Source organism: Rhinopithecus roxellana, chromosome 20 (assembly GCF_007565055.1).
Source record: "Rhinopithecus roxellana isolate Shanxi Qingling chromosome 20, ASM756505v1, whole genome shotgun sequence".
Classification (NCBI taxonomy): Eukaryota; Metazoa; Chordata; class Mammalia; order Primates; family Cercopithecidae; genus Rhinopithecus; species Rhinopithecus roxellana.
The window spans coordinates 9,771,690-9,832,637 of NC_044568.1; the positions used below are offsets into that span (position 1 = coordinate 9,771,690).

Below are 60,948 nucleotides of genomic sequence, written 5' to 3' on the forward strand. Positions count from 1 at the left end.
ACCCTAAGGCCTCCGCAAAGAAAAAGATGAAGTCCAAGAAGAAGGTAGAGAAGCCAGTCATCGAGGAGCCAGCACTCAAAAGGAAGAAGAAGAAGAGGAAAGAGAGTGGGGTAGCAGGAGAACCTTGGAAGGAGGAAACAGACACGGACTTAGAGGTGGTGTTGGAAAAGAAAGGCAACATGGCCGGGCACGGTGGCTCAAGCCTGTAATCCCAGCACTTTGGGAGGCCGAGACGGGTGGATCACGAGGTCAGGAGATCAAGACCATCCTGGCTAACATGGTGAAACCCCGTCTCTACTAAAAATACAAAAAACTAGCCGGGCGACCTGGCGGGCGCCTGTAGTCCCAGCTACTCGGGAGGCTGAGGCAGGAGAATGGCGTGAACCCGGGAGGCGGAGCTTGCAGTGAGCTGAGATCCGGCCACTGCACTCCAGCCCGGGCGACAGAGCAAGACTCCGTCTCAAAAAAAAAAAAAAAAAAAAAAAAAAAAAAAAAGAAAGGCAACATGGACGAGGCGCACATAGACCAGGTGAGGCGAAAGGCCTTGCAAGAAGAGATTGATCGTGAGTCAGGCAAAACGGAAGCTTCTGAAACCAGGAAGTGGACGGGAACCCAGTTTGGCCAGTGGGATACTGCTGGTTTTGAGAATGAAGACCAGAAACTGAAATTTCTCAGACTTATAGGTGGCTTCAAAAACCTGTCCCCTCCGTTCAACCGCGCCCCCAGCACAACTGCAAGGCCCAACATGGCCCTCAGCAAGAAGGCGGCTAACAGCCTGCAGCAGAATCTGCAGCGGGACTACGACTGGGCCATGAGCTGGAAGTACAGCCGCGGAGCCGGCCTTGGCTTCTCCACTGCCCCCAACAAGATCTTTTACATTGACAGGAACGCTTCCAAGTCAGTCAAGCTGGAAGATTAAACTCGAGAGTTTTGTTCCCTCAAAACTGCCACAATTACTTTATTACATTTATGCTGGAGATTATAAATTTCTTTTTGTGAAAAATCAGATCTTGGTGATGACCTCCAGCAGCAGGATATAAATAACTCCCATAAGCTTAGCGTTCCAGTAATGGAACACTAGGCATAAATGGTTTATTCAGTTGTGCAAATGAAAGCCATCTGACAGTTGGCTCACATTGAACACCTGTGGAGATTAAGGACAAGGACAACTATCTTGATGGGCTTGGATGAACTGGGGTGGGGCAGCTCATATTTCGGGAGCCAGGAGAATGAGTGAGTGGCTAAAACCTCCTGTTTTTCTGTGTTAAACATTCCGTCCCTGTTTGAGACATCGGTATGTGCAGTTAACCTTTGTTGAGTGTTTAGCAGGTGCTAGGCAAATACTAGTGTTTTCCATAATGTATTTAATCTTCATAATTATGAAATGGGTGCTATTATTAGCCCCATCTTATAGATGAGGCAAGTGAGGTTCAGGGATAAATTAATGAAATTGCCTGGGGTCACCCAGCCACTAAAAAAATAAAAAATAAAAAATAAATAAATACAACACAACCAATTACAGGATGATAGTGTGTGCAACAAACAGAGATATCATTTGTCAGATTGCTTATGCCTGTATAGAAGGGAATATGATAGGCCGGGCGTGGTGGCTCACGCCTGTAATCCCAACACTTTGGGAGGCCAAGGTGGGCGATCATGAGGTCAGGAGTTTGAGACCAGCCTGACCAACATGGTGAAACCCCCGTTTCTGCTAAAAATATAAAAATTAGCCAGGCATGGTGGCATGTGCCTGTAATCCCAGCTACTCAGGAGGCTGAGGCAGGAGAGAATCACTTGAACCCGGGAGGCAGATGTTGCAGTGAGCAGAGATTGCTGCACTGCACTCCAGCCTGGGTGACAGAGCAAGACTCCATCTCAAAAAAATAAAATAAAATAAAGCAGTAGAGCATGGTGGCGTGCGCCTGTATTCCCAGTTACTCAGGAGGCTGAGAGGGATCACTTGAGCCCAGAGGTTCAATGATACAATGGGCTATGATTGTGCCACTGCACTCCAGCCTGGGCAACTAAGGGAGACCCTGTCTCTCAAATAAAACAAGCAAACAAATAAATAAAGTGATTGTTTTCCGCAGGGATGATTAAGGTGAGGCTGTCATCAATATTCAAAAATATATACTTTCCTCATCCTCATTATAATGGCAACTATTAGAAACATCAGGCCAGGTGCCATGGCTCATGCCTGTAATCGCAACACTTTGGGAGGCCGAGGCAGGTGGATCACGAGGTCAGGAGTTCGACACTGGCCTGGCCAACATGGTAAAACCCTGTCTCTACTGAAAATACAAAAATTAGCCGGGCGTGGTGGCGGGCACCTGTAATCCCAGCTACTCAGGAGGCTGAGGCAGGAGAATTGCTTGAACCCAGGAAGCAGAAGTTGCAGTGAGTAGAGATCATGCCACTGCACTCCAGCCTGGGTGACAGAGCAAGACTCCGCCTTGAAATAAAAAAAAAAAGAAAAGAAACATTAACACTCAGAAAATAAGTGCTGATGATAATGTGGAGAAATTGAAACTCTTGTGCACTGTTGATGGCAATGCAAAAATGGTGCAGCTATTATGGAAAACAATATGGTAGTTTCTCAAAAAAGTAAAAGCAGAAACATAGAATTACGATATGATCTGGCAATTCCAGGTACTAGGCAAAAGAAAGTAGAGTCTCAGCCGGGCGCGGTGGCTCATGCCTGTAATCCCAACACTTTGGGAGGCTGAGGCAGGAGGATCGTGAGGTCACGAGTTCGAGACCAGCCTGACCAACATGGTGAAACCCCGTCTCTACTAAAAATACAAAAATTAGCCTGGCATGGTGGTGTGTGCCTGTAATCCCAGCTACTCAGGAGGCTGAGGCAGGAGAATCGCTTGAACCCAGGAGGCAGAGGTTGCAGTGAGCCGAGATCACCCCACTGCACTCCAGCCTGGGCCACAGAGTGAGACTCTGTCTCAAAACAACAACAACAACAACAACAAAGAAAGTAGAGTCTCAAAGAGATTTGTACACCCATGTTCATAGCAGCATTGTTTAAAAGAGCTAAAAGGTAGAAGGAACCCAAGGGTGCATCACCAGGTGTGGTGGCTCACGCCTGTAATCTGAGCACTTTGGGAGGCCGAGGCGGGTGGACCACTTGAGGTCAGCAGTTTGAGACCAGCCTGGCTGGTCTCATGGTGAAACCCCGTCTCTATTAAAAATACAAAAATTAGGCCGGGCGCCGTGGCTCACGCCTGTAATCCCAGCACTTTGGGAGGCCGAGAAGAGTGGATCACGAGGTCAGGAGATCGCGACCATCCTGGCTAACACGGTGAAACCCCGTCTCTATTAAAAATACAAAAAAAATTAGCCGGGTGTGGTGGCGGGCGCCTGTAGTCCCAGCTACTCGGAAGGCTGAGGCAGGAGAATGGCGTGAACCCAGGAGGCGGAGGTGGCAGTGAGCCGAGATGGCGCCACTGCACTCCAGCCTGGGAGACAGAGGGAGACTCCGTCTCAAAAACAAAACAAAACAAAACAAAACAAAAAATTAGCTGGGCGTGGTGGTGCGTACCTGTAGTCCCAGCCACTCGGGAGACTGAGGCAGGAGAATCGCTTGAACCTGAGTGGTGGAGGTTGCAGTGAGCTGAAATCGGGCCACTGCACTCCAACCTGGAGGACAGAGGGAAACTCCGTCTCAATAAAAAGAAAGAAAAAAGAAAACGATTGTCTTTGCTTTCCTCTTTCCCCTGTGCTTCTCCTCCACCCAAAGGAACAGATTGTCTCTTTACTCCTAAAGGCGTACAACGGACCCTCATTCCATAATTCACCCCCTTTACACGCTGAGTCACAGGAAATGCAATAAGTTCATTCACAGTTCAGAGGGACGACATCAGGCCTTGGAATCAGGGGACCCTCCTTTGAACCCTGGCTCCACCTGGCGGCAGTTGTTGGAAGTAAGCAAGTGGGGGGGGGGTTCTTCATCTGTGACGCTGGGCTCTTGCTACCTATTTCACAGAAATGTCATATGAGATTTAAATGCATTACCTGTGTAAAGTATAGGGTCTATGGTAGGCAGTTATTTCCAAAGGGTTATCTGAGGGAGATAGAGCTTGGCCAACAAGAAGGATGCTTCCTAGTATGTTCTGCTATCTCTAAGCAGTGAGACACACCACAGTATACATTCCTGGAGAAGCCCTGAAGGTTGATGACCATGTTCTCAGGATGCAGCGACTGTGGTGACCAGCACAATAAGCCTCAGCATTCACATTGTAATTGAGCTCATTCAAGCAAAGCTATTTTCAGTAGGGACTGTCCCTTCTAGAGAGCATGCACATTTTCATTTTACCAGTCCTCAAACTGATCCTTTCCTCATATTATAGTAGTAAAAACACACCCCTGGGTGGAGATTTAAGAGGCTGAATGAGGAGGTATGAACAAGCATATACAGCTACTGCGCATGTGCACCCAGAGGACCACCTAGAACAAGCTTACTAGTGACACTTCTTCCCATCCCCTTATGAATAATCATGTGAGACTCCCATGAAGGGACTCTCCCTAGTGTCAGTCTTTGCTGTCTAATCCTTACCGGCAGCCCTCCCTGAATCCTCACACTCTTAGGGTGTCCTGTCTATTCTACATCTAACTTTTTTTTCTTTAAGCAGAGTCTCACTCTGTCACCCAGGCTGGAGTGCAGAGATGCGATTTTGCCTCACTACAACCTCTGCATTCCGGGCTCAAGCAATCCTCCTACCTCAGCCTCCTGAATAGCTGGGACTACAGGTGTGCACCACCACACACAGCTAATTTTTCTATTCTTAGTAAAAACGGGTTGCCCAGGCTGTGGCATCTAATTTATGAAATATTTTTTCTTTTGCAATAAATTACTCTATGCTACACTTTTTTTGTTGTGTCTCTTGTTTAAATTCTTTTAAACCAAGAACCGAGATATCACAACAGCCGTCAACAGAAGTACAGTCGGCTTCAGTGTTCCATCCTTTGGCTACTAGGGTATCTCCCGTTTCCATCACTCTCTCAGGCTGATTCATTTAGACTTCTGGAAGATATCACCCTCAATCTGGATAAAAGAACTGAGATCCCAACTCTTGTGCTACTGTGTGTGTGTGTGTGTGTGTGTGTGTGTGTGCATGTGTGTGTGTGAGAGAGAGAGGCAGAGACAGACACAGGGTCTCACTCCATTGCCCAGGCTGCAGTGTAGTGGTACAATCACAGTTCACTGCAGCCTTGACTTCTTAGGCTCAAGTGATCCTCCCACCTCAGCCTACAAGAAGCTGGGACTATAGGCATGCACCACCACACCAAGCTAATTTTTGCATTTTTTGTAGGGACCTGGTTTCATCATGTTGTCCAGGCTGGTCTCGAACTTCGGAGCTCAAGTGATCCTCCTGCCTCAGCCTCCCAATCCCTGGGATTACAGGCATGAGCCACCATGCCTGGCCCATTCTAATCTTTTTTAATGACTGGCCCAGGAAACACTGATCTTCACCTTGGAGGGATTCCAGGCGTGGACTGACCTTCACAACTCTCCCACTCCAACCAAAAGCAATGTACCTAAAGCTTCACTTAAGTCATCTTTGGGCCCCTTTCCGAAGAGCTTATGTTTCCTTGAGAATTCCCATTTACAAAGCAAACTTAACCTCTGCTCCTCACTGGCAAGAGACTTAGCTTTTCTGCTTTAAGTTCCAAGGATAATAATTTCTCCCTCTAAGAGTTGTGACGAAGATTAAGTGTGATAATTAAAGGGACCATCTTTAAAAAGAATGTGGTACATGGCCGTGCACTGTGGCTCACGCCTGTAATCCCAGCACTTTGGGAGGCCGAGGTGGGCGGACCACGCGGTCAGAAATCGAGACCATCCTGGCTAACACGGTGAAACCCCGTCTCTACTAAAAATACAAAAAAATTAGCCGGGCATGGTGGCGGGCACCTGTAGTCCCAGCTGCTTGGGAGACTGAGGCAGAATGGCCTGAACCCGGGAGCCGGAGCTTGCAGTGAGCCGAGATCGCACCACTGCACTCCAGCCTGGGCGACAGAGCAAGACCCCGTCTCAAAAAAAAAAAAAAAAAAAAAAAAAAAAAGGAATGTGGTACAAGACCTGAGTTCAGTTATATGCTAAACAAAATGTAGCTGGCCTGGCACGGTGGCTCAAACCTGTAATCCCAGCACTTTGGGAGGCCGAGACAGGCGGATCACGAGGTCAGGAAATCGAGACCATCCTGGCTAACCCGGTGAAACCCCGTCTCTACTAAAAAATACAAAAAACTAGCTGGGCGAGGTGGCCGGCGCCTGTAGTCCCAGCTATTCAGGAGGCTGAGGCAGGAGAATGGCGTAAACTCGGGAGGCGGAGCTTGCAGTGAGCTGATATCCCTCCCGCCACTGCATTCCAGCCTGGGCGACAGAGCGAGACTCCGCCTCAAAAAAAAAAAAAAAAAAATGTAGCTTTCCTCCCTACCTGTACATTGCAGCCTTCTCTCTCTCTGTATCATTCACAGGGAAAGGGGTGAGTGGAGAAAATATTTAGTCGTGCTACATTTATTTATTTACTTATTTATTTAGAGACAGAATCTCACTCTGTCACCCAGGCTGGAGTGCAGTGGCAGGATCTTGGCCCACTGCAACCTCCGCCTCCCAGGTTCAAGCAATTCTCCTGTCTCAGCCTCCTGAGTAGCTGGGACTGCAGGTGCATGCCAACACGCCCAACTAATTTTTGTATTTTTAGTAGAGATGAGGTTTCACCATGTTGGTCAGGCTGGTCTCGAACTCCAAACCTCAGGTGATCTGCCCATCTCAGCCTCCCAAAGTGCTGAGATTACAGGCATGAGCCACCGTGCCTGGCCAGTTGTGTTACTTTTAGAAATCCATTGATATACAAATAAATAAGCCAAAAAAAGAAGAAGAAGAAGAAGAAGAAGAAGAAGAAGAAGAAGAAGAAGAAGAAGAAGAGGAGGAGGAGGAGGAGGAGGAGGAGGAGGAAGAAGAAGAAGAAGAAGAAGAAGAAGAAGAAGGAAATAGAAACCCATTGTTATATTCTTCAAGCCTGGAAGCATCCTGGTGCACCTGGAATCGAAGAGAAAGGAAATGCCTAGCAAAGGTACTGAAATTGCCCCAGTTTCTCTAGTGGGAGATCTTTGCAAGTGATGGGCCCTGAGAAGTCTGACCAAGGGTTCTCTTGTCTCAACAAGATCTTTTGGAACCTTCCTTCTCCTTGAGATCCCCAACTTCGGATACCACAGATCTCAGCTTTTTTTGTCCCACCTAAGAGACAAGGTGGTTGGCCAGGTGTGGTAGCTCACACCTGTAATCCCAGCACTTTGAGAAGCTGAGGCAGGCAGATACCAAGGTCAGTAATTCGAGACCAGCCTGGCCAATATGGTGAAACCCCGTCTCTGCTAAAAATACAAAAATTAGCCGGGTGTGGTGGAGGGAGCCTGTAGTCTCAGCTACTCAGGAGGCTGAGGCAGGAGAATCGCTTAAACCTGGGATGCAGAGGTTGCAGTGAGCCAAGATTGTCCCATTGCACTCCAGCCTGGGTGACTGAGCAAGACTCTGTCTCAAAAATTTTTTTTTTTTAATTTAAAAAGTGGTTTGGACTTCTTAGATCCTGAGGGAGAAGAAATTAGGCAGAGCAGGTGTAAGGAGACCCAGTGGAAGTCCCTGGTGGAGAAGGGGAACAACTCTGACAGGTGTTGTCAGAACTTTTTTTTTTTTCTTCCTTTTTTTTTTTTTTTTTTTTGAGACGGAGTCTTGCTCTGTCACCCAGGCTTGAGTGCAGTGGCCGGATCTCAGCTCACTGCAAGCTCCGCCTCCCGGGTTCACGCTATTCTCCTGCCTCAGGCTCCGGAGTAGCTGGGATTACAGGCGCCCGCCACCTCGCCTGGCTAGTTTTTTTGTATTTTTTAGTAGAGACGGGGTTTCACCATGTTAGCCAGGATGGTCTCGATCTCCAGACCTCGTGATCCGCCCGTCTCGGCCTCCCAAAGTGCTGGGATTACAGGCTTGAGCCACCGCGCCCGGCCTTTTTTTCCTTCTTAAGAGCCAGGGTTTCACTCTGTTGCCCAGGCTGAAGTGCAATGGCATGATCATAGCTCTCTGTAACCTCAAATTCCTGGGCTCCTGCCATTCTCCTATCTTGGCTTCCCAAAGGTGAAAGGATTACAAGCCCGAGTCAACACACCCAGCCAAAACTCTAAAATGTAAACCTTTATTTTAGCCTCAAGCAAGTATTCTGAACCCAGAGACACTGAATTGAAAGAAAACCTTCATTAGGAACTAGGCCTCATTACCTTGCCTTATGTGTTATTTTTCTCTTACATTGTGAGTAGAATAATTATATTGTATTACTGTGTTAAAAGCATCAGTTTCTTAAATACAAACACTAAAAATATATAACTATTTTTGTATTCCTCTTTTGCTTTTGTTTTGTGTGGAGATGGGGTCTCATTGTGTCACTCAGGCTGGGGTGCAGTGGTGCAATCACAGCTCACTACAGCCTCAAACTCCTGGGCTCAAGAGATCATCCCACTTCAGCCTCCTGGGGAGCTAAGACCACGGGCGCGCACCACCACGCCCAGCTAATTTTTTTTTTTTTTTTTCATTTTTGTTTTGTGTTTTGAGATGGAGTCTCGGCCGGGCGCGGTGGCTTAAGCCTGTAATCCCAGCACTTTGGGAGGCCGAGACGGGCGGATCACTAGGTCAGGAGATCGAGACCATCCTGGCTAACACGGTGAAACCCCGTCTCCACTAAAAAAGTACAAAAAACTAGCCAGGCGAGGTGGCCGGCGCCTGTAGTCCCAGCTACTCGGGAGGCTGAGGCAGGAGAATGGCGTAAACCCGGGAGGCGGAGCTTGCAGTGAGCTGAGATCTGGCCACTGCACTCCGGCCCGGGTGCCAGAGCGAGACTCCGTCTCAAAAAAAAAAAAGAAAAAAAGGCCGGGCGCGGTGGCTCAAGCCTGTAATCCCAGCACTTTGGGAGGCCGAGGCGGGCGGATCACGAGGTCAGGAGATCGAGACCATCCTGGCTAACACGGTGAAACCCCGTCTCTACTAAAAAAATACAAAAAACTAGCCGGGCGAGGTGGCGGGCGCCTGTAGTCCCAGCTACTCGGGAGGCTGAGGCAGGAGAATGGCGTAAACCCGGGAGGCGGAGTTTGCAGTGAGCTGAGATCTGGCCACTGCACTCCAGCCTGGGTGACAGAGTGAGACTCCTTCTCAAAAAAAAAAAAAAAAAAAAAGAAAAAGAAAAAAAGAGATGGAGTCTCGCTCTGTCGCCTAGGCTGGAGTGCAGTGGCGCGATCTCGGTTTAATGCAACTTCCACCTCCCAGGTTCAAGCAATTCTTCTGCCTCAGTCTTCCAAATAGCTGGGATTACAGGCTCCCACCATCACGCCTGGCTAATTTTTGTATTTTTAGTAGAAACAGGGTTTCACCATGTCGGCCAGGCTGGTCTCCAACTCCTGGTCTCAAGTGATCTGCCCGCCTGAGCCTCCCAAAGGGCTGGGATTACAGGTGTGAGCCACCATGCCCAGCCTTGTTTGGTTATTTATTTTTTAGATGTTTGGGTCTGTTTTTTTTTTTTTTTTTTTTTTTTTTTTTTTTTGAGACGGAGTCTTGCTCTGTCACCCAGGCTGGAGTGCAATGGCACGATCTCAGCTCACTGCAACCTCCACCTCCCAGGTTCGAGGGATTCTCCTGTCTCAGCCTCCAAAGTAGCTGGGATTACAGGCATCCACTGCCATGCTGGGCTAATTTTTTGTATTTTCAGTAGAAACAAGGTTTCTCCATGTTGGCCAGGCTGGTTTCAAACTCCTGACCTCAAGTGATCCACCCGCCTTTGCCTTCCAAAGTGCTGGGATTACAGGCATGAGCCACCGCGCCCGGCAATGTTTTTTTTTTTTTTTTTTCTTTGAGACGGAGTTTCACGCTTGTTGCTCCAGCTGTAGTGCAATGGTGCTATCTCCGCTCACTGCAACCTCTGCCTCCTGGGTTCAAGCGATTCTCCTGACTCAGCCTCCCAAATCGCTGGTATTACAGGAGCCCGCCACCACACCTAGCTAATTTTTGTTATTTTTAGTAGAGACGGGATTTCGCCATGTTGGCCAGGCTGGTCTCCAACTTCTGACTTCAGGTGATCCACCTGCCTCCGCCTCCCAAAGCGCTGGGATTACAGGCATGAGCTACTGCGCCGGCGTCTTTGGGTTTTTTTATTCTGGGCCAGAAGTCATGGTTCACGCTTGTAATCTCACACAGAGGCTGAGGTGGGAGGCTCCCTTGAGTCCCGGAGTTCGAAACCCCGTCGCTACAGAAAAAAAAAAAAAAAAAAATATATATATATATATATATATATATATATATAGAGAGAGAGAGAGAGAGAGAGAGAGAGAGAGAGAGAGAGAAATAAAATACATTATATATTATATATATAAATATATTATGTAAAGAAGAAGAAATTAGGCGGGCGCGGTGGCGCCTGTGGTCCCAGCAACTCAGGAGGCTGAAGTGGAAGGATCACCTGAGCCAGGGAAGTCGAGGCTGCAGTGAGACAAGATCACGCCGCTGCACTCTAGCCTGGGCGACAGCCTCAAAAAAAAAAAAAAAAAAAAAAAAAAGGAGTCAGCCTTAACAATAACAAAAAAGGCAATGGTTAGGGCCTCTCCCAACCTTTCATGCCCACTCGGAGCCCCTGAGCGGCCCTTACATTTAAAAGCCCCTTTGGGAGGCTGGGGCTGGCGGATCACTTGAAGTCAGGGTTCAATACCAGCCTGGCCAACATGGTGAAATCCCGTCTCTGCTAAAAATACAAAAATTAGCCTGGCATGGTGGACTCTGGAAGCTGAGGCAGGAGAATTGCTTGAACTCGGGAGGCGGAGGTTGCAGTGAGCCGAGATCTCGCCACTGTACTCCAGCCTGGGTGACAGAGCGAGACTCCGTCTCAAAAAAAAAAAAAAAGGCCCTAGAGGATCACTCATTTTTGGATCTGATCCTGAGAAAGTCCCTTAGAAAACATGGCGACGCCAGCCTCACCACTTGTTTCCAAAAGCAGTGTAACGTCCTTCGCTCCCTTACTCAAGCTAACCTTACTAAATAAGGCACAGGCTGCCCATGCGGCTAGCCCTTCTGCGTACTGGCACTGCCCACCTGAACAGGCGACGTGGGTCCTGGCCGGTCTCTAGGATCGCGCTCGCTGATAGGACGCTTCCGTTCGAACGTATAAACAAGGTGCGCGGTGATTGGACCGCTCAGGACGGGGACGTTTGAACCGCGGCTGCGTGGGAGTTCCCGAGGCCGGCGTCGTTAGGATCCTGGTGGGCGGTAGGACTTGGGTTCAAAGAAGAACAAGCAAGCAGACGGATTCAGGCTCCAGCGGATTCCGAGACTGGACCGTTGGCTGTACCCACGTGCATTGTAGTGGTCAACGGTGCGGTGGCAGAACCCTGGGGCTCTCCCTCGCGGAACTCGGCCCTGGCTTAGGTCCCAACCACGCTAGAGGGAGGAGGCCGAGCATCCCCCCTCGAAATCGCGAAATCCCAGCCCGACAATGTAGCCACGGAGTCAGAAAGCCGCGTGCGAGCTTGGCACTCACAAAGCCTCGATAACCGTCTATTTTCTCCTGTAAAATAGGATGGATCCCCACAGATAATTGTAAAGGATTCTTACAAAGAAAAATCCTCCTGGCCCAGGCGCAGTGGCTCACACCTGTAATCCCAGCACTTTGGGAGACCGAGGGAAGCGGATCACCTGATGTCGGGAGTTCGAGACCAACCCGACCAACATGGAGAAACCCGTCTCTACTAAAAACAAATACAAAATTAGCCGGGTGTAGTGGCGCATGCCTGTAATCCCAGCTACTCTGGAGGCTGAGGCAGGAGACTCGCTTGAACCCGGGAGGCAGAGGCTGCGGTGAGCGGAGATCGCGCCATTGCACTCCAGCCTGGGCAATAAGAGCGAAATTCCGTCTCAAAAAAAAAAAAAGGAGAGAGAGAAAAGAAAAATCCTCCTGGAAGTCAAGTAAAAATGTGTTAAGGTGTTTTTATAAAATATGAACTATCCAGAATACACAAATCTATAGAAGGACTCGGGAAGGGGAGTGAATACTAATAAATACGGAGTTTCTTTCTGGGGTGTTGAAAATGTACTAATACTGATTGTGGCCACACTAGCACAAAAATCAGTTTAATTGGGCAGACGCTGTGGCCCAGGGAAAAGAAGGACTAGGGGGAATGGGAAGTGAATGCTAATGAATATGCAGTTTCTTTTTGTGGTCATGAAAGTGCACTAAAATTTTGATGCTAGCACAAAAATTGAATTGTACACTTCAAATAGGTGTATTTGTGATATGTGCGTTCTAACTCTGTAAAACTTTCAAACTGTGTGAAAGTTCTTTGTAACTTTACCAAAAATTGGGGGCACTCTATAGTTTACAAAACTATCCCCATCCAAGCAGGGCACGGTGGCTCAGGCCTGTAATCCCAGCACTTTGGGAGGCCGAGGCAGGCAGATCACCTGAGGTCAGGAGTTCAAGACCAGCCCGACCAACATGGTGAAACTCCGTCTCTACTAAAAATACAAAATTAGCCGGGTGTGGTGGCGCATGCCTGTAATCCCACTTTACTCAGGAGGCTGAGGCAGGAGAGTGGCATGAACCCAGAAGGCAGAGGTTGCAGTGAGCCGAGATTACACCATTACACTCCAGCCTGGGCAACGAGCAAAACTGACTCAAAAAAAAAGCCCCATCCAGTCCTTTGAGGTGAGCAGCATTTTGTTTGTTTGTTTGTTTGTTTTGAGATGGAGTCTGGCTCTGTTGCCCAGGCTGGAGTGCAATGACTAATTTTTGACTTGACTAATTTTTGCTTTTTTTTTTTTTTTTTTTTTTTTGAGACGGAGTCGTGCTTTGTTGCCCAGGCTGGAGTGCAGTAGCGCGGTCTCAGCTCACTGCAAGCTCTGCCTCCTGGGTTCACACCATTCTCCTGCCTCAGAGTCCCGAGTAGCTGGGACTACAGGTGCTCACCACCACCCGTGGCTAATTTTTTGTATTTTTAGTAGAGACGGGGTTTCACCGTGTTAGCCAGGATGATCTCGATCTCCTGACCTCGTGATCCGCCCGCCTCAGCCTCCCAAAGTGCTGGGATTACAGGCGTGAGCCATTGCACCTGGCCAATTTTTGTATTTTTAGTAGAGACAGGGTTTCACCATGTTGGCCGGGCTAGTCTTGAACTCTTGACCTCAGCTGATCCACCCACCTCAGTCTCCCAAAGTGCTGGGAGTACAGGTATGAACCACTGCGCCCTGCTTATTTATTTATTTAGAGACAGAGTCTCTGTCATCCAAGCTAGAGTGCAGTGGCACGATTTAGGCTTACTACAGCCTCCGCTTCCCGGAGCTTAAGCAATTCTCCTGCCTCAGCCTTCTCAGTAGCTGGGATTACAGGTGTGTGCCTGTATTTGTATGTTTAGCAGAGATGGCATATCACCATGTTGGCCAGGCTGGAAGTGGCACAATTGGAGGGCAGAAGGGACAGTAAAAGATGCCCTAGAAGCTCAGAAGAAGGAAAGACCTCAGAAGGCTTCAACGCATGGGTGGGGCTGCTGTTGCTGCTGGACCTTCAAGGATGATAGAATCTAAACAAATGCAGTAGTAATGAAAGAGGTAAAAGATGGGAAACCATGGAAAATATACAGAGGTAATAAGTAGATGAAGGCCTTATGTGGTGACTCATGCCTGAAATCCCAGAAACCGGGCCTCACTGTGTTGCCCAGTCTGGTCTCGAACTCCTTGTTTCAAACAATCTTCACGCCTCAGCCTCCCAAAGTGCTGGGGTTACAGGCGTGAGCCACCACACCCGGCCACCCTTCATTTTCAAAGTACATTTCTGGCCAGGCGCGGTGGCTCACGCCTGTAATCCCAGCAGGTTGGGAGTCCGAGGTGGGCCTATCTCTTGAGGTCAGGACTTCAAGACCAGCCTGGCCAACATGATGAAACTCCATCTCTCCTAAAAATCAAAAATTAGGCCAGGCGCGGTGGTTCACGCCTGTAATCCCAGCACTTTGGGAGGCCGAGTCGGGCAGATCACGAGGTCAGGAGATCGAGACCATCCTGGCTAACATGGTGAAATCCCGTCTCTACTAAAATTACAAAAAATTAGCTGGGCGTGGTGGCAGGCGCCTGTAGTCCCAGTTACTAGGGAAGCTGAGGCAGGAGAATGGCATGAACCTGGGAGGCAGAGCTTGCAGTGAGCAGAGATCGTGCCACTGCACTCCAGCCTGGGTGACAGAGCGAGACTTCGTCTCAAAAAAAAAAAAAAAAGCTGGGTGTGGTGGTGTGCACCTGTAATCCCAGCTACTCAGGTGGCTGAGGCACAAGAATAGCTTAAACTCAGGAGGCAGAGGTTGCAGCAAGCTGAGATTGCACCACTGCACTCCAGCCTGGGCAATAGAGTGAGACTCAGTGTCAAAAAATAAAAATAAAAATAAAAGTATATTTCTGGCCAGGCGCCATGGCTCATGTCTGTAATTCAGCACTTTGGGAGGCTGAGGTGGGTGGATCACCTGAGGTCAGGAGTTGGAGACCAGCCTAGCCAAAATGGTGAAACCCCTTCTCTACTAAATACAAAAAAATTAGCTGGGTGTGGTGGCAGGTGCCTGTAATCCCAGCTACTCAGGAGGCTGAGGCAGGAGAATTGCTTAAACCTGGGAGGCGAAGGTTGTAGTGAGCTGAAATCGTGCCATTGCACTCCAGCCTGGGGAACAAGAGTGAAACTCTAAAAAAAAAAAAAAAAAAAAAAAAAAAAAAAAAAACTAGCTGGGCGTGGTGGCACCCGCCTGTAATCCCAGTTACTCAGGAGGCTGAGGCAGGAGAATCACTTGAACCCGGGAGGTGGAGGTTGCAGTGAGCCAAGATCGCGGCATTGCATTCCAGCCTGGGCAACAAGAGTGAAACTCCATCTCAAAAAAAAAAAATCAAAAGTATATTTCCCCAAGGTTTAAGCCTCCCTCTTTGCCTTGGTTTCAATATTGTGTAGGCCAGTGATTCCCAACTGGGGTGATTGCCCCTAGGGGACATTTGGCAATGTCTGGAGACATTTTTGGTTGTCACAAATGGTCAGAAAGACAGGGAGGGGACGTAGGTGCTACTGACATCTAGTGGGTAGAGGCTAGGGATGCTGCTATTAAATACTGCATCCTACTATAGAATGAGACCACCACTTCTCCTGCTGTCTTTCCCAGCTTTTCCCTGTCTCCCCTTTTCCCTAGTTTATAAGACAGAAGAAGGGGGAGAAAGCAAAAAGTTGGAAAGAAACAGAAGTAAGATAAATAGCTAGACGACCTTGGCACCACCACCTGGCCCTGGTGGTTAAAATAATAATGATAATATTAACCCCTGACCAAAACTACTAGTGTTATCTGTAAATTCCAGACATTGTATGAGAAAGCACTGTAAAACTTTTTGTTCTATTAGCTGATGCATGTAGCCCCTCGTCATGTTTTCCACGCATGCTTGATTTATCATGACCCTTTTACATGGATCCCTTAAAGTTGTAAGCCTTTAAAAAGGCCACACATTTCTTCTTCAGGGAGCTCGGTTCTTAAGACGCAAGTCTGCCTACGCTCCTGGCCGAATAAAAAACCTCTTCCTTCTTTAATCTGGTGTCTGAGGAGTTTTGTCTGCAGCTCGTCCTGCTACACTACAATGCACAGGACAGCTTTTCACTAGAATTATCTGGTCCAAAATATTAATCACTCTGAGGTTGAGTAACCTCCTTCTAGGCCGACACATCTAAATGGCTGCTAAATATTTTCACATGATTGTCAAGTCATGAATTTATTTTTCCTAGAAACTTTAATTGACTATTCAATTAGACTTCCCTCCTGTTACTAGCAATATTAGACCTAATGTCCCAAAACATGGGCGTTATCTGGGTCCTTCCTTTTCATGGCTTTTCCCTTCCAGTCCTGATAGTCCATTATGTACTAGTAGATTAGGATAATCAGTTATTTTATTTAAAAATGTTCATTCTGAGGCCAGGAAAGGTGGCCCACACCTGTAATCCAACACTCTGGGAGGCTTAGGAAAGCAGATCACCTGAGGGCAGGAGTTCCAGACCAGCCTGGACAACATGGTGAAACCCCATCTCTACTAAAAATACAAAAATTAGCCAGGCATGGTGGTGGGCAGCTGTAATCCCAGCTACTGGGGAGGCTGAGGCAGGAGAATCACTTGAACCTGGGAGGCGGAGGTTGCAGTGAGTTGAGATGGCACTACTGCACTCCAGCCTGGGTGACAAGAGCAAAACTGTCTCAACAACAACAAAATAAATTAAATAAAATAGCCCAGCGCGGTGGCTCACGCCAGTAATCCCAGCACTTTGGGAGGCTGAGGCAGGAGAATCACGAGGTCAGGAGTTCAAGACCAGCCTGACCAATATGGTGAAACCCCCGTCTCTACTAAAAATACAAAAATTGGCCAGGCACGGTGGCTCAAGCCTGTAATCCCAGCACTTTGGGAGGCCGAGATGGGCAGATCACGAGGTCAGCAGATTGAGACCATCCTGGCTAACATGGTGAAACCCCGTCTCTACTAAAAAATACAAAAAACTAGCCGGGGGAGGTGGCGGGCACCTGTAGTCCCAGCTACTCGGGAGGCTGAGGCAGGAGAATGGCGTAAACCCGGGAGGTGGAGCTTGCAGTGAGCTGAGATCCGGCCACTGCACGCCAGCCTGGGCGACAGAGCGAGACTCCGTCTCAAAAATAATAATAATAATAATAATAATAATAATAATAATTAGGGCTGGACGCGGTGGTCATGCCTATAATCCCAACACTTTGGGAGGTGAGGCGGGTGGATCACTTGAGGTCAGGAGTTCGAGACCAGCCTGGCCAACATGATGAAACCTATCTCTACTAAAAATACAAAAATTAGCTGGGCATGGTGGTGTGCGCCTGTAATCCTGGCTACTTGGGAGGCTGAGGCAGGAGAATCACTTGAACCCAGGAGGTAGAGGTTGCAGTGAGCCAAGATCATGACATTACATTCCAGCCTGGGCGACAGAATGAGACTCTGTCTAAAAAAAAATTAATTTAATTTAAAAGGTGAATAGTTTCTTATTTCCTGCAGCACTCATTCGCTTACTTGTTGATTTATCAAATCTTTATGGAGTCAAGCACTGCAAAGCTAGGCAGTCCCCATTTTTTCCCCACTACCTTTTGTTTCCAGTTAAGCGGAGCTTCCCTGAGCCCTGAATAATCCTTTCGTCTCCCAATCCATGCAGATACCTCCTCAGATGCTGAACCCTGTACTCTAATTCCGTGGCCTGACAGCAGTGGCTCTCCTCAGGGGCAGTGCCACCCCTTAGGGGTTGTTTTGTGAATTTTTAGGAGGGGGTGTTTTGGTCACAGTGAGTGATGGTGGACCTCTGGCATTAATGGGTTAACCCATGGGAATCAGTTGTGTCCTACACAGTGCCAGACAGTCTCACTCAGTGAAAAACTGTCCCTCGTCCTCCATCATTTTAAGAATGCCCCATGGCCATCCATGTACATTAGAACAGGTTGATAACTAAGAATCAAAATTCATTTTTTATATAAACATGAACATATAAGCATGGTTTTAATCCTGACTTTTCTGGGAAGGCAGACACATGTATAAATTGAGCAAAGATTGTATTTTGCTTTGTCTGGAATATTACCAAGAATAATTGTCATTTTGCAAAATCATGACACAGATGGCCACACTTTTGGAATTTGAATCACCAACACCACTCACCTGTGACTAATATATATATATATATACACACATATACACACATATATATACACACACACATATATATATACACACACATATATATATACACACACATATATATATATACACACACACACACATATATATATATATACACACACATATGTATATATATATATACACACACACACATATATATATATTATTATTTTTTTTTTTTGAGACAGGTTCTGGCTCTTGCCCAGGCTGGAGTGCAGTCATGGTATCTCAGCTCACTGCAACCTCTGCCTCCTGGGCTTAAGCCATCTTCCCACCTCAGCCTCCGGAGTAGCTGGGACTACAGGCTCACACCACCATTCCTGGCTAATTTATTTTGTTTTATTTTTTTTTAGAGACGGGGTTATGCCCCATTGCCCAGGCTGGTCTCAAACTCCTGAACTCAAGCAGTCTGCCTGCCTCAGCCTCCCAAAGTGCTGGGATTATAGGTGTGAGCCACTGCTCTCAGCTGTATTTAAAAATTTTTTTGAAGAATAATGTAATACAGAAAAGTGCACAAATCCTAAGTGTAGGCTCAATGCATGGTCACAAAGTAAATACACCCACATAACCAGTACCCATATCAATAAACCAAAACATTGGCTGGGCATGGTGGCTCATGACTATAATCCCAGCACTTTGGGAGCTGAGGCTGGGGAGGATTGGGTGAGGCCAGGAATTTGAGAGGAGCCTGGACAACATAGTGAGATCCCCTCTCTAAAAATATATATATAATATATATTTATATATATAAATATTCATATGCAATATATATATATTATTTTTAATATATTATATATATTTATATATAGCCGAGCATGGGGGTTCACCTGTAGTCCCAGCTACTTAGGAGGCTGAGGTGGGAGGATTGCTTGAGCTCAGGAGTTCAAGGTTGCAGTGAGCCACGATCACAACACTGCACTCCATCCTGGGCAACTAAGCAAGACCCTGCCTCCTTTTTTTTTTTTTAAACTCTACTTCTCTCCAGCAGAGACCCTGTCTCTATAAAGCAAAACCTAACATTTGTAGCATCCTAAAGGCTCCTCATGTCCCTCCAAGTTACTACCCTACCACAAGAGTAACCACTAGTTCAATTTATTTTTCTTCCTTTATTTTCTGGTAGAGATGGGAGTCTTGAACTCCTAGCCTCAAACAATCCTCCCACCACAGCCTCCCAAGTAGCTGGGACTACAGTTGTGAGCCACCATGCCCACCATGTAGTTGTAACATTTATTTATTTTATTTTATTTTATTTTTATTTATTTATTTATTGAGATGGAGTTCTGGTCTTATTGCTCAGGCTGGAGTGCAATGGCGTGATCTCGGCTCACTGCAACCTCCACCTCCCGGGTTCAAGTGATTCTCCTGCCTCAGCCTCCCGAGTAGCTGGGATTACAGGCATGTGCTACACCCGGCTAATTTTGTATTTTCATTAGAGACAGGGCTTCTCCATGTTGGTCAGGCTGGTCTCGAACTCCCGACCTCAGGTGATCCACCCATCTCAGCTTCCCAAAGTGCTGGGATTACAGGCATGAGCCACCGCACCCAGCCTGTAATATGTATTTATTTATTTATTTTTGAGACAGAGTCTAGGCTGGAGTACAGCAGCATAATCTTGGCTCACTGCAACCTCTGCCTCCCCGGTTCAAGGGATTCTCACACCTTAGCCTCCTGAGTAGCTGGGATTACGGGTGCACGCCACCATGCCCAGCTAATTTTTGTATTTTTAGTAGAAACGCAGTTTTGCCATGTTGGCCAGGCTGGCCTGGGCAACATAGCGAGACCATCACCATCTCTACAAAAATTTTTCTTTTTTTTTTTTAAGACACAGTCTTGCTTTTTCGGGCAGACTGGAGTGCAGTCGCATGATCTTAGCTCACTGCAACCTCCGCCTCCCAGGTTCAAGCATTCTCCTGCCTCAGCCTCCCAAGTAGCTAGGATTACAGGCTCGAGCCACCACACCGGGCTGATTTTTTGTATTTTTGTTAGAGATGGGATTTTGCCATGTTGGCCAGGCTGGTCTCAAACTCCTGACCTCAAGTGATCTGCCCACCTCGGCCTCCCAAAGTGTTGGCATTACAGGCATGAGCCACTGCACCCAGCCCAAAAGTTGTTTCTTAATTACCTGGGTGTGGTGGCATGTGCCTGTGGTGTTAGCTAGTTGGGAGGCTGAGGTGGCAGGATCGCTTGAGCCTGGGAGGTCAAGGCTGCAGTGAGCCATAATCACGCCAATGCACCCAGCCTGGGTGACCGAGCCAGACTCTGTCTCAAGAGAGAAAAAAAAAAAGGCATGTGTTAGCTCTGATGGACTGACAACCGAATTATCTACATTCTCCTCAATTTCTGCCCCTGGGTCTCTGTATGTGCAGTGATGACCGACGCACAGTCTTCCTTCCCGACTCCCTTTCCTTAAAGTCACATTGTTCATCATCTTCTCTGGGAAGCATTCTCCTGTAGCTCTGCAATGTGCCCTTTTGGGAACCTGTACGTAAGTTGAATTGAGCATTTATCTCATTGTGTTCGTGTATTTCATTGTCTCTGAAGACAAGGACTCTCACTGTCTTGTCCACCACAGTGTTTTTGTGTCTGGCTCATGGCTGGAGTTCAACAAATGTACTGAACAAAAAAAATAGACACCTCAGCCCATATTTAGAGCCCTCCTGCTTCCCCCACAAAAAAATACCCTCAATGTCCCATGTTTAGGCCTTGCTCTTTCTCTAAAGGAAAGGTCACAGTGGTGTGAATCTGTTTTTTGTCTCTTAGACCTCCCTGCCCCAACATTGCCACCCTAGCCGTATTGATTTCCAGACATCTCTATCTGGAAATTTTTTATTTTTATTTTTTAGAGACAGGGTCTTTTTCTGTTGCCCAGGCTGGAGTGCAGTGGCTCCATAAACAGCTCATTGCAGCCTTGACCTACTGGGCTCAAGCGATCCTCCTGCCTCAGCCTCTGGAGTAGCTGGGACTCCAGGTGCAGGCCACCATCCCCAGCTGGACTCGCTTTCTGAATGTTGCCTAGATCTGTCCTCCACATGAAAGTATAGGATGCCAGGAATCACCTTTAGACAAGCTGGCAGCTGCCCAGCCCAACTTCCTCTTCATCTGAGCCATCTGTTCTCACAGACACCATCATTTTCTATTTTTTTTCAGCTGTGACAGCAGCATTCAAAACGACTTTAAGGATTATGTCTGCAAAGCAGACTTTGCACCTCTCCTGCAAATGGCCCATCCTCTAAAATATCTGTACTGTAATTGCAAGTGGGTACTTTCAAAATTCAGATATTCCATTTTATTTAATGCTGAAACACTAGTACCTACATTTGTTGGTGATGATTAAGTCTGGGTCAAATCAAGACAAAGAAAACATATGGTAATTTGAACAAGGAAAGGTTTAATATTTTTAAAAAATCAACAATAGCCAGGCACAGTGGCTCATGCCTGCATTCCCAGCGCTTTGGGAGACGCAGGTGGGCGAATCATGAGGTCAGGAGATTGAGACCATCCTGGCTAACATGGTGAAAAACCCATCTCTACTAAAAATACAAAAAATTAGCCGGGCGTGGCGGCAGGCACCTGTAGTCCCAGCTACTCAGGAGGCTGAGGCAGGAGAATCTGTTGAACCTGTGAGGCAGAGGTTGCAGTGAGCTGAGATCGCGCCACTGCACTCCAGCCTGGGTGACAGAGTGAGACTCCATCTCAATAAAAATAAAAAATAAAAAATAAAAAAATCACAATAACAGAGGATTAGGGAAATGAAGGTTTAGATTGTGTATTATTTTTCTAGAACTGACATAACAAATTACCACAGATTCATTCAAGAGGGCTCAGTCTCACCCCATCTCCCAGACTGGAATGCAATGGTAAAGTCATAGCTCACTGCAGCCTCAAACTCCTGAGCTCAAGCGATTCTCCCACCACCACCATGCCCAGCTATTTGATTTTATTTTTTTGTAAAGATGGGGTCTTGCTTTGTTGCCCAGGCTGGTCTCAAACTCTTTGCTTCAGGTGATCCTCCTGCCTCAGCCTCCCAAAGTGCTGGGATGACAGATGTGAGCCACCCTGCCTGGCAAGAATCCTTCCTTGCCTCTTCCTAGCTTTTGGTGGCTGCCGGCAATCTTTGGCATTCCTTGGCTTGCAGACGCCACACTCCAATCCCCGCCTCTGTTGCTACACGGCACTCTCCCCATGTGCGTCTGTGCCTGTCTTCACATAACATTCTCCTTTCTATGTGTCTGTGTCCAAATTTCCCTCTTCTTGCAAGGACACCAGTCATTATATTACAGCCCATCCTAATCCAGTATGATCTTGATTACATCTGCAGACTCTATTTCCTAATAAGGTCATGGCTGGGTGTGGTGGATCATGCCTGTAATCCCAGCACTTTAGGAGGCCAAGGCAGGAGCATTGCTTGAGCTCAGGAGTTCAAGACCAGCCTGGGCTTTAGTGAGACCTCATCTATACTAAAAAAAAAGAAATTAAAAATTACTTTGGGAGGCCAAGGCAGGTGGATCACGAGGTCAAGAGATTGAGACCATCCTGGTCAACATGGTGAAACCCAAACCCCGTCTCTACTAAAAATACAAAAATTAGCTGGGCATGGTGGTATGTGCCTATAGTCCCAGCTACTTGGGAGGCTGAGGCAGGAGAATCACTTGAACCCGGGAGGTGGAGGTTGCAGTGAGGCAAGGTCATGCTATTGCACTCCAGCCTGGCGACAGAGTGAGATTCCATCTCAAAATAAATAAATAAATAAAAATAAAAATTAGCAGAGTGTGGAGGTATGTGACTGTAGGTCCCAGCTACTCAGGAGGCTGAGGCAGGAGGACTGCTTGAACCCAGGGGGCCAGGGCTGCAGTGAGCCAAGATCCAGCCACTGCACTGCAGCCTGCATAACAGAGCAAGATCCTGTGTCAAACAACAACAGCAACAACAACAACAACAACAAAATAAGGTCACATTCAGAGGAAGTGAAAGGTTCAAGATTTGAAAATATCTTTGGTGGGGTCGGGGAAGGTGGGGAGACAAAATTCTGCCCACTACAGATAATAAGAAATAAACAGAATTCTAAGGAAAAAAAAATGCAAGAAGAGCAGATATTAGGTTGGCACAAAAGTAATCGCGGTTTTGCCATTACTTTTAATGGCAAAAATCACAATTATTTTTGCACCAACCTAATACAAGGAGCAGCCATGACTCCTCTCAGGCTGAGACAGGGCATACAAGAAAAAGCCTCCTGGCTCATGCTTGTAATCCCAGCACTTTGGGAGGCCATAGTGGGTGGATCATTTGAGGTCAGGACTTCGAGACCAGCCTGGTCAAAATGGTGAAACCCCATCTCTACTAAAAATACAAAAATTAGCCGGGTGTGGCGGCACGCGCCCATAATCCCAGCTACTTGGGAGACTGAGGCAGAATTGCTTGAGCCTGGGAGACAGAGGATGTGGTGAGCCGATATCGGGCCACTGCACTCCAGTCTGGATGACAGAATGAGACCCTGTCTCACCAAAAAATAAAAGAAAAAGAAAAAGCCTCCTTCCTTCCTGAGATCCAGAAGTTTTTGGGGAGGGCACAGAAGTACAGAAGCCGCTGGAGTGCCAGTCTGGTGGAAATTGCTGGAAATCCACCCTCTTGGGTGCCAGGGAAAGCTGTTCATGGGCAGGTGTCTCTGCAGAGGGACTCCACTGCAAAACCGTCCAGAGGGCACCTGGGAGAGCTGCTGACCCTGGGGTTCTGCTGGCCACCCTGCCCTGCAGAAGCAGGAAGCTGGGAACCCACTTGTGCTGCAGGAGCCTCCCAGGAGGGTCTGCCGAACCCGGAAGCAAAACCCTTTCTTCCTACAATGTCTCTCCAGCCATCTATTGACAAAACTTAGCATGATGCTGGCTGGCTTAAAAAATATATATTTAAAGGGTCCAGACCCATTTTCACAGAGCAGGAAAAAATGAATTTGGAGCTGAAGATAATAAATTGATAAGTGGTACAGTGACACACTGTTTCAGATTTTAATAGGCCGCTCACCTCATCTTTGCCCTCCAATCCTCCCTTCTCCCTTCTGGAACTTCTCACCTCAGCCCTATCATTTTACCACTCAGCTCTTCCAAACCTGACCCCTGCCTACCACTGCTCCACCAAATAAAGGGGGCAATGACAGAATCGGTGACAGGTGGCTCTTGACACTAGGAAAGAGGAGGTAGACCATGGACAAGATCAGTTTTCTCAGATCAAAAAACCAAAACAAAACAAAATTTAAAAACTGGCCGGGCACTGTGGTTCATGCCTGTAATTCCAGCACTTTGGGAGGCTGAGGTGGAAGGATGGCTTGAGGCCAGGAGTTTGAGGATGCAGTGAGCTATGATCACACCACAGCACTCCAGCCTGGGTAACAAAGCAAAACCCCATCTCTAAAAATAAACACTTACAAAAAAAACTTAGGTGGGAGCAGTGGCTCACACATGTAATCCTAGCACTTTGGGAGGCTGAGGCCGGCAGATCAGTTGAGGCCAGGAGTTTGAGACTAGCCTAACCAACATGGTAAAACCCTGTCTCTACTAAAAATACAAAAAATAGGCCGGGCACGGTGGCTCACGCCTGTAATCCCAGGGCTTTGGGAGGCCGAGGTGGGCGGATCACAAGGTCAAGAGATGGAGACCATCCTGGCCAATATGGTGAAACCCCATCTCTACTAAAAATACAAAACTTAGCTGGGTGTGGTGGCGGGCACCTGTAGTCCTAGCTGCTTGGGAGGCTGAGGTAGAAGAATCGCTTGAACCCAGGAGACAGAGGTTGCAGTGAGCTGAGATTGCACCACTACACTCCAGCCTGGGCGACAGAGTGAGACTCCGTCTAAAAAAAAATACAAAAAAAATGCCAGGTGCGGTGGCTCACGCCTGTAATCCCAGCACTTTCGGAGGCCGAGGCAGGCGGATCACGAGGTCAGGAGACTGAGACCATCCTGGCTAACACGGTGAAACCCCGTCTCTACTAAAAATACAAAAAAGTAGCCGGGAGTGGTGGCGGATGCCTGTAGTCCCAGTTACTTGGGAGGCTGAGGCAGGAGAATGGCGCGAACCCGGGAGGCAGAGCTTGCAGTGAGCCGAGATCTCGCCACTGCACTCCAGCCTGGGCAACAGAGCAAGACGCGGTCTCAAAAAAAAAAAAAAAAAAAAAAAAAAAAAAAAAAAAAAATTAGCCACAGTCTCAAAAAAAAAAAAAAAAAAAAAAGTTAGCCGCAGTCTCAAAAAAAAAAAAAAAAAAAAAAAAAATTAGCCAGGTGTGGAGGCATGTGCCTATAGTCCCAGCTACCTGGGAGCATGAGAATCACCCGAATTTGGGAGGCAGAGGTTCCAGTGAGCTGAGATTGAGCCACTGCACTCCAGCCTGCAGGACAGAACAAGATTCTCTCTCAAAAAAAAAAAAAAAAATGTAGTGACCTGAGGTAGCTGGCCAAAGTAGAGGAGCCCCTGGGGGAAGTCTAGAAAGCTCCTCATCAGGAGAGTTAAACTGGCAGGAATGTGCTGAAAGTTGGCTGAACCAAGTACTTCAGGGTGGAGAGGGACTGAAGCTGAGGAAAGCAGCAGACCCAGTGATAATCTTGCACACAGGAATATAAATGCAGTGATATAAACTCTAAACTCTCAGGATGGCAGGCATGGTGGCTCATGCCTGTGATCCCAGCACTTTGGGATGCTGAGGCAGGAGGATCTCTTGATCCCAGGAGTTTGAGACCAGCCTGGGCAACATAACAAGACCTTGTCTATACTAAAAATTAAAAATATACATATATATATATATCACTGGCGGAGCATGGTGGCTCATGCCTGTAATCCCGGCACTTTGGGAGGCCAAGGCGGGCAGATCCCCTGAGTTCAGGGGTTCAAGACCAGGCTGGCCAGCATGGCAAAATCCTGTCGCTACTAAAAATACAAAAATTAGCTGGGCATTGTGGTGCATGCCTGTAATCCCAGCTACTCGGGAGGCTGAGGCAGGAGAATCACTTGAACCTGGGAGGCAGAGGTTGCAGTGAGTTGAGATTGCACCACTGCACTCCAGCCTGGGTGACAGAGCAAGACTCTGTCTCAAAAAATAAAAAATAAAAAAATTAGCTGAGAGTGGCAGTGCACACCTGTGATCCCAGCTACTTGGGAGGCTGAGGTGGGAGGATCACTTGAGCCCAGGAGGTCAAGGCTGCAGTAAGCCATGATCGCACCACTGTACTGCAGCCTGGGTGACAGACCAAGACTTTGTCTAAGAAAGGAAAAAAGAAAGATGGGCCACCCACAGTCGAAACGGACCCTGAGTGTCTGAATAATGACACACCGAAGTGCACCAACGGCCACACCAGCAGCCCCACTGGAGGCTGTGTGGGGCCCTCTTGCTACTGCATCAGCAGCATACACTGGGGTACACCCCACAGTATGTCCACCACCAGTGTAGGGAGTGGGCAAAGTAGAAGTTGTTGAAATGGAAAGTCACAAAAAGAGCAGAGGTGAGACCGCAAGACCATGAGGGCTCACATTTGCTGGCCTGGGCTAAGGGCCAAGACTGCCACAGTCTACCTTAGATTTCCATTTGATGAATTCTAGCACCCCAAGTTAGGGTCACACGGGTGGGCTCCCTACCAAATACTCAGGTCCAGGGCTTTTCTTTGGACTACATCTTTTGCCCTTGGTGTCACTGACTTCAAGAGACCTAGAGAATCAAAACTCAGATTAGGGTCCGGCATGGTGGTTCATGCCTGTAATCCCAGCACTTTGGGAGGCCAAGGCAGGCGATCACTTGAAGCCAGGAGTTCGAGACCAGCCTGGCCAACATGGCGAAACCCCGTCTCTACTAAAAATACAAAAAACTAGCCAGCCATGGTGGTTAGCACCTGTAGTCCCAGGTACTTGGGAGGCTGAGGCATGAGAATCACTTGAACCCAGGAGGCGGAGGTTGCAGTGAGCTGAGATGGCGCCACTGCACTCCAGCCTGGGTGACAGAGAATCTCAAAAACAAAAAACAAACAAACAAAAAATACCTAAAAACTCAGGTTAGGCCTGCTCTGCTTTTGAAGGTTTTTCCTGCCCTGGGGCCTGAAAAGCACTTGTGGGGCTTAGCTCCTAATTTGGCAAGGTTGGAAGAATCTCCAAGCACTCACAGCTGAATGAAACATCACTGTACCTCTTCAGGCACCATACTGCCAGGCCTGATCCAGAGGGAGACAGAACACTTCTACGTGGAAGACCCACAGCCTGATCCCACCAGAAGTCTGAATGTGTTTCCAGAGGACCCAGTGGATCTCCTGTTAGAGAGATGCTGTAGTCCTGGAAGAACGTCTCCCTGACTGAGTCCTTAGGGACAGAGCTGGGGAGCCTCCATTTCCCACATAAGCTCTTTCCATTTCATTTCCATTTCCTGATTATGCTCTTTCCATATCATCCCTTGTTTGTCTGTTTTGAGACAGGGTCTCTGTCGCCCAGGCTAGAGTGCAGTGGCGCAATCATAGCTCACTGCAGCTGCGACTTCCCAGGCTTAAGAGAGCCTCCCACCTCAGCCTCCTGAGTAGCTGGGACTACAGGCTTAACGCCACCATACTCGGCTCATTTTTTGTTTTTTGTTTTTGTAGAGATGGGGGTCTTGCCATGTTGCCCAGGCTGGTCTTGAACTCCTGGCCTGAAGTGATCTGCTATCCTCTGCCTCCCAAAGTGCTGGGATAACAAGGTGTGAGCCACCACACCCGGCCCTGTTTTATCACTTTCTTCACTCAATCCCCTGAGAAAGAATTATGACACCTAGACCAGGAAGCACCTCTGCACCTTATCTCGGACCCAGGATTCTAGGCTTCACGGTCTCTCGTTCTGTTAAGAAAACAAGATAAGGACTGGGGCTGAGCACTCACGCCTGTAATCCCAGCACTTTGGGACGCTGAGGCGGGAAGACTACTTGAGCCCAGGTGTTCAAGACCAGCCTGGGCAACATAGCGAGATCCTGCCTCAAATTAAAAAAAAAGAAAAGAAGGACTGGTTTGGATCGGGAATCTGGGGAAGGAGAACTAGCGCAGACACGGGCTTTGGTTAAGCGGTCAGGTCACCTTCACAGTGCTGTAAGAAGCCACTACATGCCCACTACATGCCCACTTCCTCCCCACCAATAGCCCAGTTCCCGGTAAAGGGTCCATGACGCAGCTCCTCCAAGCAACAGCGTCTCACCCTGATCCCTTACTCCTCAGGACTATTTACACCTCCCCCATCATGAAAGCCCCTTTTGAGAGAGTGGTTCCTGAGAGCCGGGCCCCACGAGCAAGCCAAGCTATATTCTTGGCCTCCTGCAAAGACGCCCCTGTCCTGTAGCCCTCTGCGCGGACCGCGGGCACCCCCACTCCTCCGGGAAGAAGTAAGGTAGACAACACTCAGGGGAAGTCAAGCTCAGCGCCCCCAGTCTCCTCCCCACTTCGGCTAGGCCCCATATCTCCAGGACAAGGCGCCAGCAACGGAGCCACAGGCCGCACCAGCCCGTCTTCGATCCCGGATGTTCGGACTAAGGGCCTCTGCCACCCACTCCTAAACTCGGACCCTGGGTCGTGGGAACCCAATTTAGGAACCCAGGAAGGTGCCGGAACCTTCCTCAAACGAGGCCACTCTAGGAAGTTGGGAATTTCACATATCGTTAGCACTCAGTCGACGTTTATTGGTCTAAGAACGAAAGAACCGGAAGATGCCCTTAAAAAACGTGGCGGCACTCTAGCTTCAATCGGTTGCCTCAACATATCAAGAAACCTGGCATTGTATGTGGCCCTCAAAAGATGACGCCACCCGGTCCACCATGGTTCAACGAGGACTAAGACATCTGCCCTCAATCATCATGGCGGCGCCACTCAGTTTGGCTTCCTGCCCCTAGGGATGATGGCCGCCAGGTGGCTTCACTTAGTTTTTCACTACCCCGGAAGACGGGGACCGACGATTGGGCGGTATCCAGAGGCCCCGATAAGAAGGCCATCGGCGGTTGGGCAGCCTTGGGTAAGCTTGGTTTTAAAGGAGCCGGAGGTGGGAGCTGCGGAAGACCCGGGATCCACGGGAGGCGGCGGTGAGCAGCGCTTTGGGGAGGGCAAGGAGTGGCTGGAGAGGGCGGGGGTGGGGCGGGGAAGGAAACTTCTGAACCATCTGGTCTTGGGCCGGGGGAGACCGCTGGGCGGGGACGCAAGGAGGGAGGGGGCGTCTGTGGGCGGGACCTCCCGGGATTGGAGTGAAAAGGGTATCTGCTTGACAGTGGATCCCTGGGGATCTAGGCTGAGTTCGGAGATGCTCCAGCTCGGGCCGCCCCTGTCTGATAGGAGCTTTGCGGCGCCGAAGCTCACAGGGGAAGGAGAAGCCTCGCCCGGCGTCTGATTGGCGGAACCGCGCTGTAGGATTCTTTCCTCAGGGATCCAGTCTAGGGGATTTGGTGGGAGGGAGGGTCGTCGATGTGTGGAGTGTTGCTTTGGAGTCCTCGGCCACTCGCTGTGAGAGGAGGAGGATCACAGAGGGATCCAGCGGAAATAGCCTCCCAGGACCGGGATCCCCGTGGATCCCGGGGCACAATCTGCAGGGACAAAGGCCTCGGGAGGCTCGGGCCGCGGGAGAACTGGGGCCGCTGCATTCTGGGTTCTGGCGGCAGGTGCCAGGCAGGGCGCGAGTGATCCGCTGATCACGGCGGTGGCAGCGGGAGGACACCCGCTCCGGGCGACCGACCGGGGGCGCCCTTTCGCGCCCCAGGGCTGCGGCCGCTGGGCTACGGGGAGCCGCGGGCGGACCATGAAGGGCGGAGCCCCAGGGAAGGGGCCAACCCTCACCCCCCGCTCCCCCGCTCCCCCCTTACCCCAGGCCGCAGCCTGGGATTCCCCAGGGACCCCCTGGAGCCGCCGCGTCTCCCATGGACTTGCCCGGGGACCCCAGGTGAGAGCGCACCCGGCCCGCCTGTCTTGACCCCGGGAGATGGGGATCCTGGCGGCCGTGCCGGGAAACTACAGAGCCAGCGACAGGTTCGGGCGACCGTCCTCTGCTTCTTTCACCCTCCAGCCCGCCTGGCCAGGCGCGTCTGTGCCGCCAGCCTCTGACTCGAGCATTATGGGGAGCCAGGAGCCCGAAACGGCCGAGGCTGCAGCCCCTGGGGGCCCCTTCTCCCCTGGAAAAGGCCTCTCGGCGGGTCCTGGCCGTGGTGCTGGAAGATGTCATGGCTGTTCACATGGTGAGCCCCCTGAATCGAGAGACCTGCTATTCTCCCCTGACTTTCCTCACTACCAAACTCGGGCCAGATCGCTACTGAGGATAACTGAAGTCCAAATCCATCATTGTTGTACCCATCCCTCAGGCAGCCTCCCTCATGCTAGAGTCCTGCTTGGCTCCCACTTACTCCAACCTAGAATTGGGCAGTGCCCGTTCCCCCCACAAACCTTTTTGGGATGGAACCACATCCCTGTAACTCTGAGAAACTCTTCTGCTTTTTTTTTTTTTTTTTTTTTTTTTTTGTAGAGACAGGGTCTTGCTATGTTGCGCAAGCTGGTCTCAAAATGGCATCAAGTGATCTTCCCATCTCTGCCTCCCAAAGTACTGGGATTACAGGCATGAGCCACGGCGCCGGGCCGAAACTCTTCTGCTTTCTTCCCAGCCCAGCCTCCTTAGGAAGCAGGCTGAGGTCTTTGACTCCACTGCACAGATAAGAAAAACTGTGGCCCAAAAAAGGCAGTGACCCACCCTAGCTCACCCTGTCTGTTTCCCTAAACAGCGTGGGTGAGATTACCCAGGTCCCACACCTGCAGTTTAGGACTCTTAATATCTAGCCCCTAATTCAGTCCAATTCATCTCTTCTCTGGGGATCCGAGTGAATTCTAGCCCCAATCTCTGTTATGTTTGTGGCTCAGGGCACTGTTAGGCACAGGGAGACCTTGTCCCATCCAGCCTCATTCCATCACCTTGCTCTTGACACCTCTTTCTCTTCCAGGTCCCCGTGGTACCCTCAAAGGAGACCTCCATCCCACGGCACCACAGCCGTCAGGATCCTGTCCACAGGCAGCCTCCTGCCTCGCCACCCCGGCAGGCCGGGTGGTCCTCGAAGGCCAGGTGAGCATGGCAGAATGGGGGTAAACCAAGGGCCCAGCTGAGCCCTTCTAATCTTCCTGTTCCCTCGCTAGGCCTCCCGATCCTCTGTGTTTGTGTCGCGAGCCCTTGAGCCGCGTCCACCGGACCTCTTCCACCCTGAGGCGGCGATCAAGAACAACCCCTGGCCCAGAGGAGGGCCCTTCACAAAAGGTGGACCAGGCCCCCCAGCCCACCCTGGTGGTGATGCTGGAAGACATCGCCAGTCCTAGACCCCCAGCTGAGGTATGGGAACTGAGGGTATGGATGTCAAGGGTTCTACTGGGTTCCAGCAGGGATAGAAGAAGGGTGGGAGGCCTGAGTCTTAGGTGGATTTTTCTTGGGGTGAGGAGAATGGCATTGTAGGTGGCAGACACTACCTGAGCAAAGACTATATAAAAACGTCTTTGGCATGAACCCAAGCAAGTATCTGGGAACTGAAAGAGTCAGGATGTGGGGCACTAAGGAGGCTTCCCTGCCTCCCCACAAACATTCCCCTATTTTTATCCAGGGCTTCATTGATGAGACCCCCAACTTCATCATCCCAGCACAAAGGTGAGAGAGCTGGAGTAGGGATTATCAAAGGATCCAGGCAACAGCCATCATCCAGGTAGCCAGAGCTAGGGGCATCGGGACTGATTGATCCAATCCTTCCTTGTGACATCTTAAAAAGTCTTAAGGGGCCAGGCACACTCAGGCCTGTAATGCCAGCACTTTGGGAGGCCGAGGCAGGAGAATTGCTTGAGCCCAGGAGTTTGAGGCCAGCCTGGGCAACATAGTGAGACCATATCTCTACAAAAACATTGTTTTGTTTATTTATTGTTTATTTTTGAGACGGAGTTTTTGCTCTGTTGCCCAGGATGGAATGCAATGCTGCAATCTCGGCTCACTGCAACCTCCGCCTCCTGGGTTCAAGTGATTCTCCTGCCTCAGCCTCCCCAGTATCTGGGATTACAGGCATCCACCACCATGCCCGGCTAATTTTTGTTGGCCAGGCTGGTCTTGAACTCCTGACCTTGGGTGATCCACCCGCCTCGGTCTCCCAGAGTGCTAGGATTACAGGTGTGAGCCACCAAGCTCAGACAAAATATTGTTTTAAATTAGTTGGATGTGGTTGTCCTTGCCTGTAGTTCTAGCCACTTGGGAGGCTGAGGTGGGAGGATTGTCTGAGCCGGGGATGGAGTTCAAGGCTGCAGTGAGCTGAGATTGTGCCCCTGCACTCCAGCCTGGGCCACACAGCAAGGCTCTGTCTCAAAAAAAAAAAAGAAGAAGAAGAAGAAGCCTTAAGGGATAGGGGAGTTGCTGGCTCAGGTGGGATACCTGGAAGTTCCCCCTAGCCTTTACCTTGCCCTTCACCCCAGAGCTGAGCCCATGAGGATAGTTCACCAGCCAACACCTCCACCCGGGGACCGAGAACCCCCATTCCAGCCATCTGCTCTGCCTGCAGACCCTCCGGAGAGCCCACCACCAGGTAAGGACTTGAGTAGAGATCAGATGAGACTTGGGGATCTAGAACATCCTAGTTGAGCTTGGAAGTGTCAGGTAAAGAGGTGGGGATAGGGTTTAACCCCCTCCCAGGGCAGGGCATGGTATATGAAGATGGGATGACGATGTCAGAAGCTTGAAGCTCAATTCTTAAATGCAGAACTTAGTGTTTTAGGGGTGGGCTAATTCCTCTGTGCACAAAGTTGAGCATGCGGGGAGGGGCTGAGGCTACTGAGGAGGGGCTGAGACACTGCAGCCAAGGAATATCCACCTGTGACCCTCTCCTTTCCTCAGCCCCAGATCCTGCTCTGGAGCTCCCATCCACCCCACCACCGTCCAGCCTTTTACGCCCCCGCCTCAGTCCCTGGGGCTTGGCCCCGCTCTTCCGTTCCGTCCGCTCCAAGCTGGAGAGCTTTGCTGACATCTTCCTCACACCCAACAAAACCCCACAGCCCCCACCCCCATCCCCCCCAATGAAGCTGGAGTTGAAGATCGCCATCTCAGAGGCTGAGCAGTCTGGGGCTGCTGAGGGCACTGCGTCTGTTAGCCCCCGGCCCCCCATCCGCCAGTGGCGGGCTCAGGACCACAATACCCCAGCACCTCTTCTTAAGCCCTCTCTGGGCCGAAGCTACTCCTGCCCTGATCTGGGGCCCCCTGGCCCAGGTACCTGCACCTGGCCACCTGCTCCACCCCAACCAAGCCGGCCACGGCCGCGGCGGCACACTGTGGGTGGTGGGGAAATGGCCCGAGCCCCGCCACCCCCTCGGCCCTGTCTCCGGAAAGAGGTCTTCCCTCTCGGAGGAATGGGAGCCTCCCCTTCTCTCGCCACATCTTGCTCGTCCACGGCATCCACTTCCTCCTTCTCCGAACCAGCAGAACCCAGGTAGTGCTCTCAAAAATCCCCCCTCGAAGCCTAGCCGCAGCCTGGTCCCAGCCTCCTTCCCTGAGTATCCAGCGGGCAGGAGACGGGGCATAATGCAGTGAATCCTGTTTGTCCCTGAGCCTTGACCTTCTTGGCAGGTTGGGTTCAACCAAAGGGAAGGAGCCAAGAGCCTCAAAGGACCAGGTGCTTTCAGACCCTGAGACCAAGGTAGGCATTCAGATTGTGTAGAAGAGACTAGTGGGGGCCTGAGCCCATGTCACTCTTTTACCCTCTGCCCCATTTTTGCAGACCATAGGAAAGGTTTCCCGATTCAGAATACGCAGAACACCAGCCCGTCCTCAGCTAAACCTTACACCAATGGGACTGCCTCGACCAATCAGGTGAGGGGCTCATTGGGCATTGATCCGTCTTGGCCAAACAGATGCAGGCTCATGTCCCCTGAAGTATAGCTTTGTCTCCCCTCAGGGAGCACAGTCCAGTCCAAAGGATTCAATTCGGTGTGGGCATGGTTTGTGCTCAAAATTGCCTGTCTGCCTTATGTAGCACTCCTGGCCCTGACATGTCCCAGAAACTGAAATACAGACCAGGCCTTACCTGTCCCTTCAGGCCCCACCGGCCCAAGGTTTCTCAGTGGCCTCTGCTCTTTGCTCACAGGTTGAACAAGAAGGAGTTCAGCTTGGAAGAAATTTACACCAACAAGAATTACCAGTCACCCACAACCAGGAGGTGAGACACTTGGAAGGCTTGAGGGTGGCAGAGGGAAGTCTGGAGCTATGGGGCATGCTGATAACCAGCTCCTCTCCCTGCCTCGCCCAGGACCTTTGAGACTATCTTTGAGGAGCCCCGGGAGCGCAATGGGACTCTGATTTTCACCAGCTCCAGGAAGCTCCGGCGGGCTGTGGAATTTCGGGACAGCAGCCTTCCTCGATCACGACGGCCGTCCCGTGGGGTCCGGGCTGCAGGGGGCAGGACTGTTCCTCCCCATGTGGCCCCCAGCCCTGATGTGGGCCCCCTGCTCCAGCAGCGGCTGGAGGAGCTAGACGCCTTGCTCCTGGAGGAAGAAACAGTAGATGGGGAGCAGCCCCACTGGACCTAGGTGCCCTATCTGTTTGTCATCCATTCTTAAGGGATGGGAAATCTCCCAGGCAGTTTTTTTTTTTTTCTCTATATTTCTAGTAAAGTTTTCGATATGTTTCTGATTCTTTTGTATCTCTAGCTGAGTTTAAGACTGATTTGGCTGATGTTTCTACGTTGACCCCCAAAGGTCTGAGAACTGGGACTGGTGCCAGAGATGGTGACAGGCATTGGGTACAGAGTACAGGGAGGGGGTGGAGTGGTCACTTGAGATATAGATGGATAGATAGATAGGAATGGAGTTTCACTCTTGTCACCCAGGCTGGAGTACAATGGCACGATCTTGGCTCACTGCAACCTCTGTCTCCGGCATTCAAGCAATTCTCCTGCCTCAGCCTCCCAAGTAGCTGGGACTACAGGCGTGCACCACCACACCCACTAATTTTTGTATTTTTAGTAGAAACGGGGCTTCACCATGTTGGCCAGGCTGGTCTAGAACTTCTGACCTCAGGTGATCCACTCGCTTTGGCCTCCCTAAGTGCTGGGATTACAGGCATGAGCCACCATGCCCAGCCTAGAGATATTCTCTTGATTAGAGGATTCTCCTGTGTGGAGGGACACTTCTGAAGCAGTGTCAGATGATACTGTGACCCTAGACCCTGGTCTGGGTTCTCCCAATTCATTTATATAGAGACTGAAAGGCCTATAGTGGGTCAAGGCCTTGAAGATCAAGATGGCCCTGAATTCCTACTAACATGGAGGTCAGGACCTGCTGCTGGATTCAAGAGCTACGGTAGGCCAGGTGCGGTGACTCACGCCTGTAATCCCAGCACTTTGGGAGGCTGAGGCAGGTGGATCACAAGAGACTAGGAGTTCAAGACCAGCCTGGCCAACATGGTGAAACCCCGTCTCCACTAAAAATATAAAAATTAGTTGGGCATCTTGGTGCATACCTGTAATCCCAGCTACTCAGGAGGCTGAGCCAGGAGAATCACTTGAACCCGAGAGGTGGAGGTTGCAATGATCTGAGATTGCACCACTGCACTCCAGCTTGGGGGACACAGCCAGACTGTCCCCCCCAAAAAAACAAAAACAAAAAGAGCTAAGAGTAATGGGCCATAATGAAGCACTCAAGACGACTGTCATAGGTGCTTGACCTGCACATGTCCCTGCGACAGGGAATTAGTCATTTTATGGATGAGAAAGCAAGGCAGGCATGTCAGCGCGCTGTCCACTTTCAAAACGGTAACCTGGGCAACCGGAGGCCAGAAATGGCTTCCTCTGTCTTTTTTTTTAAGCCAGTCACATTGAGCAGCGGGGTGCATCTTTCATAAGCGAGAGGCATCACGGGGCAGTGGCTGAACACAGACGTGGCTAGGAGACTACCGGCCCGTTTGTGCGCGCTTTCCTCTGTCCCAGTAAAGTGGGCTGACAGCATCTCCCTCGTGGAATTATTACCAAACGCAGTCACTAACGCAGAGAAGAGCTCATGCAAGTGCAAGGTGTTTTCGAATTGCTAGCGCTCGGGGACCGCTGCCAGCAGCCTCGCCTGGAAAGGACGCGGCTACCTGTTAGCGCGGCCGACGCAGACACAGCACGCCGCCGCTCGAGCCACCCCGCGCCGCGCAACAACCCGCCAGCCGCCAGCCGGACGGCGGCGCCCCCACGCGCCTGCGCGAGACGCCAGGCTGTCTGCGGGCCGCGCCGAGCGGCGGAAAGGCGGCGATGACTTAACTGGCTGAGGAACAGAACCTCTCGCATCCGCACGCCCCCCAGCGGCCAACGGCCCCCAACGCCTCAGGCTCCGCGTCTCCGCCCCCTCGCCTGACGCCATCAGGAGACTGGCCAATAAACTAACAGTAGGAAGAGGCGGGGCCCTGCGGGAACCTCCCCAAACACCTACTTCTAACCAGTCGAGTCACAAGACTGGGGGAAGGGCGGAGCCAATCTGACGTAACCCAATCCAAGATTTGAGGGCGGTTACATGCATCCACTCCCTCGGGTTTGGCTCCGCCCCTCGCCGTGACGTGACCCTCTCAGCCTATCAGCGACTGCGCCCGTGGGGGGGTGAGGGGAAGGGGGCGGAGAGTGGGAGGAGGCCAAGAGAGGAAGGAGGCGTAGGCTGAGGAGGAAGAGGGAGGAGGGGCAGGGAAGTCCTGGCGGAGAAGCGCCCCAGGACTCCAAAGGAGACAACAGGAATTTGCGCTGGAGGTCCCCCGCTGCCCTTCGGCCGTTCCGGATTCCTTAAGGCCCAAGTCGGACAGAGACGGAGGAAAGGAGGAAGAGACTTTTATGTCGGCGGACAGAGGAGCTGTACCCGTCACCGTTGCCTCACATCCGGGGCTTTGGAGGGCTGGCCCCGCGGCCTCGCCCCGCCTCGCGCCTTTCATGGCGACCGGAGGCGGAGGCTGGAGGAGCTGGGTCCGGAGGAGGCCCCTTTAAATCTCCTTAAAGGGGTGGCCACTGAACTCGGCGCACTCCAACGCCAGCCTTAAAGGGGAAGCGGCCGAATAGACGCTGACAAATTGAGAACTGTGCCGTTGGGAGAACTGGGGCGAGTGGGGTTTTTATTTACCTCCTCCTCCCCCACACGCAAGAAGTCTTTTAAATTCAACTTAAAGGGGAAGTGGCCGCTTGTGGAGGACTAGAAACTAACTCCGAGCCCTTAAAGGGACGGCCTGCTGTTTGAAGGACCCTGGCCTCCTTAAAGGGGTGGCCTCGTTGAGCCGGAGGACTTGAGACACTTTTAAAGGGGAGGTCTGCGTTTCGGGCGAGCTTTCGGCCCCTTTTAAAGGGGTGGCCCTTCCTCTTCCTCGGGGAGACTTGCCTCGACCCCTGGCAGGGGGCGGCCACCGCACTAGACCGCCGGACACTGTCGGGTCGTCTTAAAGGGGCCAGGGGCTGGACAACTTGAGGCCTCGCCTTAAAGGGACGGCCGCCCCGTTTTCGCCGTCGCGGCCCCGCCGAGCCCGCAGGGGGGGCCCTCGGGCTTGTCGCCCCGGGGGCGGCGCCGGCTTCCCGGGCCGTGGCCTTGGGGCAAGCTTGGGGCCAGCAGATCCGGCTTTAAAGGGGAAGCCGTGGCCCTCTCGTCGCTGTGCAGCCGCCAGCGCCGCGCCTGCGACCCCGGGCCTGCGGACAGTCCGCTTCGGGCCCCGCCGCCTCCGGATGCGGCGCTGAGGGCGGTCGCCATGGAGACGGCAGCGGCCGCGGCCCCGGGCCCGGGCTGGGCAGCGGAGGGGGAGCGGCGGCGGCGGCGCTGCTCGCGCCGAGACCGAGACCGGGAGCAGCGGCGCCGCCGAGGTCCAGGCGGCGACGCGCCCCGGGCCCTGCTGGCCGCCCCGCGCGGCTCCTCGTCCTCGTCGTCGCCGCCGCCGCCTGCCAGGCCTTGGTCGTCAGCTTCGTCTGGAGAGCGGCCCGGGGGCCCGAGACGCCGGCGGCCCCGTCCGAGACCTCGACCCCCGCGACCCCGAGCTCGGAAGCGGCCTGCCGGCTCGGGCAGCCGCGGGGAGGAGGAGGAGGAGGAGGAGGAGGGGGGCGCAGACGACGGGGAAGCCGAGGAGGAGCCTGAGGAGGAGGAAGAGGAGGAGGAGGACTTGATCGATGGCTTCGCCATCGCCAGCTTCGCCACCCTCGAGGCCTTGCAGGTGGGGCCTAATGGGGCTGGGGGGCTTTGGGGGTTTCCGAGGGGCAGTAAGGAGGGTGCAGTGCCCGGAGTGGGTGGAGTTGAGGGGGGAATGCTGTCACCCCAAACCAGAGCAACCGGCTCCTCTGGCCAGGCCTCTGCCCCGCCCTGGGGTGGGAGGAGGTAGAGCTTGTCCCTAGGGACCCGGTTTCCCGGCCTGAGGGGTACTTGGGCAGCTTGGTCACCCCTAGAGGGATCGGGAGCTTGCCTTTTTCCATCCACCTCAGCCCCACATCCTTCTCCACAGAAGGATGCATCTCTTCAGCCCCCAGAGCGACTGGAACATCGGCTGAAGCACTCTGGGAAGCGGAAGAGGGGGGGCTCCAGTGGGGCCACCGGGGAGCCAGGGGACAGCTCTGATCGGGAGCCTGGCCGGCCCCCTGGGGATCGGGCCAGAAAATGGCCCAATAAGCGGAGAAGAAAAGAGGTGAGCTTGTCCTTTAAAACTCTTTAGGCAGAATGTATTTCCCACAGCCCCGTTTTTCGTCAGCAACGCCACTGTCCCTTGTAAACAGGGACCCCAGTCTCTAAGGGCAAAGAGGCAAGCAGGGAAAATTTGAGCCCTCACTCTCATCTGGGTCTGACGAAGGCCTGTCTACAGTTAGGTGCACCTGCTTTTGCCTGGTTCTGTGAATACTTCAAACGTTTTGATAATTCAGAGAGGCATCAAAGGAACTTAGTTGGGTCATAAGGTCCCTGCTTTTCCTCGAGGTGGTGGCAGTCCAGCAGGAAAGAAATAGGAAGCAAACACCTAGACCTTAACTTGAGAAGCTACAGAAAGCAAAAAAGATGGGGAGAGATGCTACAGAAACCCACATGAGGAAGCCGCTTGTGCTGCCTGGGGGATGGGAGGAGAGTTGTGGTTGGGGAAAGCCCCCTAGGATGTCTTAGTCAGGTCCTGAAGTATAGTCAGAAGTTTGCTAAGAAAAGAGACGGGGAAAAGTTGTTTTGGGCAAGAGCACGAAGACGTGAGGACCCGGCGTATTTAGGAAATGGAGAAAGCTCTGGGCCCCGGGTGGGCAGTGGCGGTAGAAGCAACTGGAAGGAGAGGCTGAGATTAGATCCTGGAGGCCCATGAGCGCCCTGCTGGGAGCTGCGACTTTCCCAGCCGCCTCAGCAGCCGCCTCCCTCACCTCTGGACTCTGGTCTTCCTCAGGCGTCCTCCCGTCACTCTCTGGAAGCTGGATACATAGTAAGTGCTATCCACCTGTCCTGGCCCCTCCCCACTCCACCCTGGGCCTCTTCCCTCTCGTGACACCTCTGTCTTTCCTTCTCCCCAGTGTGACGCGGAAAGTGATCTGGACGAGAGGGTGAGTGGGGCTAGAGCTTGGGTGGGCAGTGTCACTGCTTGTAAAAGGGACTGCAGCATAAAGGCCTTCTACGTGCAGCAGACAGCCTTCCCTTGAGTGGGAAACATGGCTTAGGTTGAGTCAGGATTAGGTTTTTGGGAGGAAGGGGGGTGAATTGGGAGGGTAAATGGCATCATTTTTCTTTTGGTGACTAGGACTAGCTGACCAAGGAATGGAGGGTCCATGCTTTAGCATACTATTCTTTCCAAAGCCCTCGAGCTACTTCTGGTTCTCCACGGAAACCCAGAGTGGCTGTGGCGCTGAGATGGGCCTTCTGCTGGTCATCAGTCTCTTCTTAGAATGAAGATCTCGATTCAAGTCTGAGCAGAGACCACAGATAGAGTAGTGAGGACACTAAACCATTGTAGTCAGTGTAGGGACTCAGCTTATGAAGATGTATTTGAGTTTATTCTTAGGGGTGATTTGCTTATTGTGAGATAATATGTCCTAGAAATTAATGGTGTACCCATTGGGCCTATGTAAGTAACTCAATTTGCACTGCCTGATGTGTGTCTTGTTTTCGTTTCAAAAGTTGACTGGATAGGACTGTGGTGAACCGGTGGGTTCTTGTCCATTTCCTTCATCCATCTCTGTCTAGTTTAGGCTGACTGTTGCTACAAGAAGAGGGGGCCCATTCTTGAGGGAATCTGCAAGCCTGAGTTTTAATGAGGAATCTCCGGATTCTTAAATATCTGCAGTTAGTTTAAAACTTTTACTAAAAGTTTTAAGTGGACCAAATATATCTGTAAGCCAGGGAGGCCTGTGAGCCAGCAGCTAGTGACCTCTGACGTTTTGGTTTGGTTTGCCTGCTTCTCTGCTGCTTCAACGCTGTCTCCATTTAGTTCTCCTGGCCTATCGGATTCTTGGGCTCAGCTGTTCCACTCTGTTCTTTCTCCAAGCTCAGCCCTGTTAGAGCCCAGTCTTTGATGGATCTCAGCTAAACTGAAGGAACAGACTTGCTGCTACCACCAGTTCCTAGCAGCCTCCAGAGGCTATTTGGCCTTCCTGGGTGGAGGCCTGGCCTGCCCACAACCTAACCCTATCCCTTGCCCTTCTTCCCCAGGTCTCCGATGATGACCTCGACCCATCCTTTACTGTCTCAACCAGCAAAGGTTGGTCCCAAGGTCTGGGGCCTGGAGGCACGGGAGGGAAGTGGGGTGAGCATGAGCCTCAACTGAGCATGTCTGCCGTCCTGCCCCACAGCCTCGGGCCCCCACGGCGCCTTCAATGGGAACTGTGAAGCAAAACTCTCCGTGGTCCCTAAAGTGTCGGGCCTGGAGCGGAGCCAAGAACAGCCCCCAGGGCCCGACCCGCTGCTAGTGCCTTTCCCCCCAAAGGAACCACCGCCTCCACCGGTCCCTCGGCCTCCTGTCTCACCCCCTGCACCCCTGCCGGCCACCCCCAGTCTGCCACCCCCACCCCAGCCCCAGCTGCAGCTTCGGGTCTCGCCCTTCGGCCTCCGCACTTCTCCCTATGGCAGCAGCCTGGACCTCAGCACTGGCAGGTGAGTGGTCTGGGGGATTGATGCGGTCTGGAAGGGCCTGGTCAATTTGGTGCCAACCCTTGCTTTCTGTGGCGGGGACACAGGATGGTACCTCTGGTGTATGACTTGAAAAAGGATTCTGAGGCTGAAAACTTTGAGAAAAACAAATGGAAAGAGATGACCGCAGGACTTACTTGAGTCCGTTACACATTCCCCTGCAGGGGAATTCAGGCTGTGCTGTTTCCCAGTTGTATTTGCTGGTGAGAAAGCTTTTTCAGACAGGCAAGTCTGCTCGGAATAGTGTTCTTTGGAACATACTTTGGGAAATGCTGACATGATGGTTAAGAGCGTTGGCTTTGGTGTCAGACCCAGATTCAAATTCTTGCTCTGACGCTTCCTGGCTGTGTGATTTTTGACAAGTCACTTAAACCCTCTGAGCCTCGATTTCCTCTTTCTGTCAAATGGAATAATCATACTATTTTCAGCTTAAAGCTGTTGTGAGGATTAACTACGAGTGAATGCAGTGTTTCCCAAAGTGTGTACATTCAGTATCAGTGACATATGGGATGATTTCAGGTTTTATGTGAGTAAACTTTAAAAAATAGTAATGAGTTAGCTTTTGTGAGCTTTAGAAAGCTAAGTGTCATGCCTCAGCCCCTTGATTTCATACGTGTTTAGGGGGAGGCTAAGTAAAAAAAAAAAAAAAAAAGAAGAAGAAATTGAGTTCTTAAAAGAAGCCAATGATGCAGTTGAGATGGTTACTCTGCTGGGCAGCAGTGGGGAAGGTGGCATGGACTGTTGGAGACTTGGATTAGCTTTTAAAGCAGGTGCTCGCCACAGGGTAAGAACTATTGACACTTATTTTTGATGCTCTATTATTTTTGTCACCGTCATTGTCATCGTTGTTATTGAGAAAACTAAGGCTCAGAGAGGAGCAGTGACTTGCTCAAGGTCACCCCAGGCATTCATGGCAAGATGGGCCTAGAATTCAGGTCTCCTGACTCCCAGGCCAGGCCAGTGTGGTGCTGCTTCCACTGTTGTAGGGTGGGGGACCCCAGGTGGCTTGTTCTAATTCAGCGTCAATATGAATGATCTGTTCTGTGCTGTGGTTGAGTCAGAAAGGGAAAGTCATCTGGCCAGAGATGGCAGAGGCAGCTGTGTGGATGCAGAGACCTAGACAGAGAGAAGTGGGGGTTGCTGGGTGTGGGAGGCACCTCAGTCTGAGAATGGATTCCCTGGGGGAGGGGTGTCCTGGGGCCGGGTTCTGCCACCTCCCGTGTTGGAGAACCAGGGTCACAGTATCACCCAGGCTTCTGACCCCCACCCGTCAGAGCTGGCACCTCCCAACCCCTCACTCATCTCCCCACTTCTCTCCCCAGCTCTTCACGGCCGCCCCCCAAGGCCCCGGCCCCTCCCGTGGCTCAGCCTCCCCCCTCATCATCCTCTTCGTCCTCCTCCTCCTCATCTGCCTCCTCCTCGTCCGCGCAGCTCACCCACCGGCCCCCAACGCCCTCACTGCCCCTGCCTCTGTCTACCCACAGCTTTCCCCCTCCCGGGCTGCGGCCCCCCCCACCACCCCACCACCCCTCCTTGTTCTCCCCTGGCCCCACCCTGCCCCCACCCCCACCCCTGCTGCAGGTGCCAGGGCACCCTGGGGCCTCAGCCGCTAACGCCCTTTCTGGTGAGTTTGGGGTCCTGGCCGGGGGGGTGGGGGGGCCATGGCCCCGGGCTCGGGCCCAGTTGGCTTTGGGGCACCTGGGCCTCAGCAGACAGCAGGGCTTGAGGAGGGAGTGGCTCAAGGCCAGAGGGAAGGCAGTCACCTGGGCCCAAGGAGGCTGATGTGGCGACAGCATTCTCCTTCTCCCGTCCCCTCCCACAGAGCAGGACCTGATCGGCCAGGACCTGAACTCTCGCTACCTGAATGCCCAGGGTGGCCCTGAGGTGGTAGGGGCAGGGGGCTCGGCCCGGCCCCTGGCCTTCCAGTTCCACCAGCACAACCACCAGCACCAGCACACCCACCAGCACACCCACCAGCACTTCACCCCTTATCCCCCGGGCCTGCTGCCACCCCATGGCCCCCACATGGTGAGCTCCTCATTGGGCCGGTGATGAGGCTCGGAGGCCTCAGGGGGAGGGCATGGCTTCCGGGGGAAGGCCCGGGTCCCTGGCTGGCAGCTTACTCTTCCCTTCTCTCCCCTAGTTTGAGAAATATCCAGGAAAGATGGAAGGCCTTTTCCGACATAATGTGAGTGTGCGTGTGTGTGTGGGGTGTGTGGTGTGGGCGTGGATGCATCCATGCGTGTGACCCTGACTGCTGGGGTCCAGTCTTCAGTACAAAAGCAAGAGCCTTGAGCCTGGGAGAGCTCCCTGGGGGGCTTTACGGTGGAGGCCCGTGGACTGACGGGCAGACTGGACTTGGGCTGTGCCTCCACCCCGACCTGGACTAGTCCCCTTCTCTCCACAGCCGTACACGGCCTTCCCTCCCGCAGTGCCCGGGCTGCCTCCGGGCCTCCCGCCGGCCGTCTCCTTTGGCTCCCTGCAGGGGGCCTTCCAGCCCAAGGTGAGCTCCCAATCCAGACACCACCACTGCCTCCCATCTTGACATACCCAGACACGCCACGTGCGAGCACCCTCCTCCCATTCCCCAAAGCCGTGCCCATCCTCCTGCCCTGCCCAGGTTTCTCCAAAGCCATGATCCCTCCCTGCCCCGTGTCCCAGCTTGGTTCTAGACCCCTTTGTGCTCGGTGCCAGCTCTCCTCTCTGATCCCTCCACTCCCCTTTCCCAGAGCACGAACCCTGAGCTGCCACCACGACTGGGGCCGGTGCCAAGCGGGCTCTCCCAGAAGGGGACACAGGTGAGGGGGCCAGGGCAGGTCCTGGGGGAGCTGGAAGGTGTGTTGCGGGGAGAACAGAACTGACTTGAGGAGAGTGAACTACTGATTCCTCCCTTGAATTCACAATCAGGGGTGTTCCCGGGTGTCTAATAGAGGGAATTTCTGTAAATAACTGGCTTTCCCAGGCATGAGGAATGAAAGTTTCATGAGCTTGTTCCAGGAATAAGATGATTAGGATAGTGGTTTTTGTAGTGGTTTTCAAACTTTTTAATAAAGTCACAAAACACTTTTTTTTCCAAATGACATCATACCAGGAAGCCCTGTTCGGAAAACAAAAGATAAGCTGCCCCTTGGTGAAGTGAGGAGAGCCAGAGCCTCCCTCCCTCCCCTTAGCACTTGCAGCAGCGTAGACCCCAGAGCTGCAGGAGCATTGTGAAACGCACAGGACCAGTTTCCTACAGGAAAGACTAGGCCAGAAGTTTTCCAACTTCCTTCAAAGGCATTTTTCCTAAAGAAATCTTAAACAGACCGCTATACTCTAAAGTTGGTAATAGGATAGCTTCTCTGAGAAACCTGTCCTGCCTGCCCCTCACCACCCGCAGCCTCCCAGCAGGGCACCTCCCTGGGGCTTGGTTCAGAAACCTTGTGCTGGAGGAGAGATGCCTAGAGTGGGAGAGATGGGGAAAGGAGTTTGGGCCTGAGCAGGAAGGGTTTGAGGGAGTCCCAGTGTCTCAGGCATGTGGGGGGTGAGTGAATGCTATGGAGATGTGAGGCACCTGGCCCAGGACTCAGGTCTGAGTCGCCTCCCATCTCTCCTTTGCCATCCCCAGATCCCCGACCATTTCCGGCAACCTTTGAGGGTGAGTTGTGTGAGGACCTCAGGCTGCATGAGGCTGGGGGCCGGTGTTAGGGTGTTTGGCTAAGGGGGGTCTTGCTTGGGAATAAGTGAGAAGCCCAAAACATGGAGGCAGCCAGATGTGGAACAGCAGAGAGTGAGGGCTTTCAAGTCGCAGACCTGGGCTCAGATGGAACTGGCCATGGGACCTTGGGCAAGGCAGTTGATCTCTCTGAGCCTCAGTTTCCTAGGCTGTAAAATGAACCTAGTCATCCCTTGGTTGTAGGAATGATGAGTAGGGATATTTTGTGGCGAGGCTGGGCCCAGAGCTAGGCCTGGAGTGGATGATGAGTGAACGTTCTTTCCTTCCCTTTCCCTTTGGTCATCCTTCTGGGGCGGCAGAAACCAGGGAAGTGGTGTGCCATGCACGTGCGTGTGGCTTACATGATCCTGAGACACCAGGAGAAAATGAAGGTACTGGGGCCGGAGGGCTGGGGAGAGTGGGTCTCAGAGTCAGGGGAGGACTGAGCTCTGGGCACTGGCCCTCAACAGAGCTCAGTAGAATCTTGGCCAGAAACATTTTCTTCTGTCCTCCATCACTGCTGAACAGTTCCATGGCTGGCACCTTAGTTCTCTGGCTCCTTAGCGGGCTGCTCAGAGAAGGCTCCAAGAGAGGCAGAAGATAGGCATCCAAGCCCCATCTGGGTGCCAGCCAGCCTTTGGAGGGGAACCACATGTGGGAGAGCAAGAGGGGGACCAGACCGGCTCCTCATGTACTGCCCCTCTCCCTGTGTCCCACACAGGGTGACTCCCACAAGCTTGACTTTCGGAACGACCTCCTGCCCTGCCTTCCGGGGCCCTATGGGGCCCTGCCCCCTGGGCAGGAGCTCTCCCACCCGGCCTCCCTCTTCACTGCGACTGGTGAGTCTGGCCAGCCCCCTTGGGCCTGAGGTTCCCCGTCTATAGCCCAAGACCCCAGCTTGTGCCCACTCAGCCTCATCAGAATCTCCCACCTCTCTGCCCCAGGTGCCGTCCACGCTGCAGCCAACCCTTTCACGGCAGCTCCCGGGGCCCACGGACCCTTCCTGAGCCCCAGCACCCACATTGGTAAGAGCCAAGGGCGTGTTGGGCAACCTAGGCCTTGTCCCTGACTTCCAGGAGATGGAAATCAGACCCAGCAGGTAGCTGGAATGCGGGATAGACCTGGTTCCACTTGCTTAGTGACCTTCGGCAGGTTACTCTACCCCCTCTGAGCCTTGATTTCCTCATCTGTAAAATGAGTAGGAAAGAGCAGGGTGACTTCAATCTCTGCCAGCTGGAGCCCTGTCTCCCAGTAGCCAGTGGCAGGGGCAGTACACCACCTGGGAGGGGAAGGTGGGAAGGCAGTGCCGGCCCAGGGGAGAACATGGCCACTGACTCCTAGGATCTTGGCGGGCTTCTTGGGGAGGTTTCACCTGGGTTTGGGTAGACAAGGAGGAGTTGAGCTTGGTGGCTTGGAGAAGGGTGTTCCTGGCTGGGGACATGGTGACATTCCAGTGGCAGGATAGGTTAGTTGTTTTGTCTGACTGTGTGACGCATGCATGAAGTTAGGGTCAGGTTGGGAAGGGCCCTGCATGTTAGGTTGGGGGGAAGCCAAAAAGGTCTTCAGGCGAGTGGCTTGCTGCAGAGCGGAGATCTGCTGCAGTGGGTCCAGGCGGCTGGTGTTGGGGAGTGGGGGAGAAGAGCGTGACTTCATGTCAAGGAAGCCCTGGGTTGGTACCGCTCCCTGGCTAGATGACCCCTGGCAAGTCATTTCACCTCTCTGAGCCTGTTTCATCATCTTCAAGTGGGCATGATCCTAACCACCTCTTGGGCTTTTTGTGAAGTTAACCAACAGGGTGCTTGTCAAAGCTCAATACCTTCCTGGCCCAAGGAAGTGCTCAGCACACGGCTGCTGAAAGCAGGCAGCTGAGGACTCCAGGCACCGGTCCTGCCTCTGCCCAGCCAGGCCTGGTGCCTGCTCAGCACCAGCTGCCCAGTGCTCTGACCACCCCCCTTTCCTCCCACAGATCCCTTTGGGCGTCCCACAAGCTTCGCCTCCTTGGCTGCCCTCTCCAACGGGGCCTTTGGAGGCCTGGGCAGCCCCACATTCAGTGAGTGTGGGTGCGGTGGGGTTGGGGGACTGCGGCTGTGGGGTGACAGCTCAGGCCGGGGTCTGGGAGGAGGCCTGAATGGGGCCTCCCACTCCTGGCCCCTGTCACTCTCTGCTTCACCCTCTGCCCAGACTCCGGCGCCGTCTTTGCCCAGAAAGAAAGCCCAGGGGCCCCACCAGCTTTCGCCTCCCCGCCGGACCCATGGGGCCGCCTGCACCGCAGTCCTCTGGCCTTTCCTGCCTGGGTCCGGCCCCCTGAGGCCGCCCGGACTCCAGGCTCAGACAAGGAGCGGCCTGTGGAGCGGAGGGAGCCCTCCATTACCAAGGAGGAGAAGGACAGGTGTGCCTCCCACCCACCCTGCCCCTGCCCCTGCCCCTGCCCCTGCCCCTGCCCCTGCCCCACTCTCAGCCTCTGCTGCCCCTGGAGAACTTCATTCTCTCCCCACGCCTGCCCTCCAGGGACCTCCCCTTCTCACGGCCCCAGCTCCGAGTTTCTCCTGCTACTCCCAAGGCCCGGGCTGGCGAGGAGGGGCCTCGGCCAACCAAGGAATCCGTGCGGGTAAAGGAAGAGCGGAAGGAGGAGGCTGCTGCTGCTGCCGCCGCCGCCGCCGCCGCCGCCGCCTGCTGCCGCCGCTGCCGCCGCCGCAGCAGCCACTGGGCCCCAGGGCCTTCACCTGCTGTTTGAGAGGCCCCGGCCGCCCCCGTTTCTGGGCCCTAGCCCACCAGATCGCTGTGCTGGCTTCCTGGAGCCAACCTGGTTGGCAGCACCCCCACGCCTGGCAAGGCCACCCCGCTTCTATGAGGCGGGTGAGGAGCTAACTGGACCCGGGGCCGTGGCTGCTGCCCGCCTTTACGGTCTGGAACCTGCTCACCCCTTGCTCTACAGCCGCTTGGCTCCTCCACCGCCACCTGCTGCGGCCCCAGGCACCCCTCACCTTCTCAGCAAGACCCCACCAGGAGCCCTTTTGGGGGCACCACCTCCACTTGTGCCCGCCCCCCGGCCCAGTTCCCCACCTAGGGGCCCCGGCCCAGCTCGGGCTGACAGGTGAGGGGAGGGGAGGGGTCGGGGCGAAGCTCCATCTCCCGTTCCTTTAACCAGGTCCTAGGGCTGAGGTTTTAAGCTAGGGCTGGAGGGCAAAGGTCATAACCTCACCAGCCACCTCTGAGGTCATGGAACCTGGGAACAGAAGCCTCATCCCCCATGAGACCAAGCATCACATGGAGTGTAGGGTCACTGGGAGAGCAGGGGTCACAGCCTCTAGAGAGGGAGAGGGGTGTGTACATGGGAGTGTGGCTCATCTCGGGGGCCATGGGGCCTCCTGAGGTGCACCTTTGCCCCTCTAAGGGCCTCTAGGCCCTGGGCCTGTCTCCCCAAGGGCTCACTAAGCCAGAGGCCAAAGTGCCCCCTCCCCTTCACCTACCACCCAAGTCCTCATGCCCTCCGAGGGCTGGAGGAGGAGGGGCTTAAGGAAGGGGGGTTCCATGTACATATTTATCACCCCTTTCACATAGCCCCAAGACCTTTTGTACATTTTTACAGGGGTGCCCCTCCCAACAGTCCCCTTCCTGGTTAATTAAATCCTCAGACTGGTGCTGTGTTCCTAGCCTCTGGCCTCTCTGTGGGGGAGGGAGATTGCAGGGGGAAGAGCCGGGAAGGGACAGTCAGGCTTCTCCCTGGGAAGGTGGGGCCAGCAGGAGATGACCAACAGGGGCGGGACCTGGGGACCTGGGCTGGAGGGAAGGGCAGAAGCTTCCTGCTTGGCTGACAGCCCTGGTTCCCCCAACATGTTCCCATTCACTCTGCCCCCACCCTCAAAGGCTCAGCCTCTAAATCTCAGACTTCTTAATGGCTCAGTCCCCGTTACCCCATTTCCAAGTGCCCCCAGGACTCCTGGGCCCTGCTTCCCTGAACCCTGTTCTCCAAAACCCTGCCCCAGGCTAAGGGTGGCCAGAGAAGGTCACCATGTACCACACACCAAAGAAGGGGGTCGGCCCAGGGGTGGGCGACACAGGCAGCTTCTTCGGCAGCCTCACGGCAGCAACCCCAGCCTTCCCAAAGCAGCAGGCGCCTCCAGGCTGGGGCCCCACCTAGAAGGCAGGGGTCAATCTAACAAAACCCTAACGTTGACCTTTTTCCCCGGTGGGGCTTATTCTGTAACATGACTTGCGGATATTTATATAAAAATGAGTGTTACAATGAGACCCTTGGCTCCTCTTTGAGTGTGTGTGGGGTGGGTTGAGCCAGGGTGGGTGTGGGTCCTGGGGTAAGGAAGGGATTAGGACAGTACTGTGCATATCCTGCCAAGGTTTTCCTCCCTCCCATCCGCCTGGGTGAGTTGGTCTGCCGCTTCAGGAGGGATGGGTTCGAGGGTTGGGCACTGAAGTTTTTCACATTATTTTTCTATAACCAGGAATACATAGTATGTAGGACTCAAGCAACCCAGCAAGAGACACTGAGCAAAACATTAAATTTCTTTTTCACCTGCCAACCTGCCCAAGCCCCCATCCCCTTCCCCCAGGTAACCACTGTCAATCATTCGGTGTGTATTCTTCAGCTCCTATGTGTTTACCTGCACATGTCTGCACAGGCAGAGTATGTTAAAAAAGATCTATAATTTAAAATTTTTCTGGTTTTTGTTAAGTAATACATAGTCATATAAAACCATTCAAACACACAAGTACAGAGCACAGAGGGAAAGTGCCCCCGTCATCCCACCTCTTGCCACCTCTTGAGGATAACCACTGTTTTGTTTTGGTTTGTTTTGTTTTGTTTTGTTTTGTTTTGTTTTGTTTTGTTTTGTTTTGTTTTTGAGATGGAGTCTCGCTCTGTCGCCCAGGCTGGAGTGCGGTGGCCGGATCTCAGCTGACTGCAAGCTCCGCCTCCCGGGTTCACGCCATTCTCCTGCCTTAGCCTCCCGAGTAGCTGGGACTACAGGCGCCCACCACCTCGCCCGGCTAGTTTTTTTGTATTTTTTAGTAGAGACGGGGTTTCACCGTGTTAGCCGGGATGGTCTGGATCTCCTGACCTCGTGATCCGCCCGCCTCGGCCTCCCACAGTGCTGGGATTACAGGCGTGAGCCACCGCGCCCAGCCTGTTTTGTTTTTTTGAGACAGTTTCGTTCTTGTTGCCCAGGCTGGAGTGCAATGGCGTGATCTTGGCTCACCGCAACCTCTGCCTCCTGGGTTCAAGCGATTCTCCTACCTCAGCCTCCTGAGTAGCTGGGATTATAGGCATGTGCCACCATGCCCGGCTAATTTTGTATTTTTTTTTTTTAGTAGAAGTGGGATTTCTCCATGTTGGTCAGGCTGGTCTCGAACTCCCAACCTCAGGTGATCTGCCCGCCTCGGCCTCACAAAGTGCTGGGATTACAGGCGTGAGCCACCACACCTGGCAACCACTGTTAATTGTCAGGGAAATTCCTCCAGTTATTTTTCTAGCTATTACAGGCCACTGCAACAAAGCGAGGCACATGAATTTTTTCATTGCCTGGTGCATGTAAACGTTATGGTTCTGACTGGGCGTGGTGGCTCATGCCTGTAATCCCAGCACTTTGGGAGGCTAAGGTGGATGTGGTCAGGAGATCGAGACCATTCTGGCCAACATGGGTAAACCCTGTCTCCACCAAAAATACAAAAATTAGCCAAGCGTGGTGGTGTGACCCTGTAGTCCCAGCTACTCAGGAGGCTGAAGCAGGAGAATCACTTGAATCCAGGAGGTGGAGGTTGCAGTGAGTTGAGATCGCGCCACTGCACTCCAGCTTGGGCGACAGAGTGAGACTCCGTCTCAAAAAAAAAAAAAAGAAAGGAAAGAAAAAAGGTTCCTGTTTCACAATACTGCAGTCTGCAGTCTAAGTGAGCAATAGTGTTATGTCTACGAAAACAGGGACATACCTTAATTTTTTAAATGGTAACAATCATCTGAGCTTTTGCAAGTCGTAATCTTTTTGCTGGTGGAGGGTCTTGCCTTATTGGTGATGGCTGCTGACTGATTGAGGTGGTGGTCGCTGAAGGCTGGGGTGACGCCAGTTTCTTGACAACAAGGAACTTTGCCTCCTTGATTGACTCTTCCTTTCACTTGAACACTTAAAGGCCATTATTGTAGGGTTATTAATTGGCCTAGTTTGAATATTGTCTCTGAGAAGAGGGAGGCCCAAGCAGAGAGAGAGAGAACGGCCAACACACACTTATTCATTGAGTTCGCCCTCTTACGTCGGCACTGTTTGTGGCACCCCGAAGCAATTGCAATAGTAACGTCAAAGATCACAGATCATTATAACAGATACAATAATGGAAAAGTTCCAGATAATGTGAGATTTAACAAAATGTGACACAAACACAAAGTAAGGCCATGCGTGGTGGTTCACGCCTGTAATCCCAGAACTTTGGGAGGCCGAAGTAGGTGCATCCCTGAGGTCAGGAGTTCAAGATCAGCCTGGTCAACATGGTGAAAGCCCATCTCTACTACAAAATACAAAAAGCTGGGCATGGTGGCTGACTCCTGTAATCCCAGCTATTCAGGAGGCTGAGCAGGAGAATCACTTGAATCCGGGAGGTGGAGGTTGCAGTGAGCTGAGATCGTGCCACTGCACTCCAGCCTGGGTGACAGGGCGAGACTCTTTCTGTCTTTAAAAAAAAAAAAAAAAAAAGGCCGGGCGCGGTGGCTCAAGCCTGTAATCCCAGCACTCTGGGAGGCCGAGACGGGTGGATCACGAGGTCAGGAGATCGAGACCATCCTGGCTAACACGGTGAAACCCCGTCTCTACTAAAAAATACAAAAAAAAAAAAAAAAAAAAAAAAACTAGCCGGGCGTGGTGGTGGGCGCCTGTAGTCCCAGCTGCTCGGGAGGCTGAGGCAGGAGAATGGCGTGAACCTGGGAGGCGGAGCTTGCAGTGAGCCGAGATCCGGCCACCGCACTCCAGCCTGGGCGACAGAGCGAGACTCCATCTCAAAAAAAAAAAAAAAAAAAGCAAGTCACTACTAAGGTCTAAGGTGGGCTGCCCCAGCTGGCGCCTACCTGAGCTCCTATAGAATTAACTGCATGGTCTTATTCTAAGTATGCCTGCTTTTTTTCTTTTTTGAAACAGGGTCTCACTCTATTGCCCAGGCTAGAGTGTTGTAGTATGATTTCAGCTCACTGCAACCTCCACCTCTGGGCTCAAACAGTCCTCCCACCTCAGCCTCCCGAGTAGCTGGGACTATAGGCATGCACCACCACGCCCAGCTAATTTTTGTACTTTTTGCAGAAACAGGATTTTGCCATGTTGCCCAGGCTGGTCTCAAACTCCTGGACTCAAGCCATCTACCTCCTGGGCCTCCCAAAGTCCTGGGATTACAGGTGTGATCCACCACACCCAGACTTGTTTTGCTTTTGAGGCAGTCTCGTTCTGTTGACCAGGCTGGAGTGCAGTGGTGCGATCACAGATCACTTCAGCCTCCAACTCCTATTCCCAAGTGATCCTCCTGCCTCAGCCTCCTGAGTAGCTGGAACTACAAGCCTGTGCCACCACACTTGGCTAGTTTTAAATTTTTGTAGAGACCAGGTTCTTGCCTTGTTGCCCAGGCTGGTCTCAAACTCCTGGCCCCAAGCAATCCTCCTGCCTCAGCCTCCCTCCGAAAGTGCTGGGATTACAGGTGTGAGCCACTGTGCCTGGCCCATAAGTGTACCTGTTGCCTTAGGAAAGATGCAGCCAACATTCCCTGCCACCACCACACATACCCAGGATGTCTAGGGAAGGCTCAAGCCTAGATTGCTCCAACGCAAGTCAGAAACAGGTGACCAGAAGGTGAAAGTTGGCCTGCAGACAAGATTTCACATGGAAGTCCTTGTTTTCAGCTTCCCTTGAAAAATCCAAAAATCTGTAGTCACTAGACCTGCTTAATCCCATGGCTTTCCTTTCTTTCCTTTGAGATGGGGCATATTCTCACCAGATTGCCACTGTCCCCTCCACTCTGTTGTCTTGGAGTGCACCACAGTCACTATTCAGGCTACCTCTCTGACCCCTATAGGCATTTGAGAGTGACTCTCAGGATATTTTCTTTCTTTTTTTTTTTTTTTTTTTTTTTGAGACAGTCTTGCTCTGTTGCCCAGGCTAGAGTGCAATGACACAATCTCAGGATCCTGCAACCTCCACCTCCCGGATTCAAGCCATTCTCCTGTCTCAGCCTCGCAAGTAGCTGGGATTACAGGCATGCACCACCATGCTCGGCTAATTTTTTGTATTTTTAGTAGAGATGGGTCACACTAAATGTTGGCCAGCCTAGTCTCAAACTCCTGACCTCAGGTGATCCACCTGCCTCAGCCCCCCAAAATGCTGCGATTACAGGCGTGAGCCACCACGCCCTGCACAGTTAAATATTTTCTAGACATGCCTATCACACCTCTCCTAGATCTCTCCCCAAGCACCTCAGATATCCTAGAAATTAAGTCATCTTCGAGATCTGATGCCCTGCTTCCCCCAGGTTTCCATCTCTGTGTCATCAGCACTCAAGTCAGAAGCCTCCCTCTTCCCTCACTTGATGTAGTTTCTGAGCTGCCCTTGATTCTTTCAACTACTGTTGACTTCATCCGGCTGGCGATACAGAGGTACACAAAACAAACCCCAGCCATCCTGGAGCTTACATTGGACTATGAAAGAGGACAATTACAGAAGCTAATGACAAAGAATTCCAAGGGCTGGGTGTGATGTCTCATGCCTGTAATCTCAGCACTTTGGGAGGCTGAAGTGGGCAGATCACCTGAAGTCAGGAGTTCAAGATCAGCCTGGTCAACATGGTGAAACCCTGTCTCTATCATAATAAAAATACAAAAATTAGCCAGGTGTGGTGGTGTGCACCTGTAATCCCAGCTACTCGGGAGGCTGAGGCAGGAGAATCACTTGAAACTGGGAGGTGGAGGTTGCAGTGAGCCAGGATCGGCCATTGCACTCCAACCTGGGCGACAGAGCCAGACTCCGTCTCAAAAGAAAAAAAAAATCATTTTTAATTTTTCTGGATGCATAGTAAGTGTATATATTTATGTGTTGCAAGACATTTTGATACAGACATGCAATGTGTAATCACAAAAATATGGAAAGTTTCATGAATTTGCATGTCATCCTTGCTCAGGGGCCATGCTAACCTCTGTATAATGTTTTAGTATATGTGGCCAGGCGCGGTGGCCCATGCCTGTAATCCTAGCACTTTGGGAGGCCAAGGTGAGTGGATTTCCTGAGAGTGCAGGAGCTCGAGACCAGCCTGGGCAACACAGTGAAACCCTGCAGTCCCTTCTTCACTCAGGCCGAGGCAGCCATATTGCTTGAGCCCAGGAGTTCGAGACCAGTCTGAGCAACATGGTAAAACCCTGTCTCTACGAAAAATACAAAAATTAGGATGTGTCGGCCCGCACCTGTAGTCCCAGCTACTTGGGAGACTGGGGCAAGAGGATCACTTGAGCCCAGGAAGTTGAGGCTACAGTGAGCAATGATGGCACCACTGCCCTCCAGCCTGGGCGACGGAGCAAGACCTTGTCAAGAAAGAAAGAGAGAAGGGGGGGGGGGGGGAAGATGAAAGTTATACATATACATGTTTCTTATTTAAAAGTAGAGATGGGAGCTGAGCACAATGGCTCCTGCCTCTAATCCCAGCACTTCAGTAACTGAGGTAGGAGGATCTCTTGAGTTCAGGAGTTCAAGACCTGTCTTTATGTAAAAACAAAACCAAACACATGGCCAGATGCGATGGCTCACGCCTGTAATCCCAGCACTTTGGGAGGCCGAGGCAGGCGGATTACCTGAGATCAGGAATTTAAGACCAGTCTGGTCTACATGACGAAACCCCAACTCTACAAAAATATAAAAATTAGCCGGGCATGGTGGTGCACATCTGTAATCCCAGCTACTTGGGAGGCTGATGCATGAGTCGCTTGAAAACGGGAGGTGGAGGTTGCCGTGAGCTGAGATCGTGCCACTGCACTCTAGCCTGGGCAACAGAGTGAGACTTCATCTCAAAAACAAAAACAAAAACAACACAGATCTCTGTGGATAGACATTTAGGTTGTTTCCAGCATTTGTGTTATGACAAACAGGATTTCTGGGAGTATTTTTTATTATTTTATTATTATTGCTGAGATAAAATTCACATACCATAAAACGTACCTTTTAAAGTGTGCCATTTGGTGGTTTTTGTATATTCACGAAGTCGTACAAGCATTGCCATTATCTAATTCTGGAGCCATTCAGAAACACCCATTTTTTTATGGCCACGTGTGCATGTGTCAGCAGAAGGCACTCTTGGAGGTGCAGCTGATGGGTTGTACAACCATTGCCATTATCTAATCCTGGAGACATTCAGAAACACCCATTTTTTATGGCTGTGTGTGCCTGTGCAAGCAGAAGGCCCCTGTGGAGATGCAGCTGATGGGCTTTGGGGCAATGCGTCCTTCCATCGGAAAGAAAGTGGGGCCCAGAGGCTCGGGATCACCACGTTACCCCTGCTACACTGAGCAATTTGCAATGACCGCCAGTCCCTCGGGGAAAGTTAGTTCTATCCGGATTTTTGCACATCAGATTTCCTTCAAGCAGGGTAGGCCCCTAAATATTCCAGTTAGAACAGGCTAATGATAGGAAATGCCCCCGTAACATGGGAGTTGTGATATCTCAATTCACAGACCTTGCAGTTGTGTGGTCCTTCTAAAACCTAAGTCAGGCTGGGAGCGGTGGCTCACGCCTGTAATCCCAGCACTTTGGAAGGCTGATGTGGATGGATCATGAGGTCAGCAGATTGAGACCATCCTGGCCAAAACAGTGAAACCCCGTCTCTACTAAAAATACAAAAAATTAGCCAGGCGTGGTGGCGGGCACCTGTAGTCCCAGCTACGTGGGAGGCTGAGGCAGGAGAATGGCATGAACCCAGGAGGCGGAGCTTGCATTGAGCATCGAAATCGCACCAGTGCACTGCAGCCTGGGCGACAAGAGCTAGACTCCATCTCAAAACAAAAACAAAAACAAAAACAAAAACAAAAACAGAAACAAAAACAAAAACAAAAAAACCTAAGTGAGGTGATGTCTTCCTCTGCTTTCAAAACTCCCAAAAAAAGGAAAAAAGTGGCCAGGCGCAATGGGTAACGCCTATAATCCCAACACTTTGGGAGACTGAGAAGAGCAGATTACAAGGCCAGGAGTTCTAGACCAGCCTGGCCAATATGGTGAAACCCCGTCTCTACTAAAAAAAAATACAAAAATTAGCTGGGTGTGGTGGTGTGCGTCTGTAATCCCAGCTACTCTGGAGGCTGAGGCAGAAGAAGCGCTTGAACCCAGGAGGTGAAGGTTGCAGTGAGTCGAGATGGCGCACGCTGCACTCCAGCCTGGGTGACAGAGTGAGACTCTGTCTCAACAACAACAACAACAACAACAACAACAAAAAAAAAAAAAAAAAAAAAAAGAAAAGAAAAGAAAAGGAAAGGAAAGGAAAAGAAAGAAAGAAAGAAAGAAAGTACAGCCAAAATAAACAAATTCTGCAATGGCTAGCATCTCACTCACAGTAGAAGCCAAGTCCTTACAAAGACCTGCAAAGCCCAACACAATCTGGTTCCTGCCTACCTCCTAGGCCCCCTCTCCCAGCCCTCACCCTCTCACTCACTCTGTTCCAGCCCCTCTGGCCTCCTGATGGGGCCTCCAGCTCATCCAGCACATGCCCACCTTGAGGACCTCATAATGCTCTTTCGTCTGCCTAACAGATTCCTGCACAGTTCCGGCCTCACTCAGTTTCCCCACTCTGTCGCCCAGGCTGGAGTGCAGTGGAGTGATCTTGGCTCACTGCAACCTCTGTCTCCTGGGCTCAAATGGTTCTCCTGCCTCAGTCTCCCAAGTAGCTGGGATTACAGATGTGCACCACCACACCCGGCTAATTTTTGTATTTTTAATAGAGACAGGGTTTTGCCATGTTGGCCAGGCTGGTCTTGAACTCCTGACCTCAGGTGATCTGTCTGCCTCGATCTCCCAAAGTGCTGAAATTACAGGTGTGAGCCACCACGCCCAGCCTGTGCCAGGTACTTTGTTAGGCCCCAAGGTGGTGGGCAGTGATGGGTAAGATTTATGAATGGGTTAAGCCACCGCACCCGGCCCCTAAACCCGCACTTTGCTAACCGTTTGCTTTGTGATGTTAGGCTAGTTGCCTAAACTCTTGGAGCCTGAGAGTGAAGCACACCTATCACAAAGGGAAAGAGCCTTGGACTCCACTGGGAGGTGATGAGTAAAAGCTGCTGCAAATGAAAAAGCCTCCCACAGCACTGACGTCCACAAAACAGTAGCTATCAGGGTGATTCTTATGTAAATGCCCTGAATAATAATACCACTAACATGTATAGAACTAGGTGTCAAGCTCTGTTAGGCGCCCACATCAGGGGAGATCTTCTAGTCCCTAACTCTTTACCTAAAACCAGCTTCTGCTCACCAAACCCCACTGGGAATGAGGAGGAGGCGCTCTCGGTGATGCAAATGAGTGTTGACTTTTGTTTTATTAACAAAACAATGAGTCCTTAGAAGTATACAATGGAAATGTTTAGAACTTTGAAAGGAGAGAAATCAGTTAACAAGTGCTTACTGATAACACTCACACCCAGCTCTACTTGTCAATAAACATTTCCCAAAGCCTGCAGATTGGAATCCAGGCGAGGGCCCTAAGGGCTATGTGAACTGGGGCCTATTACTTGAGGTCACTGTGTTTCAGGTTAATGCAGGAAAACAGGGAAGTAATGAGGCTGACCTCTTGGGGCTTCGGTGAAATGTGTATGAAGAGCTTGGCACTTAATAGAAACAAGGCAATTTTTCTTATCTAAGGAAATCATTTTATCTCAACCCTCCCCATCTCATTCCTACTTCAGAAGTGTAGGAGACTCCCCTAGATTCTGATCCTTAATTCTGGCATCACAGAGCCACTTTGGGAGGAATAATGTGTGGAATCAATACTGAGGATGCTGGCCGGGCGTGGTGGCTCATGCCTGTAATCCCATCACTTTCTGAGGCTGAGGCGGGTGGATCATCTAAGATCAGGAGTTTGAGACCAGCCTGGCCAACACGGTGAAACCCAGTGAAACTCAGTCTCTACTAAAAATACAAAAATTAGCTGGGCATGGCTACGCAGTAGGTGCACGCCTGTAAACCCAGCTACTATGGAGGCTGAGGCAGGAGAATTGCTTGCACCCAGGAGGAGGAGGTTGCAGTGAGCCGAGATCTCGCCACTGTACTCCAGCCTGGGCAACAGAGCAAGACCCCATCTCAAAAAATAAAAAATAAATTTAAAAAAGACTGAGGATGCCTAGAGCCATTGTGCTAGGTGCAGAACAGGCTAGTTAGGCAAGCAATAGACAGATACCGAAATATATATGTATAAGTATTTTTAAAATAGAGATAGGGTCTCACTACGGTGCCCAGGCTAGTCTTGAACTCCTGGCCTCAAGCAATTATTCCACTTTGGACTCCCAAAGTGATGGGATTACAGGAGTCAGCCTCTATGCCTGGTGGAGAGATAATTTTATATTTTATTTTATTTTATTTATTTGACACAGAGTCTTGCTGTCACCCAGGCTGGAGTGCAGTGGCGTGATCTCGGCTCACTGCAACCTCCGTCTCCTGGGTTCAAGTGATTATCCTGCCTCAGCCTCCAGAGTAGCTGGGATTACAGGTGCCTGCCACCACACCCAGCTAATTTTCATATTATTTATATTATTTTTAGTTAATTAATTAATTTAATTTTTTATTTTATTTTTATTTATTTATTTTTTGAGATGGAGTCTCACTCTGTCACCCAGGCCGGAGTGCAGTGGCGTGGTCTCCACTCACTGCAAGCTCCGCCTCCCAGGTTTACGCCATTCTCCTGCCTCAGCCTCCCTAGTAGCTGGGACTACAGGCGCCCACCACCACGCTCGGCTAATTGGTGTTTTTTTTTTTTTTTTTTTTTTTTTTGAGACAGAGTCTCACTCTGTCGCCCAGGCTGGAGTGCAGTGGCCAGCCTTCCGGGTTTATGCCATTCTCCTGCCTCAGCCTCCTGAGTAGCTGGGACTACAGGCGCCCGCCACCTCGCCCGCTAGTTTTTTTGTATTTTTTAGTAGATACGGGGTTTTGCCATGTTAGCCAGGAAGATCTCGATCTCCTGACCCCGTGATCCGCCCGTCTCGGCCTCCCAAAGTGCTGGGATTACAGGCTTGAGCCACCGTGCCTGGCCTAAGAGTTTTTTTTTTTTTTTTTTAGTAGAGACGGGGTTTCACTGTGTTAGCCAGGATGGTCTCGATCTCCTGACCTCGTGATCTGCCTGCTTCAGCCTCCCAAAGTGCTGGGATTACAGGCATGAGCCACTGCGTCCAGCCAATTAATTTTATTTTTGAGACAGAGTCTCACTCTGTTGCCCAGGCTGGAGTGCAGTGGTGCGATCTGGGCTCACTGCAGCCTCCACTTCCTGGGTTCAAGCGATTCACCTGTCTCAGCCTCACAAAGTGCTGGGATTACAGGCGTGAGCCACCGAGCCTGGCCATGGAGAGATATTTATTTATTTATATATTTTTAATTTTTATTTTTTGAGACAGAGTCTTGCTCTGTCACCCAGGCTGGAGAGCAGTGGCATGATCGTGGCTCACCTCAGCCTCCGCTTCCCAGGTTCAAGCGACTCTCCTGTCTCAACCTCCCGAGTAACTGGGATTACAGTGTGGACCACAATGCCCAGCTAATTAATTTTTATTTATTATTTATTTATTTATTTATTTTTTGAGACAGTCTTTCTCTCTCACCCAGGCTGGAGTGCAGTGGTGCGATCTTGGCTCACTGCAAACTCTGCCTCCCGGGTTCACGGCATTCTCCTGCCTCAGCCTCCCAAGTAGCTGGGACTACAGGCGCCCACCACCACACCCGGCTAATTTTTTGTATTTTTAGTAGAGATGGGGTTTCACTGTGTTAGCCAGGATGGTCTCGATCTCCTGACCTCATGATCTGCCCGCCTCAGCCTCCCGAAGTGCTGGGATTACAGGCGTGAGCCACCACGTCCGGTCAATTTTTTATTTTTAGTAGAGATGGGGTTTAACCATGTTGGCCAGACTGGTCTGGAACTCCTGTACTCAAGTGGTCCACCCACTTCGGCCTCCCAAAATGCTGGATTACAGGCGTGAGCTATCCCACCTCGCCTGGAGAGATATTTAGAGAGAGAGAGAGAAAAAAAACCTTACAGTGTTTCCTTATGCGTGAAGATACGCACAAGGGTACATGCTGTTATGATATATACTGGTTTTCATTAATGATTCCTGGCTCCTGACTTCTGTATCCCTTATTACATACAGTCTTTTGTTACGATGTTGGGTGTGTTAGGCCTCAGGAAACAAGAGTCTCTCTCCAGCCCTCCTTTCACTTTCACCTGCCCCAAGGCAAGACTCTAATCTACTCCTGCCTTTCTGATTATGGGTTTTAAAACTCCCAGAAAAGGGTCCCACCCTACACCCTGAAGGCAGGAATGCTGATGCTGTGAAGCTTCCATAAAAACTCAAGAAATTCATGGCTCACACCTGTAATCCCAGCAAACTGAGGCCTAGGTGGGAGGATTGTTTGAGCCCCGGAGTTCCAGACCAGCCTGGGCAACATAGGGAGAACTCATCTCTACAAAAAAGTAGGCAGGCGTGGTGGCACACGCCTTTAGTCCCAGCTACTCAGGAGGCTGAGGTGGGAGGATCGCTTGTCCCAGGAGGTCAAAGCTCCAGTGAACCATGATCATGCTACTGCACTCCAGCCTGGGTGACACAGCGAGATCCTGCCTCAAAACACAGAACAGAAAGATAGAAAGAAGGCCAGGAGCGGTGGCTGACACCTGTAATCCCAGCACTTTGGGCGGCCGAGGTAGGAGGATCACCTGAGGTCAGGAGTTTGAGACCAGCCTGGCCAAAATTAGCCTGGTGTGGTGGCGCATGCCTGTAGTCCCAGCTACTGGGGAGGCTGGGGCGGAAAAATCACTTGAACCAGGTAGGTGGAGGTTGCAGTGAGCCGAGATCACGCCACTGCACTCCAGCCTGGGTGACAGAGCGAGACTTTGCCTCAGGAGAAAAAAAGAAGAAAGAAGAAGAAAAAGAAGAAGAAGAGGAGGAAGAGGAGGAAGAAGAGGAGGAAGAAGAGGAGGAGGAGGAAGAAGAAGAAGAGGAGGAGGAAGAAGAAGAAGAGGAGGAGGAAGAAGACGAAGAAGACGACGACGAAGAAGAAGACAAGAAGAAAGAAGAAAGGAAGAAAGAAAGGAAGAAAGGAAGAGGAAGAGGAGAGAAGAGAGAAGGAGAAGGAGAAGGAGAAGAAGAAGAAGAAGAAGAGGAAGAAGAAGGAGAAGAGGAAGAAGA

General features: G+C 51.5%; 2 protein-coding genes and 2 pseudogenes across 3 annotated transcripts; 3 read left to right on the forward strand and 1 right to left on the reverse strand.

Moving 5' to 3' along the window:
* Nucleotides 1-925, forward strand: part of LOC104661541 — a 1,702-nt pseudogene extending 777 nt beyond the window's left edge.
* A 27,715-nt stretch (nucleotides 926-28,640) lies between these two features.
* On the forward strand, nucleotides 28,641-34,424 carry PRR14 (proline rich 14). Of its 2 annotated transcripts, none has more exons than XM_010362218.2 (12): nucleotides 28,641-28,830; nucleotides 29,607-29,678; nucleotides 29,802-29,970; nucleotides 30,724-30,842; nucleotides 30,914-31,103; nucleotides 31,369-31,412; nucleotides 32,219-32,328; nucleotides 32,637-33,225; nucleotides 33,363-33,432; nucleotides 33,514-33,605; nucleotides 33,880-33,951; nucleotides 34,042-34,424. In XM_010362218.2, the coding sequence occupies exons 2-12, from the start codon at nucleotides 29,656-29,658 to the stop codon at nucleotides 34,319-34,321; spliced, it is 1,758 nt and encodes a 585-aa protein (XP_010360520.1). In that variant the 5' UTR covers nucleotides 28,641-28,830; nucleotides 29,607-29,655; the 3' UTR covers nucleotides 34,322-34,424. The 2 variants fall into 2 exon arrangements, with proteins under 2 accessions (XP_010360520.1, XP_010360521.1); XM_010362219.2 differs by lacking the exon at nucleotides 28,641-28,830 and adding an exon at nucleotides 28,893-29,148.
* Nucleotides 34,425-36,402: 1,978 nt separating this feature from the next.
* FBRS (fibrosin) lies at nucleotides 36,403-48,815 on the forward strand. The gene is given in 19 exon segments (XM_030924971.1): nucleotides 36,403-37,943; nucleotides 38,229-38,408; nucleotides 39,138-39,173; nucleotides 39,262-39,291; nucleotides 40,394-40,442; nucleotides 40,534-40,834; nucleotides 42,193-42,494; nucleotides 42,693-42,898; nucleotides 43,014-43,058; nucleotides 43,278-43,373; nucleotides 43,600-43,668; nucleotides 44,478-44,507; nucleotides 44,885-44,956; nucleotides 45,286-45,403; nucleotides 45,509-45,589; nucleotides 46,531-46,614; nucleotides 46,746-46,953; nucleotides 47,073-47,223; nucleotides 47,225-48,815. Coding segments are annotated over 19 exon segments (2,952 nt in total). The 5' UTR covers nucleotides 36,403-37,487; the 3' UTR covers nucleotides 47,663-48,815.
* Nucleotides 48,816-53,672: 4,857 nt separating this feature from the next.
* On the reverse strand, nucleotides 53,673-53,772 carry LOC115895414 (annotated as a pseudogene).
* Between the last annotated feature and the right edge of the window lie 7,176 nt (nucleotides 53,773-60,948).

What these genes read in the sequence shown, in the direction of transcription:
- PRR14 (XM_010362218.2), top strand. Translation starts at nt 29,656, where the DNA reads ATGGACTTGCCCGGGGACCCCAG. An exon ending in TTTCAGACCCTGAGACCAAG is followed by an intron (nt 33,433 to 33,513) that starts GTAGGCATTCAG and finishes CCATTTTTGCAG; the next exon opens with ACCATAGGAAAGGTTTCCCG. An exon ending in CAGTCACCCACAACCAGGAG is followed by an intron (nt 33,952 to 34,041) that starts GTGAGACACTTG and finishes TGCCTCGCCCAG; the next exon opens with GACCTTTGAGACTATCTTTG.